This window comes from Motacilla alba, chromosome 2, assembly GCF_015832195.1.
Source record: "Motacilla alba alba isolate MOTALB_02 chromosome 2, Motacilla_alba_V1.0_pri, whole genome shotgun sequence".
NCBI lineage: Eukaryota > Metazoa > Chordata > Aves > Passeriformes > Motacillidae > Motacilla > Motacilla alba.
Window position 1 is genome coordinate 108,456,872 of NC_052017.1, and position 72,089 is coordinate 108,528,960.

Here is a 72,089-nt window from a genome sequence, read left to right on the forward strand (position 1 = left end):
TGTCTGTGAATTTCAGGAAGTATCTCTGTTCTCGGTCAGAAGGGGTTCTTATTTCCTCTACAGACTCCTCAATATACAGAAATACCTCCCTCATCCTAGGGCTTCAAAGTACCTGGGGATCATGGGGCAGCTGTTTAATGATCATCATTAAGTTATTTCCCTCGGTAAGTAAAAATCTATAGGTACAGTCTTGTTTTCTTGTTTCTTTTTTTTTTTTTTAATGCAGAATTTTCGCCATCCTGGAGGAAACAGGGTAAGGAACTATGCCACAATAATCAGGACGAGAACAATAAATCTATTCTAAATTACAAAGAGGAAAACCCACAGGAATAACATTTGCAAGCATCAGCTGAATTGACATATACACTGCTATAGTCTATAAGCAACAATTTTTAAACTGTGTTCATTTTCCCACTTCTTCAGCTACCACTAAGCAATTAGCAGAACTCATTAACCAGGTGACATTTTACAAATTAATGATTTACTCCTGTAAACTAGAAATGTGTAGTAAATAAATCTTACGTTAAACAGGATCAGGAAACACTCAGTGTTTAATCTGTATTCACGGTTTTAAAAACAGAAGTGTTGGAAAAATTATCTTCTGTTCCAGCCTAGCTTTTAGTCCATAAGAATCATTACTCTGTAGAAATCATTTCTCTATAAGAATAATTTTTTCCATGACATTGTTCAAGGGATTGAGGAAAGGCGGTGCACATATGAAGAAAGACTGAAGTTCCCTCAGTGGATTTCCATTACTGCAGACATCTTTATATTTCAGTATACTCAGAAATAATCCCTTATCTCATTGGAGCAAGGGTCCAATGAGTGAAAAACATCCAGAAGTCTCTACAGCATTCATTGCAATTCAGTGACCTGGCTTCTGATACACCTGGGCTGGGTGACACCTTTGGGGTAGACAGCTCTGTGTCACAGTAGATTCTGAATGAAAGGTAATCTTTAATATTCTTTTAATAATTCTTTAATAATTCTGCCCCCATTAACCTGACTGTGGCTGTCATGGCACCACATGTTTGCATTCTCCAGGCAGTCTCACAGGCAGGGTGATGGCTTTTCAGTAAGGCAGCTGTACTTCACTTTACAGCTGAAGCATTATGAAAATGTTGATTCTGTGGTTTAGTCAGAGGAGGGAAATTTTAACTTTAGATCAGTAAGAAAGCTTTGGTATAGTACCAAGAGTCTTTACATTGTGTGGTTATTGTGACCCTGGGTTTCAATAATGAAAATCAACTTTTAAAATTTTTTTTATTTTCTTTATTCTAATTATACTATCCTCTTTCCCAGGGCATAGGCATGTTCCAGTCACTCTAGCACTTTGACAGAATTTTTCTCACAACTTAATTATATTATCTTTTTATCTTAACAAGCATGCTATACATGTATGTCTCTGTGTTACACAGGGAAAGAAATTTGGTTACAGCTCAAAATACAGCCCATGCAGTGGGACCCACACTGGCCCTAGGTATCAAGTATTATTTCTGCTGAAATTCACTATGTCAGCAAATCCAAACTTGAAATTCTTCTATTTTTATCTTGGGACCTTATGCTTTCTTCTGGAGCAGCACACAATTTGAGTGACTGCCAAAGAACAGTTACTTTGAACCTCTCTATACTGCTACTGGACTTGGCAAAATCCTATCACAAAAATGAAATTAAAGTGCAGCTCAGTTTACGCTTCCAGAAAGAGTAGAATTTCCTAATACTTAGAACTTCTTCAGAAACATCATGAAATTATTCAGTAAATGAAAACTAATGTATTTTTGGTGAGGAAAGCTGATGTTTCAAGGCACAGGACACTTGAGCATTTGTACCTGAGCAAAAACTAGTTGCTGTCAAAGCTGGAAATAAATTTGTGCTCATTTCCTTTGTTAGCTTCAAGTCCTGGATCCTGAGAGACAGTAATAATTACCAATGACCTATGAAGGATAGTAAGGAGTACTATTTGGTACACTGTTTTGGTGTAAGGACTCATTGGGAGAGAAACAGATCTTCAAATCTTCTATTGATAAGTATCTATAAACACGGAACTGAGCTCTCCTTACATTACTTTTCCCTCCTGCTATTTTTACCTGAATCTTTGAATGATACCAAAAGGTTTCTATGAGTTGCTGAATCAGTCTTCAGTCACATATCATGTTCTTGATAGAGAGAACAATAAGTTCATTTTCCCTCCCTATAATGGTCATGTCTTTAAAGCCATTTGTAGTGGGTACATCTCAGTTACTGCAATTTATCCACAACCTTCCCAGGGCGTGTCTATGGTGCTTTTCCCAAAAACTACCAATATTTTTGGGCATCACAGTCAGTGTTTCTGATTTTGCTTTTGGTTTTTTACATACTCTCTATCTCATTTATCACTGTAAAACAACAGGATGAAAAAGTTTTTTTGAGTGGAATTTTTAGAAGTCTCTGGGAAATCTATTAAGAGAAATTTCCTTTTATTTAGGAAAGAAAATGTTATAAAAATGCAGTGGAGAAACTGATTCAGTGCCCTTTTTCTACTTAGAAAGTTAATGTTTTCTATTTTGAAATTTAAAAAAAGATAATTTTACTTATTTTTCCCCCTCATCTTTCATTCTAAATTTTTCACTGGCCCTATGTGTCTAGTCTTACTTGTTTCACTGTACTTTCCAGGACCAGTCTTTCCAGGACAAGCAGATGATTTCAGAAACCTGCCAGATTTTAAACTTCACAAAACTGTATTTAAAGGATAGGGACTTCAGTGGATTTTGTGTTGACTGGTACCAAGTCAGGCTGTGTGGCAAAGACCAATTATCTCCAAACTTCCAAACCTGGAACTATAACCAGCTCCTGCAGAGAGCACAGGTTTTCACACATGCTGAGTATCAGGAGAATATTACCTGCCTTAAACCATGATAAGAATGGACTTTTTATATAATTTGCCATACACTTTTCTAGTAAGAAAACAAAAATAAATTAAAATTACACCAACCAAAAGAGTAAGTAAATGGCCATTTTGTCTCCAAGTTAAACAATTAATACTGCTTTTGATACTAACTTTTAGATATTTATTGCTAGTTAAGTCATTATTCCATTGCTCAATATTTAGACAGGATTTTAATTATGTCATTTCAAATAGAGACAAAGTGAGTTGCTGTCCATAACTAATTTAAGTATTAAAGTTATAATAGTTTTTCCTGTTTTGAAGTATAGAAAACTTTAGATTACAAGACAAGGCAACAAATTCAGAAAACTCCACAGCTTTATCAGCATGATCATCCCTTCAAAAGATTTTAGAATAGAATACTGTCCCAGTTTCAGCCAAGACAAGTACACAATATTAAAAATATAAGAGGAATACTCAATTTAGAACGATTTCTACTATTTTTGAGGAAGCAGATGGGGATTGCTGCTTGAGACAAGTAAAAGCACAAGACCTTGCTATGTTATCATAGTCATCTCCCACAGGATTCAGAGACTCTGACTGACTCTGTAAAACCCTATCACTCCAGATTTGCATTCCACAAGACAGTCACCTGTCAATGCAGCATTTCAGCAATTTTTGGCAAAGCAGCCTACAGCCACCTGAATTCCCCTAGCAAAGGATGGAGCAACACATGCCATGAAGTATGGAAGGGATAGCAGAATTCACCTCATCTCAGGAACAGGTCTGCTGGTTACTCAGCTCAAATTAAAAGCCAAATTTTATGTATATTAGTATATGGAATTATTTCTGTATTTTAAGTACTACAAGATAAAATTGTTCCCATATTCTGCAGATTGAAACAGGGCGTTTTATTTTTCACCAAAACCTCCAGCTTGGAAAGTGTCATGGTTTTATGTTGCAAAGGTAGCAAGAAAGAAAAATTCAGTAGATTCCTAGTACAAAAAAGAACCCTTGGATTTCATTGTCTTTGAGAGCTTTTTCTAGCTATCTCAAAGATGTGATATTATGATCTATTGTAAGCCACAACATTGCTGTGACAGAAGCACAAGCATGCCTATGCAGATTACTTATTTACTCAATAGCAAGACAAGATGAATTTTCATTTCAATAGAACTGTTTTCCATCATCACTGGGAGTCCACAATGCGGACACAGAGTTTCCCATGTGAGAATCCACTAAGGAGGCATGCTTAGCTCTACTTCCATGCTAGCTCCTCTCCTAAGCAATCATACTGATTTTCAGAGCACCCAAAACCACACTTAGAATTTCTAATGACAAACCAGGAGAGACAAAGAGCATGTCTCCAGCTACCCATTGCGACTGCAATTCCAACAAAGGAAAAGCTCTATGGTTATATTTGAAATCCAGAAAAGCAGGTTACGAAGGGCCCTCCTCCCCTAGACACCCACAGCTCCTGCTGAGTCTCAGACTGATGAATCACAGATGGCTCAGACGTGCAGGTGAGCATCAGAGCTTACGCATTTGGGTCTGCTGAGAAGCTCCATGAGCTGCTTTGCCCTGCATCATCTCATCTCACTGCTCTGTCATCCAGTTCTCACCTGCTTTTTACCTGCCAACCACTGCTCAATGGCTGGATCTCACTGTGAACTGCCATTTGTACCACCTCCAGCGTCCATCAGAGAAGCCCAGTTTCCTCTACAGGGTCTCTCTTCTTTTCATCCAGTTTTTAAACATGATGCTCTTGATAACCCACTTTGAACAGGCTGTCTTAAAATATACACCAACTGTGACTTAGAACACTGTGGCCTACAGAGCACAGCTGAATGGCATCAATAATGACTTTTCTTTCCCTAAATGGGTGTAAGACAGAAAACGCAATGATGACACAGCTTAAGGCTACAATGTTGAGAACCTTTTAGATTATTCTTTCAAGCTGTACATCAGCAGAAGAGGACCTGAGGCCTTAAGCAACATATTCATTGACAGAGAATATTGCAGTATTCTATTGATTTAGCAACATGATCCACAGTCCTATTAAGTCTGACTATAAAACTGTGAATGGGATCCAAGACTTTCAGTAAGTCTAAAGTCCTGGAGACAGTTATGCAGTAATACCGAACACGAGTAAAATTGGAAGCCTTACCTAAAAAGAATAAAATGCATCAGAAGGTAGATGCACTGTCTCATACACCAGCTTTGTCCTGTGATAGCAGCAGCACCTGTGGATTGCTACTGCTGTATGCAAAGGGAAGCAAAAAGGCCACCAGTCCATACAGTGAATATGGTGTATGCTTTATTCTATTTACAGTACATTTGTTATAAATATAATACATTTCTTGAAAATCTTGAGTAGATTTTTTTTAAACAGATCAGTTGTTATAGTTACATAATAAAGTAAGTGACAATTTAAATGACAATCTCATGGTTGTGAAATAGTGCATTCTGTTTTGAGATGAATGAGAAAATACTCAAAATGGTTCAAAATTTTTTTAAACACCCTAGGTGGACTTTTATGTAAACCTTGAAAAGTCACCAGTTTCCATAAATATGAAACCAAAATCTTAAACTAAAGAACTGAGAATCAGAAATGGATTTGAGAGACCTTATTGAACTTCACAGTAAGGTTGGGATTTACCATGACTAATGGCTTCAGACAGGAAAAAGCCAATGAGGTTTTCTTCCTGAATCATATCCTAATACAGCCACAAATATTAAACACACCATGCTGGAAGTTGTAACAGCATTCAAAGCTGCATTTTTGACAGGGCATTGGACATACAAGTATGTTCAGATCTGCAGTTAGAGTATTTTATGTTATGAGTATCTTAATTACCAGAGAAGAAATACATTATAAAAGGATAAACGTATGTTCAGTCCAACGTGCATTGCATCGAGAAACAAACTGACAATCATCTGAATATTTTGCTATTTTCTTTTCTACACAATCTTTAGTAACAAGTTAGATGTTTGAGGTGCTATTTCAAAAAAACTGCAGCAAAATGTCAACCAGCAATGTAAGAAAAGAATCCCATTTATTTTTTCTTTTAGTGCTTTTTTTTTTCAGGAAGTGGTCAGATATTATTGATAATAATCAACGCAGGCATGGAGTTCTGCTGACTTGTTTCAAACAAAGTAACTTGGTCCACGAGCTTGGCAAATACTCTGGGAGTTCCAAGGTTATAGACACCTGTATGAACAAAGCAAGCTTTGAGCTGCAAGCTATAGACCTCCTGGCCTTTAAGTTGAAGCTTGTACTGTGTTTGCCCAAGCCATGTAAAAGATCCATGTATTTCTAGTGCTTCAGAGCTGAAAAGAAAAAGGATTAAAATGTTAATTCTCTGCACTTGAAGCGTGTATTACCAATTTACAGGACTCCCTCCAAGTTTTCCCAAGATTTCAGAATGCACTGCATCCCTCTCACCAGGCCCTTACAAAGACTGATACTTTCTAAAAACTTTTCAGAAGTCAGTAGGGAACTTACATTACTATTCTGGCTCTCCTTGGATTAGTGCCAACTGCCATTTGTCTTTGATGCTGTTGAGTCTTTTTGACTGCTTGCCTACCATCACTATCCTTAAATCACTGCCTTCCCCAAATGCATACTGCTGTCTTTGTCCTGCAAACCCTCCATATCTTTAAGAGCAGGTTTTCTAGGAAGACAAAGCTGGACTTTGCAAGGATTAAGAGCTGCCATCATAGCTACAGACAGAACTCCACTTAACGTTTTATTGAGATATTGTAATACAACTTCAAAAAAAAGACCACCCGTGTCTGTCTTCTTTCCTACTACATCCCTATCCACTCACACCCGTTCCCACAAATACATAAATACAGACTCAGAGTACCTAGGGTACCCTTGGATAAATTTAGGGATGCTTATGTCCATCCATCAGATCAATTTAACTCTGGGTCTTACCAAATAATTTTTAATGTTTTCTGTCTCACTTAAAAATCCTTAGAGTGGCTCTCCCCTTAGCTCAGATGAATCATTACAAGCCTTTAATGAGTTTTTTGGTTCCTAATGTACTGTACACTATACACAGGCCATTAATTACACATAGATGTATAATGAAGAACTCAGTGTATTATCAGCTTTCTACATAACTGGCACATAACACTAACACTAAATGCAGTTACATGATTCAAATTGTCACAGTTTATGGAATTCCTATTTCAGGCTTTCTTAGGTCTGTTCCATGAGCTAGAGTTAAATCAGACTGCATGTCACACAGGAATAGTCAACATGGACATACACTGCTTTAGAGACACTGCACTGATGCACTGATACATTAGGAGAGAGCATGTGGGGGCTTTTTTTTTAAGCAGTTCCAAGGTACATGAGGAGTACACAATCTTTCCAAAGACGTGTCTCCCAATGTAACAAAACATAACCATCTTGTGAAAAAACTGATCAGCGAATGGCTTCCTAACTGTACCTGAAAACTAAACCACACTTACATTTTCTGTCTTCCATTTCTGAACCTCTGTATTGGGCTCTGGGCTTTTAATATCCTACTTGGCTCCACGGACTGTTGGCAAGAAGCCACTGCTCCCCCATGACTAAGCCCCTGCAATGTCTTTACATTCTTTCTCCCCTCCCTGGTAGCAAACAGACCAGGTAGTATTATATCTAAGAGGGCAGAAGGGGAGCTGTCACCTGCATTACTCATGAGTTGAAGTTGCCTTGTTTAAACAGAAGTGTCAGAATTACAGTGGTATCATGGTACTGAATTCTCTATCCCACAAAAATCTTCAGTAAAACTTTTAGAAGCAACTCATGAACACTTCCTCAATGATAATATTTTCCCACATACTACTACAGCACTAAGCAAAAAGGCAGTCAAAAGAATTAGCTGCTACACCTAGAGGAAGTCTCAAAAATATCCAAGGGTCTACAAAATTTTACACTAAGCCAAATTGCGGGAGGAAGTTGCTGTCTACAAATTACTCAGAATTTTAAAAATGAAAACCTAACAACTTATGTTTAATAAAGCTTGGTGAAGCTCCTATTTCACTAGTGGAAATGCATTTCCCTCTCTAGGAAAGATCTGCCGAGTTTTAACTACTCAAGAGTCACAATTAAAGGCCCTGTCTTAGCAGAGACTGAAGACTCATACAGTTAACTGTATGAGCCCTTTATCAACTTCAATTCTTTCAAAGAAGCCACTGTTGAGAAAATCCTATTCTAGAGATTCAACACAGTTAAAATATAACAAGACTCCCCTAGCTAGGAAGAGTTCTTAAAAATATTTGGTTTATTAACATTTGCACACTACCTTGTTGGTTTATGCCGCAAATCAATCATCACATCTACAACAGCCTGGGAACAATTGGAAAGTAGGAGAGTGACAGGTACCAGACAGAGGCTGCAAAGAGAAACAGTTCCACAGTAAAGAAAAAAAAGTCTTATTTTGGATAGTCTTAATTATACTCTTACATAGTTAAAATCATTTCCAGTAACACAGAATTTATATGTAGTTGTCAGTTGTCAATTATGCCAGAGTCAAGACAGGGTAGGTAGAAATATAATCACTTACACTGACTAGAGCTACTTATAATAAAAGTTGTCAATTAAGGCGAACTGCATTGGCTCATTTGGGCCAAATGGAAGTTACCACTTCATCCAGCTGAGAAAGGAGACAAACAGCATGAATATCATCTCAGTTTACAGGAAATCTGCTTGTATGACATGAGACATTCCAGAATGGGATAACATGGTTCAGTACACTATTTTCTGAATTTCTGGTTGGCATAATTTGACTGGATACTTTTCTTCTGCACTGCCTCCCATAGAGGAATTGCTGACACTGAGCCTTAAGTTATAACCTGAACAGTGCCCAACAAGAACAGATAGCACATGTATACCTGGATTTAATGGAGGCCTTTATACTAAATAAAACTAATACAGTTAATTTATATTCTGCTTGTTCACAATTACTATTATTGTTTCTATAAATATTGCTGCAGCAAGGAAGACCCCAAGGTATCAACAGGCAGGAACACAAACTAATGCAGCTAAAACAGCTCTATGCATTCAGCAAGTGATTTATGTCACTGGCATTCCTTGCCATTGCCTAAACAGTTTAAATATCTTAAATTTGAACTGTAAGAAAAGAACAATTAGAGACTGTCACCAATAAGAGGTGAATGTCTTATAGGGATAATGCATACTTTATCACTGTCATTAAAATATAGCACCTTATAGAACATTTAAATGTTAGATTTTAGAAACAAATCCCTTTCTTTTGACAACTTACATTAATTGCTATAAAAACAGTAACACAGTATGGCTTTCAGACAAAACAACTCAAGCCTAAATAGGTACCCTCATGTTTCAAGTACAATCCATTTAATGTTCAGAACTTAAGCCAGCGGGTTTATTCATATCATTACAATTTTGAAAGACTCATGGATTTTACAGGCTCCAACCAATTCACTCTAGCAGCAGGCTTTTTGAGAGAGGTTAATACTGATATTCTTCCAGGAGACAAGCCCCAGTGATCTGAACTATTACCACTTTTCCTTCTGATGTAAGTCAGAACCATGTGCAGCTAATCTTGGCAAGTGAGATGTTGTAGACATAACAGTTCCTTTGAGCTAAAAGTACATCTTTGTTTCTGTCTGGCTTCTCAAAGAAATCACACTGTTTACTCTGACAACAAAAATGAACACAAAGAGAGCAGACTATTTTTTTCAGTAAGTCTGATAACATTACTTGTTAACATTAAAACTGTGAGCTGTGATGTTACAGTCCATTCTTTTTTACATGAAACTTTCATTTTACCTATAAATTTCTGAAGCAGCAAGTTTAAAAACTGAACAAGATTTCACACTTGCATACCAGACTTTAATATCATAATGCACACAGCATCTCTCAAAAGGATTTATGTCCAATTAACAATATTTTTTAAGTTTCTAGAGGTAATGTTTCACTAACCTTTTTTGATGAAAAGAATGATTAAATGACTCTGGATAATGAAGACTTGTCTTAATAAGATTAGAAAGCTGCTCTGGTGTTGGTCTTGCAGGTACTGGTGTGTTTTCTGGTCGAAAAAACTTTAAGAGAACTGTTTCTGGTAGTTCCTGAAACAAATTTAGAGTAACATTGAAAATAGTAACATAAGGTATGAGAAATCCAGTCACAGAAGTTACAATTCTCCATTATGAACTATAACTCATAAGGGAAATAAGTTTGCAGCATCATGAAGCTCACATTTTTTTCCAAAATGGTTTGTATTTAAGCATGCTGGATGAGGAACTGGTATGATTTATCTGTTACCCTCTTTTGAGACAGATTTCACAGTTGCTTACGAAAACACTATCTGTGCAAGTTTCACAAAAGCACACTACTGTTGCAGTGGTTTGCTAGTGCTTGAGTTTGGCTTCTAGGGAAAAGGGACAGCATTTACACTGTTCCCTGTTCAGCAGCTGTACGTAACAACAAAAAATTCATCACCTGCCCTAGGAAGTTCAAAACAGGAAAGACAATGTACAAGTTTCCCAGAACAGATCCAAAGTAAAGCAAATAGAAATTTACAGGAATATGTGAACACCAACAGAAGGACTGAATAACAGAGTTTCTTTGAAATTGCATAACAAGCAGTTGCAGATATGAAAGTTATCTTTTGTCCCCAGCTGAAAGCCCAAGACAAGCTCTAACACACTACTTGGGATTCCTCCTAACCCTTTGGATGGAATGAGTCTCTAAAGCAGAAGAAATTAAGTAATACAGAAAGTTGCAACCAGCTTGCATTTGGTGCAGCGTTTCTGTCCAACATCATTTAATCTGGTTTGTGAGCAGGATTTATTCAGGAAGGGGCTGCCCTTTAGTACTTGCTCATGAATCTATTCTGCAGAAAATCCATCTTTAAAGGAAAAAAAGAATTTGCAGCAGTAAATGTCACTGCCTACTAAAAACACATGAAACAAGATTTTAAAAAAGCCACCAGTAAGTTGGTACAGTACAATAAAGTTAATACTTTTCATTAAAAGGTGATAAATTGTACCTTTTAAGTTGAAAAGAAACAGTACAGGCAATGAAACCTGATTTAAAAACCAAACACACTGGGCATTCGGAAATGTGTGTGAACACCATAATCACTGTGCTGATAATACCAGGAAGACACCAAATGTTTTCACAGGCTTGTAAGTCTTCCCTTTGAAAGGAAGAGTAGTTTTTTCAAAAAGTAATTTGAGAAGAAAAAAAAGATATTCCATAGTAACAATAAAATATAAGTGTTGAATGAGTTTGGTGTTTCCATCCTACCCTACCTAACAACGCAAACTGACAGCATGAAACACAGCAGAGATTATAGTTTTTCATTTAAATTATTCTCTCCCCTCAAATCATAGTCCAACCAATTTTCAAGGCTGCCTTCAACCACACAGCAATACCCTACATACTGTAGTTTGCCCTAGAGTCAATTACCTGTTCCAAGTCCTCCCAATCAGAATTCCCGAGTATTTTTTTAAAACCCTACAAAAGACAAATACGAATATTTACCTCTACAAGTAGACAAGAACATCATGAAATGTAGCAGAAACATTTACTGGTGAAAGTGCAGAGTGCTGTTAATACTTGAAACCTTTAGTTCTAATATTACACCTCTGATGAAGAACTGGAAAGCAGCAAAATTAATCATTTTCCAGCAGAGCTAAACCTTAATTCCAGCCACTTTCTGGGTGTCAGAGTCAGAAAAGATGTCTGTCTCTCCAAGTTTAGCTGCTCAAACCCTAGGATTTTTGTGATTGTGTACCTAGAACAAAGGCTAAGATACAACATTTAGCCCACTTTTCTCTTACCTAATGAATGGTTCAGGAAAGAATTAATGACTTCCAAACAATAACCAAGAAGATGTGCATACAGATCAGAAAGCTACCTAGAGACTGCTAATAAGCGCTAAGCTTAAGGATGCATTAAACTCCTGCCCTACTCTGGAGCTTGTGAAACTGGATCAAGGCTTAAAAAACCAAACCAAAAGCCCAACCTACTTGGCACCTGTACCTTCCCTTCAAGAATATACACCAAGCAGTAACAGCCTTATACTCACAAACAAAGCAAAAGAAAAATCAAGAACTGAACAGGTGACATTTTGTTGCTGAACTCCTTGATTATCAGTCCAAGTGTAGTACTGCCTTTTAAAAGGGAAAAAAATATTCTGACACCTAAAATCTGCTTGCTGACCCAGTGTGGTTCTTTGCAAAGCCTCCAGAAGTGTCACAAGCTCCAGTAACCAGCATAAGCTGCATACAAGAAAGCCACGTCAACGGTTAGGATTGTCCCTTCAAAAAACAGTTATGGTGTAATTTGAGTGTCTCATCAATACAAACAGGTGGAGGTAGAGAGGCTTGACTGGAAGAGGTTGGAAGAGGGGTGTGTGGTTTGTTATTGTTTTACATTTTACAGCTACATTTTAAAGCTTTTTCAGTTTTGGCTAAAAATACACAACAAGAATTAGCACCAGAACAACAGTGCTCCCTCAGTTAGGTTCCAAGAGCTACAAACTGCACAACTGGTGCTTGGAAAGTTGTTTTCTATTTTTAGAAAGCTTCTTGTTGCCCAAAGCCATTTACAAAGGCCAGCTTCAAACAAATACACTCAAATCTAGACAAAAGATTTCTAATTCAAGTAGAATAATCTCAATAGCTTCACTTATTTGTGTTACAAGAAAGTCATTAGAGTCTGGTATTGTGCTACTTTAAAATAGTATAAATCATCTCTATATACACTTCTGAAATGGTGCTTCAGTCATTCACACCAGTTTCAGCTCTCTCCTGCAATTATACTTAGTTAAAAGTTGAAAAAGCAACATTTTAACAATCCAAAGCATCTTTTAATAGATGTAACAGACAGATCTACCCACAATACATTCCTCAATATCTTAGAATACATTTTCAAATTGAAAAGTTCTTCCTTTCCATCAGTGATGGTATCTTCACATACAGTCACTTTAAAAGATTTTTATATCCAATATTATGCAACCTAAAGTTTTCAGTTTCATAAACAATATTCTTAGAGACTGGGTCAATGTGCCCTTAATCAAACCAGAAAAAGATAAGCACTGTAATTTGATTTCCAAGTTGTACAGAAAAATCAGCATATTTGCCCCATAAACCACAAGTCACACATAGACAAAAGGATTGACGTGCTCAGTCAAATATGAGGGACCAGTATGCACAGCACAGTAGAAAAACTAAACAGGAAACACTTGAATGGAACTAAGCATAAGTAAAAGCAGAATATATGAAAGCAGTAGAATAAGAGAGGGACATCTATATGATGTGCTTTTTTCCCTTTCCCATTTTAGATCTGAGAATTTGCATCTTAAAACCTCAATTTTAAGTTGCTTTCTTCAACATGTGACTCATCTATATTCATTCTAGTTCTCAACTTACAGAAATGACAACTCCAGGAACAGTATTTTACTGATATCAAGAATAATGCATTTGAAAACAGATACCTTCAGCCCTGCCCTGCAGTCCATAATGGGTAAAACAGCAGATCAAATGTTGCAACTATTTGTAATATTTCATTTATGACAATAATATAAGCCAGATCTCCCAAACTGGTACTGTATCTGCTCCATTAATTGATACAACAGAGTGAAAAATATGTATTTCAGCTTTTGATGTTGATTTACCCTTAAGAACTTTGCTTTTCTTCTACTGAGGTGGTTTAAGGAAAGTCTTAAATCCTTCCAACAATCTTGTTTTATTCAAGCATTTTCTCCCACATATTCTGTAAAAAAAGTCCTGAACTAGCAAAAGATGTCAATTCCAGTAATAGGAAAAATAGTTACTTAAACCCTACTCTCTCCTACATTTCAAGAATTCCTGCTTCCAACCAAACTGTTGCTGACTCACTAAGCTGCATGTATTTTAAGAAGCTGTCTTACCTAAAATTATCCTCTCTGCCTGCATCCATTCTATACACATTTTATGGATTTTGCTTTGGGCTAGCACTGGTCTAATACAAAGGATGAAATGTGCAGCCCGGAAGAACATCATGTGCAGTCCTGAAGCACACCTGAAAAGGATGGATGCTATTCCCAACATGCCAACATTCAAATGACAAGCCTCTAGGCTGCTTCTCACCTTCCACTGGTGTGAAGTCTTTGCAAACCACAAGTGTGTCAAATGTCCTATTACTTCCACTATTATTTCTATCCCACCATATTACACTGCACTTATCTTTCAGAATCTTTTGGATTGAATTCACCAGATCAGAAAATCAGGGAAGAGAGCACTAAGAAATAATATTAATCAACAGCCCTAACTGTGGCTGGATGTTTAATGCATTTGAAGTTTTTGTGCTTTCACTAATTTAAGGCAGAGAGGTCAAGAAGAAGAGACAGAGTACTTGCATTTCAGGTGCAATCTTAAGCTGACCTTCAGTTAAAACTAATTGATTCCAAAAAGCATTTTTCAGTAGAGAAATAGAACCTACAGCAATACCACAGTAAAAAAAAAACAGCCATGATTTAAAAATACGCAGCTGAATTTGTAAGTGAGGCTTTTATTACTTGGCCTGAAATGGATCTGTTCAAAGCAATTCACTTTAATTACACCTTACATGATTTTTTTTCTTCATATATTGCTGCCTGTGACTATTAACATATGACTTTGCGGCACCTTCTGATTCAAGGCAACAAACTATATTTAGCATTTTTTCCCCTACCTTAAGCCAAATGACATTTTTTCAAAAATACAAATGAGAGGAAAGATAAGAAGATACATGTTTTCCATATAATCCAGAGAGATTTCTATATGAAACACATAAATGCTTTAACAAAGTCAATATTCTGTGAGTGTTCCTTCTGCACAATACATGTTGACTCCAAACTTCTAGGACATAAAAGTGTAAGTAGCTTGTCTCATCTCCTGGTAGGCCTACTGTGTCCAGTAGCCTATGCTCAAAAGTAGCACTATTTTGTTATATTAAAAAATCTCTACTGTAAACAACAACAAAAAACATCTGTATTCAGTGACAGAAAACCAGCTTTAAAGTCATAGTTATTGTAGTGGTTGGAATGAAAAAGGATTAGTATCTCTAATTCTATTTTGAACAAACATGGGAAGAAAAGGGAGCACATGAATATGAGCATCAAAAAACTTGTATAGAATTTTACTGCAACTTACCTTTTTAATATGTTGGTACATATAGAAATTTTACCAAGAAAAACATTTTAGCCTTTCCCCAAGCCCCGCTGTAACCAGAAGTTATATCTTGATTTTATCAAATTCTATAGCAAGTTATGCTACTGCAGTACAGGAATAATTGCACCCTGTTGTCTGTTCCACATCCCTGTTGGGCATTAAATGTCCCACAAGGACCCAAGCAGAAGTAACCACCCATCACCGTGGCTCTGTCAGCAGTCTAACATCTTACAGACATATGAGAATGAATTTATGTCAGTTCACCCAACTACCAATCTACCAGCAACTGCTGGAACAACTTAAACATAACAATGCTGAAAAATATCAATCTCCTGTTCTTCACCACAGCGCTTTACTGAAGCTTTGTTTCCCTGAACAGTAGTAAGAGCTTCTGTGAATCCAAACTACATATTTAGAAGCTGGCAAAGAGTTAATCTGAGATACACCACAATAGACAATGTAGCAGAAGCCAACCAGTACAGCGAATCTGACCAAAACATAAAGTAAGTCATCTCATTTTGTTCAACAGAGTTATTTGATTAATTGTGCTAAGATTTGAGCCATTTCCCAGAGGACTAAAAGAAATAAAGGGAGGGGGTGGGGGGCAGAGAGGAATTTTGTTCATGTTTCCTCAATGTCCATTGTAAGACTGTTCTTGGGCTGGGGATAATTGTCTGTGTCTGCCAGACAGATAAAAATTCCTTTGCTGGATACAACCGCATGAAGCAAAAGTCAAAAAGAAAGTCACTGTAGGGAAGTACAAACAAAACCCAGCAATAAAGGCAGACAGTGGACTCTTGCATCCTAGGTGACACCCTGTTCAGAGTCTGGAATTATTCCCCCCCCCCCCCCCCCCCCCCCCCCCGCCAGATCAGAGCAGCCCTCTATCATTTATGAACTGGTAACCCACATGTGATGGTAAAAAGCATGCACCTCCATCTCCCTCTGCTGTCGAGTCCGCAGAAAACAACCAACTTCACTACTGTCTGCACAAGGCAAATCAGAAACAGTCTAGAGTAGTTTCCAACCCTGTTCATGACTTAAGAGAATAAATACAGACTTACAAGACAAAATTATACACTGAAAATACTAAATTAGAGGCAAAGTCTGAGTTTGGGATTTTCTACCACTGCTTCCCCCCAGCTTTTCACCGCTTGTGTTACTTTAAAAGAGCAAAATAATTTAAATACAATTTACAATTCTTAAGAGATTAAGTACATTGTTTTCTCTATCTAGCCTAATTTAATTCTATTTTGGGGAGTCTTAATTCTGAAATGTGGACTGAATGAAGTGAACTGCTGCAAAGTCTCTAATCAATTAATTAGTTACACTTCACCTCCCACCTCAGAGCAGTCTATCTGCTCTCCCCACACTATTATGAGAAAATTTAAAAAAAAAAAAAAGTAGTATGTGAGGATATGCAATTTCTCAATTCTTAGCAGTCCTGAGATCACAGGTCCTTAAAATTCATGCTAACTCAGGGCTTTGGTTATCATGAGGACACAGAATTTACATGTTTATTAAAAAAACATGAGCAGCCAATTACTCTTACAGCAGATTTCAACTGCATGACAATGCAGATGCTTTCTTGCTTCCAACCAAAGTACAGAATGCTTCAAACGAAGTGTGCTCCTCATACTCAAGGAAGCGAATACAATAATCCATGTAGAATCTATATCAATATAGATATTTGTAATAAAACCTGATGAGAAATGGATTTTAGACAGAGAATGGTAATATAGTAGCATGTATTCCTCAAAAAAACATTGAGAGTACATACAGATCCTCCTTGTTGCTGATGGCAGGATCAATTTTTTTAATTTGAAATTGATTGTGATACAGACAAATAGAATTCCAATCAACAAGAAATGTGAATTTCTATCCATACTCTATTCAGCCATTTGTTTGTTTTAGGATTCAGATGTGATTAATTTCTATTTTCTCTTCCTATTCATTTGTGAGAACCAGAACGTGACGAGATCAGAAGCTCACAGTATTGTGCCTCCTTACCTTAGATGCCTACAGAGTGATTTACTGTTCTACAAATACATTAAGGCGGGGAAAGTAATACCTGAGGGGGCAGTTGTCATTAGATTAATACACCCTCTCATACTGTTCAGCATAGCTAGAGCACATGCGCCAATTCCCATTTATTTCATAGCACAAACAGAACTAAACAGAAAAAATTATCTTAGCAACACACAAATACTTAAAAGCTTATAAACCAAAGCCAAATGCACAGCTTCAGAGAAATTCAATACTTGCATTACAGCATGGTATTTACAGGAAGACATTTGTCCTGTATTGTTTTGTTGACAAAATTAGTACATAGTACTCTTTGCTGCAACTTTAAGAGCTCAATAAAAGCTGTTTGTTTGTAATATTGGTAAAAACATTAAGAATGGCACCAAAACAAGAGGGAACAGCAATGTGCTGCTCAGGAGAAGTCTAAACAAGCACAAGATTTATTTCCTCTTTTTCTGCACATTATTCTTCTTCATCCACATAAACTGAATTTAGTACAGATATTTTTACAGAACCTTATCTGTAACTTCCATAGTTGCTATCAATTCATGTACCAGAAGACAGCCACCAGTTTCTTACAGATGCTGTTCTCTTTCATCAAGCAAAACAACCATAAACTTCACCATTTTACTAATAACTTTGTTATGAAATAATTACTACCTTTCATACCATTAACAAGTTTCTAGTTCTACCTCAAACACCAAAGAACAGTTTACTTCAACAACAGCTCATCAACATGCTTACTTGCATATTGCTTTTCTCATGTTTCAAATGGGCCTGGCTAGTTCAATACAGAAGACGAAGCAAACCTGGAGTCAGTCAGACTGAATTATTTAGTAATAACACATATCTGATGTTAAGATTCTACAAAAGCTTCCACTTACATACTAGAGAATTCATTAAGTCTATTTACAGAAAGAAGCAATTATAAGGGAAAACTTCACAGTAGATTACCTGCTTCTGAGGAAATGAAAAGGCCTCCTTCCCAACTGCATTAAGGGCAACATGATGCTGGCCCTCCAAAATAAGCTGCTTGCTGTCTTCCACAACATATGCCTACAGAACATAATACAAAGACAGAAAGTATCTTAAGATTCACAACACAGAATTAATGACTGCTCCCTAACTCAGGTGAAACATGCTGTACTGATCAAAACTTAGAGGTTAGCATGACATATTTATGCCAATTTCCACTGCTTCAAATGAGACTCTTTTCTTCAAAGCAGACTGGGTCACTCTTACTGTTCTGTAAGATCAAGCATTAACAAATCTCTTAGTGTAAGATTTCATAATTTTCTCTTTTAAAAGAGAGATTAGAAGAACTGGGTGCATCCAGAGTAATGTAAAAGCATTTAGGGACACTTATTAAAGTAATGGATACTAAGGCTATCTTTGCTGCCAGCATCATTATAGTTTGATTGTTTTCAGGAAAAAAAAAATTCACCCATAAATTTCATATGTATATGCCTGAAAGTTCAGGATACCACATAAAATTATTTTCTAACTGTAATGGTTCATGTCCAAATTACCACAAAGGCCACAACAATAACATACCTTCCACAGTACCACAATGTTCAAATCAACTTCACTGCATCTTTGTATCAATCTGACTGTTTCATCAAATGATTGTTTCACTGCCCTTTGAGATGCATGAGTATGAGATTGCACATGTGTTCTTTTAAATTCAGAGGATAAGCTTTGGAAAAAAAAATCTGCACAAGGACTGGCTGAACTTATTATCTGCAAGAGAAAAAAAGGAAGAAAGAGTTCAGAACAGGATGTGAGCTAACTCAAGTTGCTCTAATAGAGCTAGCTCATCATTGTAGCATTTCAGTTCCATTATCCCAGTGGGCTTCCCTTTGCAAAGCTACAGGATGCCAGACCAAGACCTTGGTTTCTGTGCCTGACCTGTTAGAGATCAGTCTATCTAAAGGGCTGCTCAAGGTAATACAGGGAACGCAGCGCTATAACTTGCTGGTTTAGAACTACAAACTCCAAACTTGGAAATAGGAGCTTTGATTATTATCACAAAGCAGCCTACTGTGATATATCAAATCTATTAAAGAGAGCTGAAGCATCAAACTAAGTCACACAAAAGTCATTTTTGCTTACTAGTATTTTCCTCAGTTTAGCTAGAATTATTTATCTCAGTTAGAAACATACACTTTGCTAGCAATAGCAGAGATAATAGATGTGCACAGCACATCCCCACAGATACATGGCACAAACAGAAGCACTGGGCTGTCATGTGTACCAAGCCCTTCCAACACCAAAGGCCTGGTAAAGAAACTGGTTTCCAAGAGCAACAGCAATGATAACTGTGCCCTGTGGGAGGCAACAGGATAAGCAAAGAACTGTAGCTTTGCAACCCCTCCCTTTCAAAAATGCTAGCTTTTCCAGAATATGCTGTTGCAAAGCTGCTAATTATTGCACTAGCAGAATGCCGATACCCAGGAAGAAAATCCACCTTTGGAGCCACTGCTCGGAAGGGACCCATCGGATCCCATCTTCCCACTGTAATAAAATGTTCTCAAGGAAAGCTAAAGTTCCTGTAGCTCAGATTCCAACTCTAAAAATGCACAGAGCTATCATCTATCTCTGATTTTTAGTCCTAACTTCAATTTATATGCCTATGAAATGAAATGGCAGTGAATAGGTTTTCTTTGGCTTTAAAAGCTGAATAAATACAGGGAAAATGTGTACTCAGCACAAAATAAGCAATCTGTCACTCAGCTGACTAAATCCACTATGCAGATTTCTGACCTAATGCAAGAGGCCTACTTTCCTCAGGTTTTGGGAAAGCATTTATAGTACCAAGGTCATTTACTGAAAGGATTATTCAATATCTGAGTGTTTAAAAAAGATTAGAAGAGCATGGTAGTCTAGAATCCTAAACTTCTAGAAAAATCAAACAGACTCCTTGAATCCACTGCAACCTCTTGCAGTAGTTTTGAAATTCTGCGACCAACATCCATTAGTTTTCCAGTTTTTCAAATAAGCTGTAATTAGAATTTTTAGCCTGTCTTAGTAAAAAAGTATAATTAAGAATCTAATATCTGCAGGCCTCTACTAGAAAACTAGAGGGCTAGGACACATTTAAAATAACTACTCCAAAGAGCTGAAAAGGAAGGAAAAGCATTAGCAAAAAAAGCCAGCACTGTAATGTGATTCTAAAGTAGTTCAGCTGTGGAGCTGGGATCCTAATATTCCTAACTACAAGCTAGCCTAAGCTACCTTACCACCTCTTTGTCCTTTCACATGACAGGGACACCTTATACAAGACAAAATATGCAGCTGTAGCCATCCACCTACCTGTTCATTTCCAAAGACAATATCTGCAAATGTGTAATTTTCTAAGGGATAAAAAGAGAAAGCACTGTTTAAGCATCATGGAAGTCACAACTTCAGCATACAGTATCCAAAAGAGTATCTTTTTCAAAAAGTTACCACATTCAGGAAAAAAACTTACCTTCTGAGTTTTTGCATCTCACTGCTTTAAAACACAACTTCGCTCTCTCTCTGCTAGCCAGTTTAGTATCTGAAAGAAAAAGGTGGCAAGATCTTTTTATTCACCTTCAGCATAATCAGAGTCCCTTAGACAAAAGTTAGAAATCTTGAACATTCACAAACAGGAAACACACGGATGATACCCAACAAGCACAGCTAATCAGGCATAGCAATGGCATACAACACAACCATATTTCTTGTGAGGAAAGCTATCAGCCACCCCACACATGGATTCCTCTACATCACAGAAATAATTTACCTGTAAATTAAGCTTGTTTTTAAAATTCATTAAGTTTGAATAAGTTATCTGTAAATACACATTTCTTGAAATATAACAAAAGAAGGGCTTTAGTATTTTTGGAATGGACAAAGTCATTAGAAACTAATTAGTCTAAAAGCTAAACTCAGCTCCTTGTAAGATTCTTTTAACTGTTTTTATCAGCCCGAAGCTAGACTTGCCGTCATTTTGGTGATAAAGATACACACCTTTGTCTCCAGAGATGTTAACAGATTTTTGAAGCTTCCAGTGCTTGCTATTGCTTGAAACTTGCACTATATGAAATTCCTTAACACCCGTCTCACTCTACGGAACAGACAAAAGTTATGTCAAAGAAAACCAGTCATAACTGTGATGTGCTACATTGCACAGTAAGTGTTCACTGCAAGGTGGCACTGTTAGAATCTTAATTTAACTCATTATTCACACCACTCATAACACACAGTACTTAGAGACAAGGAGAGATTTAAGACCCACTGTAAAGTAAAGCAACAGTCCCAGATCACAGCAACCTCCAATTCGAGTAAACAAAGCCACACAAAGAGGAAATAAGGATCCCCCAGAAAAAGACACACAAGCTAGTATTTTAGATTAAGAACAACTTTAACAAAAACTAGGCTTTTTAACTCCAATGCAGAACACTGTCCAATGCACAATGCTGCTTAGTTTCTAGGATTAATTTAGGAGCATTGCTATATCATAAATCCTAGAAACTCAAGATCTATTTTGGGTTTACATTTATATACAATAAAATGTAGCTTTTGGAATTGGCTTCCTTTCTTGTAAAGAGTGAGGTGGTAGTAGAAAAATAAGCCTCACACTGTTAACTTGCTAAGTCCTTTATAGAAACATTCCTCCCTCCTTGAAGGAGTGGACAATATTCAGTAAATGAAGAAAAAAACCAGAGCGCACACACCTTTAAAAGACAATGACAAATCAGCTCAGTGGTTCCATTACCAACTAAGTGTCTATGAATTCTATGAACAGACAATTCAGTTACCTTGCTTTGTGATTGAAAAAATGGGAGCAGCTTTGCCAAAAAAATTAGTAAATTTAAATTAGCATGGTTTGAAAAACTGAGAATTTTCATCTGTTTTAGTAAGTCAACAGACATATCTGTATTTGGATTACATTAGTAAAAATGTCTTTATAGTTTGGTGATAAATGTAAACAGAAATTTCCTTCAAATTGGAGCTTAAATTCTGACTTTGACATGACCACTAATTCTACCAGTGTTTTCACTGAAAGGGGACACAGTTCTGAATTAGACAACCTTGGAAGCTGAGATCAAGAACACTCATCAATTTGGAATAAATCTTCCTAAAACACTATGAACTATAGTCTTGCAATATGTTTAGTATAGGAGATTTCCAGAGAGTTAGGATATAACTTCACATTAATACTCTTTCCAACAGTAACTGAATATGCAAATATGCAAGGTTTTTGCGTTTGTTTTTTTTTTTGTTTGCAAAGTTACTGTAGATATTGGCTCATATCTGCTGAGCTTCAGCAGAGATACTATTATTATAGTATCAGGACAATACTATTATTATTATTAACACAAATAAGAACTTACAGTATTGATATTTTCTACATCCACAAAGAGCAACATGTTGTCCCCTCTACCTTCTTCATCCCCAAGTGCATTACTTCTGCAGACAGTAGCCCGAATGTGCAGAGACCGACTGGTACAAATAACTGCAGTGTGCCTTAATACTCTGTGACTGGGAAAGGGAGGAGAGAGGAAAAAAAATAATTAAAAAAAAACTAAAATAAGTAAATAAATAAAGACAACATTCTGAACAACCAGGAACCAGGACTGCCCAGAACATGACATCAAGAAATTTTGCTTTTATGTTTGTCAATATTAAGGCCATTAGACAATTTGTTCATTCCAACCAAAGATACACTTTTCACTGAAGATACCCTATCAAACCTACTTTATATTTAACCATCTTGCTGCATGGGTAGGTGCTCCTTAAACACGCAGTCTAAGTCACTGTGAAATATTGGAGAAAAAGGTTCAGGTATTACCATGAGGAAAAACACTTCAGAAATGTTTCAGATCTAAGACAACTGGCAGAGTGAAAGCAAACAGACATGTACTGGCACACAGATATCATTAAGCTATTTAATGCCACCAAATGCTCTGGAAAACAGTTTCTGAGTAAGTGAGAGAGAGAAAGACCATTACTTAGTCACACCTCTTGCCATAAATATTTACTATAAAAGCACTGAGAATACCACTGCCTTCAATAAATTCTCCTGAAAAGAGAATTAAAAAAAAAGAGAATCAAACCACAGCCACCCTGCCTATTCCCAGGTATGCTCAACCTCCAGGACAGCAGTCCCTTTGTGAAAGTTATCTTCCTGCTTTTCTAAGGATGAATTAATCTTTACAATTCCATTCGCAGACACCTTCAAAACACAGGAGCTTTCCCGATGTAGAAGCTTTTTAGTTACCATAACTTCCACTTGGAAACATTTTAGAGGCATGTAAAAGTTTGACACACATTACCTACTAAATATGTTGAAATATAATGTGACACTTTGTTTTGGGAGGGAAAAATCAGTGGCTTCCTAAACTCTACTTCACAATGTCACCATTACAGAAGAAGCTTTTAAGTTTTGCAGGTAATGTTCAGATATACAGATACCTGTATAGCTTTCAAGTGCTACAAATTACATATATTTTTGAACACTTAAAAGCTATGCTCCATCTACAAAGAGCAGTCAAACCAGAGCAGTTCCCTCAAAACTGCAGTACAGTAAGGAACAAGTACATTACTCAAACAACACTCTTCCATCTCTCAAGCACCTCTATTTCTGAATACTATGAGTTGTAAGGGGACAAATTCCCTATTCCTACAGACTAGTTTAGAGCCAAATTAAATGCTAACTTTGATATTTCAGAAGCTACAGAAAAATCTAAACTAAAGGTGCATTTGCATGACTTCAGTTTTGAGAATATGCTACTGATCCACTCTCTCAACCATCTTCAACTTACTCTGCTTTGGTTTACACCCCAAACCAGTCTCACAGTACATGAACTTTGTTTCTCTCTCAGAACTAGCTTAGACTACAAGCTTCAGCCATAAGAACACGTTCAGTCCATCTTACTAGAGTTTATCTGAAGTAACCCTGGTACAGACACCAAGTATGGAGGTTTAGGCTAGGATAGTTAATTTTCTTCACAGTAGCTAGTAAGCGGCCATGTTTTGGATTTGTGCTAGAAATAGTGTTGACACAGGAATGTTTTTGTTATTGATGAGAAGGGCTTGCACAGGACCAAGGCCTTTTCCACTCCTCACCCCACCCCACCAGCAAGAAGGCTGGAGTTGCACAAAAGGGTGGGAGGGGACACACTGGGACAGCTGATACCCAGCTGACCAACAGGATATTCCATACCATACGGTGTCATGCTCAGCAACAAAAATAGGGAGGAGAAAGCAGGGTATGATGACATGTCTTCCCAAGCAATTGTTAAACATGATGGAACCCCCCTTTTCTGAAAACCTGCCTGCCCACAGGAAGTGGTGAATGAATTTCTTGGGGCTGTTTTAGCTTGTTGTGTCAAACTTCACTGTGGACTCTCTCAAGATGGTTCAAAAAGGGACTACACAACAGTGTGCAAGTCAAACTTGGTATTTAACCCCTCCAAAGGGAATATCCTTCACCACAATACAATTACTAACCAAATTTTAACTAACAATAAAATCTTTCATTCAGTGCAGACAAGATTTTGTTTTATAAAATGTAGAAACAAATTAGGTTAATGATTTTTCACCCTACACCTCAGAACAATGTGGTTCCAGAGGAACTAAATACAAACAAAGGTAGTTTTAACGTAATATTCCATTAACCCTCCTTCTATTAATTTATTTTAATAATTTAGTATTTACTACTTCTATAAAAGCAGCTTAGGCAACATAATTTCCTATGGAAATTAGATCATGTAGTAGAAAAAATATTGCTTAGAATAGCAGATAACAGGCCATTTTCACATCATCACAGCAACTGAGAGAAATCCAGTAATATTTACTTTTACCATTACAATCACAGAATCTAATGTGTTCAATAAGTATGACAGAGAAGGTAGATTAGAAGAACTTACCACATCTTTGAGTGCTTTTTAATACTTTCATAGTAAAACAAGAAGTTAATTTCATGAACACCTTCTTCATCTGGTCCCCGTAACCACATTGGCAGCTGCACAGAAGCCCCAGGAAGAAGAACAGCATCAGGAAGCGGAACCTGTATTACTTCAGGTGAACCTCCCGTGCCAACCCCAAAGTCTGCAGAAGAAGCTGAAGACAGCAGTGCTGTTCGCACAGAGGTAGGATCTGTCACAACAGTCTTGTAAGCACTACAGTTCTCAGAGGCTGAAGGACTTAGTGGTGTTAAAACAGCAGTATTTCCACCAAAAGTGAAAAACTCTGGATGCTTGGACACGACCTTCAGTGCAGTAAGAGGACACTTGCTTACGTTCACAAATTCTACATACGCTTTTCTGATTTCTCCACAGAGAAGCCCTGTAGGAAAATTTATGAAGAACACCTGTATAGGAGAGAAAAGGAAAAAATAAAAACCTGAACACTGAGCCAAGTTGGGAATGCCATGCAAACAACCATTAACGCAAACTATACTGCTGCCTACACTTCCTGAGGGGAAGTGAAGAGGGAGGTGCAGATCTCTTCACCCTGAAATCCAGTGATCAGACATGTGGGAATGGCTCAAAGATGCACCAGGGGATGTTTAGACTGGACATTAAGATGCATTTCTGTATGGAGAGGGTGGCCAAACAGTGGAATAGCTTCCTAGAGAGGTAGTCAATGCCCCAAGCCTGACACTGTTCAAGAAGCATTTAGACAAAGCTATTAACATACTGTAACTTGGTCAGGCAGCTGGACTGGATGATCAGTGTAGTCCCTTCCAGCTGATCCATCCTACTCTATAGGCCCCTGTCATTAACCAGTTACCCAGACCATTTTAATAACCCTAGAAAGGAAAAGCACTGTATTTTAATTAACCAGCTGGAGTAACTTTTCTGGATGAATAGCAAGCAAACAAAAAGAAGCTTCTTTGCCTGTTCCCCATTTACCTTAAAATCTGGCTACCAAAGCTGTTGCCAACTAAAATTCTAAAGGGAATATAGCAATTTCAGAAGGACACTAATTTTGAGACTTCAAGTTTTCAATTAAAAAAAAAACACACAAGTTTGTCACTGACAGATCAGAAATTACCTGGAAAAATTTAGGCATTAACAAAATTCAAGCTGCTATTGTTAGAATTACATATATAAACTGCATTTAGCTATTTTCTCAAAACTGCCAACAGGAAATAGCTACATACCTCTAACAAAGGCATTTCTTCCGTAATAATGGGATCTAAACGTCGATCGGGTCCATATCTAATTGATGTTTTTTCCTCTTTTGTGTTATTAAGTCGAGGTCCTTGGATTTCTAAATCTTGTCTTCCTCGTACAGATAACCCATTGGAAACAAACTTTCCTGAAAAAATTTTTAGAACTTTTGTTTAGTTGGGTTTTTTTAAGTAATTCCTGACTTTGTCTCTAAGAAATGATCCAAAGCTCCCAATCCAATCTCAAAAGTTAATTTTTGTTATTGAGCCCATGCGGTGTTCATTAATTAAGTAGCAGCACCAACAAAGAACTATTCAAAGCTTACAGTCACATAACACTTGGCCAGCTCAAGTTCCAACAGCCAGTTATCCATTGTTGTGGGCTTACTCTGCCCTTCAATAGTTTGACTACAACTGGAAGAGAAGCGGCAGACATAAATGCCATCAGCTTCATGCACTATTTCCTTGCCCAATTTCTGCCAGGGTGGAAAAGTCACTTAGAGGATTATATCCTTTAAAGACAGCTACCACTCTCCAAATGGTTTTTGGTCGAAAGGTTTCCAGCCTCTAAACAAGCTTCTATTTCTTTCAGACACTTTCACACATTTTTATCTCCATTTCATCTAACAACTAAATGTGAGAGACAATTTCAGATGAATGATTCAACAAAACAGATCAAGTAGCATGCAATTAATTGTCAATTTATATAGTAATGTAAAGGAAAGAGAATTCAAGATGCTAAAAAAAAAGCTGTCAGCCAAATTTAAATTTAGGAACCTCTAAAAAGGACTTCAGTGCAGCATTTAGACAAAATGTTGAAAGTTAACAACACAAAAAGGTGCATAAGAAAAATTAACAGCAAGAGAGTCAATGGAAGTTGTTATAGATTCAACACGGCTTAGATGGAATATCTACATTTTGATTTTTTAACTGGTTTCAAAAATTCAGCAGATTTACAAGGAGCAATGAAGTATGGATCTGGCATCCTTCCTTGTGGGATCGTACAAGAGCCAATTTGTTCTTTTCCCATTTCAGTTTTCTCTTATTTCTACATCCCTACCTGATGGATGGCCTTGTATCATGGTAGTCAAACATTAGACACTAGAATTTAGTCCTACTCTGCAGAAGCCATGTCTCCTCCTTCCAGAAACACACAATTTAAAGTAATAATACACTTACCTGTCTGTAATCCAATAGAAGGATCTATCCCATCTAATGACAGAGCACCTTGAACACTGCCAAGATTATAAACGACTCCCAGAATATGTAGCTCCCCTGTTTGATGGGGAAAGAGCTTTAGTCTTGCCTGTGGAGATACGTTAAATTTTTGTTGTTGTTGCTACTAGAAAGAAGTATTATTACAGTTAAATGTCCAATTGCCAAACACACTCACAGCTACATTTACTTAATGGCTGTGTCAGCTATAACTGCAACAGTAAATATAGATCATTTACTAGATTGAAAATTTCATATACACAGAATTTACCAAACCAGTTCACAGCTGAGAAATGATCACTACATTAGAAATAATTCCTTAAAGTTAACCTTCACTGTGATTAATAGGGGCAGAATCACAGAATGACTGAAGCTGGAATGGACTTCTGGAGGTCATCGTGCCCAACTTGGCCCGCTCAAGCAGGGCCATCTAGAGCCAGCTGCCAAGGACCACATCCAAAGGGCTCTGAATATCTCCAAAGATGGATACTCCACAATCTCTCTGGGCAGCCTGTGCCAAGCGCTCAAGCACCATCACATTTACAAGATAAGTAAGTGTTATAAATGAAGTTATAAACGTTTCCTGATGTTCAGGAAGAGCCTCTTGTGCCCACTGTCACTGGTTCTCACATTTATACAAAGTAGTAAGATATATGAGGTACTGGAACTTCTGATTCAGTCATGTGTTCTGTCAGTTTAGCATTAAGTTCAGATCATAACAAATCTGAAATGCACACTACAGATCATCACTGAAAAGATTTTTTAAAACAAAGTAAAGTACTTACCACTTTTGTCTCCTCACTATTAATTAAAAATTCTGCTATTGCTTCAGTTCCTACCATATCTTCATCACACGTACTCTGAAAAGGAGAAACAGCTCTTTATATTCTATTACTCCTAGGCAGAGAAAGTGCTGTAAATAATATTTCCAATACCCTTCCTAAAGTGCTCAAGGGAAAAAAAATCATAGAAATTTCCAAACAGTTTGGAAAAGCAAGCACTGCTTGCTCAGCTTCTCAGCACTTACGAATTAAAAAAGCAGCTTGAGAGCTCAGTAAACATTGATTTAAGAGAAATTTAAGATTTAGCACTATAAATTGGAATTATTCCCAGTCTGTTTCACAGATAGTCACAGAAGTATTTATCATACCATTAAAGCAGCAGTTCAGATAAAAACAGAAGGGAAAGTGTATGGTAAGCCTTGAGACTTACACTATGTAGAACCACATTTATAACCTGGGTAAATACTTAAGAGAACCTTTAGAGATCATTGTGCTCCCAAAGTTTTGGCCAGGAAAACAAATTATTTAGGAATTTAATGTACTATTCAGTATTAGAATATATTAAAACCTTTAAAACCTGGATACGACAACAGTCCATCAGAGCTTTTGGCAGCATTAGTTGAAGTATTAAGTTAAACAGTAGCACAACAGCTCATCTAAAGTATTCAAAACATTAATCTTTACAATAAGTTTTCATTTCTCTTCTAATCAAGATACTAAGATGTTTCTGTGTTATATGAGCACAATTTTTCAGAACACACATTTCACTATGTACAGTAGCTCAAATAAGAAAAGGGTATTTGATAATCTACCTACTGACACTCATATTTGCAAGTCAAGGCTAGTGTGACTCAAAATAGACGTGGTACATATATAATGAAATCTTGGAAGTATTTTGTTTTGCATTCAGCTTTACAATACACATTAGAATTTTCTGCTAACTTTGCTGCTTTGTGCCCTACAGATCTAGGAAAATCTAGATAATATAAAAATTATTTCAGTAGCTACTGTTTTTCTTGCCCTTTTTTTTGTTTACACTTAAACCTTCATGTTTAATGTTTATGCTTAAATGTTTTCATGCTACAGAATTTTGAATACTCAATATATACTCCACACCTGCAGCTGTTTGGGTTGGAAAAGGATGAAGTTTTCTTTACCTGCTCTTTTGTTTCTCCGTCATGCTTTGCACCAAAGTCTTTAGGCTGAAACTTCCACAGCAATGAAAGGTCAGTCAAAAGAAGAGGAACTTTCAGAGGGTTTCGGAAGGACACTTCTACAGTTATTGGTTCTATCAAAAAAGTGCAAGAAAATAATGACAACAGGCTTTCCCCATTACAATCTGAAGGCTATCTCAGAGTATTCACATACAAACAACTTGCACAAGAATGTTGGCTCAAATCTCTAATAAGACAGGAACTATCAGTACAAATTTATCTAACCCAGTTTATTTCTGAAGTGTAAAAATCTTAACTTTACCTTCTATTACAGCAAGTGGAAATTTGGAGTTATCTGAGTAGCGATTTAAACAGAACTGTGTCGGTTGAAAGTTTGAAGGTATTGTTCCTTTATTTATCACAGACACAACCTGCTCCTCGAGCTCCTTCCACTGCTGGGACGATTCAGAGTCATACTCCTGATCCAGGCTTACGTGCGTAGCTGCCTGCTTTTCACCTGGGAAGAGGAAGGAGGTCTTAAAGGTGAGAGCAGCAATGTGCAACAGCTGCATCAGAGGGTTGCACTGGCAGTTTGATAACTATTCTTAAAATATTTTAAGTTCTAGGTCACTACCATTCTTATGCTACAATTGATTTTAAAAAGTGAATTGCAGGACATTTTGAAATACACACATGGAAGACAACACTGAGAATAATTTGAGTATAGTTCAATTCGGATACCACAGTATTCCAAGATTTTAGCGTGCTACATAGTATACTCAGGCTACAGGTAATTTTTACTTTATAACTGACTAGAGCCCCACAGTACTCAGCTTTCTTTACACTCAGGAATCAGAGTATTTCAAATATTTCATCCTAGAGGAAGTTAACTGTAAAGCTAATTTGTAGTATCGCCACTAGCATCCAGTCCTTGCTACAGCAATAATAATCCCTTTCATGAAGTTCATTACAGACTTGCACTGAAGCTTCCCAGGTGTGTGAAACAGTGACAGTCCGCACAACCACATACACAGATTTCATGTTTACACAGAAAGTCTGGAAAACATCCAGCCAATAGATATTAAGCTCAAGCTTTTCTTCTGAAATATTTTTAAGTTACCCAGTCACTTCAGTTTTACATAATGACAGATTTCTTTTATATGGCACTAACTCCTGCAGGTATTTTGGTTCCTTAAAAAAGGGAGTTGAAACTGTTTACTTAAAATTTTCTAACCTTCTGCTGGTCGTCGATCATGGCCAAAGAAAACACGAGTTGCTGAGCTGTTAATATATGGTAAAGGAAGCTGTGGTAAGGGACCATCAGGTGACAGCTGGGTTGCATTCTGGAGCAAAAGAGCAAGAAAACCGAGTGTCACATACATTACCAATGGTTGAATGATAAGGAAGTCAAGTTAAAAACACTCAATGTTTGAACAGGGAGTACTTTTAAGATGGAATAAATAATTTCAATTAACTGTTTGACATAGGTTTTTTATTCTATAATAGGTGTTTCAAGTTTGCGAAATCCTTATGGGAAAAGGAGAATAATTATTTTAACCCTGAAATCTAATCACTACCGTGGTTGCATTGCTGTTATGAGCTTTATTTGATGCAAAGCCTGACTCTCTAACTCAGAATTTGACAAACTACATTTACTATCCCACCACCACTAAACAAGACTCTCACCACGCTGAGCTGTGGACTCAAACACCAGCCTTTAAGTAAGGTCTGCCATAACTTAAACACCACAGAAATTCTGTTCATAAGCGTTAAAAGACAGTAGCTACATGGCTGCATATTGTGTGGCAATATCAGCATAAACACCCCATGATGTATATGGAATACTGCAATCCAGAATCACCCATGAACTTAAACACAACTCAATGAGTCACTTGAACCATCAAATTCTATCCTTATTAAAGAATGGAATTCACTATATGGATGATGAGAGAGCTATCTAGTCTTTATTAAACATGTATTATCAAAAGTCCTCAAAACCATTATAAATTGATCAAAAAAGAACAGATCCATTTCCTCTAAAAAACTATGAAACTTATCACAACTACAATTCAACTATGACCCTGAGAAAGAAGACTTTATTGTAACAAAAACACATACAGTACTGTGATAATAACCCATACTTACACCCATCTGTAAAAGTACTACACACAAAATGCAGCATGTGCGGGTTTTTTGAAGTGTGAAGCAAAAAATTGAACACATCAAGTAGATTTAAAAAAAACCCCAACCCTGGACAGAAGTAGCTACAACAGAAAATCATTTAATGATTCAATAGAAAATTGGTGGCAAAAAAATTACTTATTACTCAAGAAACAGAGACAAGGAAGTCATTTACCTTATAGACATAAAGATATTCTCTTAAAAAAGCTCCTTGCTGAGCTGGAGGTTGTTTACTGTCATTGATCAAAATATGCCTGAAGGCAGACACAGCGTTGTCCAGCTGACGGAGCGTAAAGGACTGACGTCCAATAGTGAAGTTAATGTGATCTTCTGCAAGAGACCAGCCCTTCCCTTTGTAAACCTGCATGGCCTGACAGTAGCAACGTAAGGCATGTTTCTTCTGCAAGAAAAAAGGTAATTTGTCACATTACCACGTTATCCACTGACTGCAATTATAACATTAGGAAGACTGAACAGTAAGTCAGAAAAGTACTTTTTACCACATCCCTGCCACTATGTGGAATGTAATGTTCCAGAACTGCGCCTCATAGAATCTGGTCAATACTAACCTAAGCACAGAAGTGCTTGTTCCTACAGTACAGAGCCTGGCCTCCAGATTAAGTTCACAATTTTAAAGACTATAGTAACAGGCAGTAAGTTAGAAAAGCAAATAAGAAAGGATTACTTTTAAAACAGTGTTTGAAGTTCCTTTAGGACTGACTGCTAGAGTCTACAGAGCTCTACTGCCAAGCCTCAGGACATAAGCTAGATTTAATACATTACATTCCACCCAAACTGAACTTTCAGTGTGATACTTTCAGCCAACTGTTGTTCAGTATATATATCTGGGAAAAAAATCCATGCCAAGAAAATCAACAAAACACAGCCCCACATACAAGAAAAATTACAGTCATCGTATCAGCCACTGGGAGACAGATGGCCTGATCCCAGTCAGCTACACAGTTCCTTTCCTGTACATACCTCAGGACCCAGGCATTAAATCCCAAGTCTAGGTATTGAACAGCTGTGTAGACATTCACTATACAGCTAAATCTCAGCTTCTAAAAAATAGCAACAGCATTCCCTTACTTACAGCACTAATGAGGAAAAAATCTAATATATGTTCACATTGGTATGGTGATGACAGCAGAGTACAAGCAGTAAATCCTTAACATCAGCACCTACTAGTGATACTTTAAAATATGGTATTATGGTCTGCAGCTAAACAGCCTGGCTGATTTCTCTTCAGTAGCATTTTATATTTTCCTACCTCTAAGGAAAAATAAAATAAAATAAAATAGCTATATTTCCTGTAACACTGAAAAAGTAATTCCTGGAAACCAGAATCCCTACAAATATTAGACACAAACAACGAAGAGAACTGTTACACAAAGTCAAAACTTTACAAAATGCATTCACTTTCCCAAAGGAACAAAATATAAAAGAATAAAAATATGAAAAACTGATCAATAGCTTTCTGTCATTACTGTTCTGTCATAACAACAGACAGGAAAACTATTGCATGAAGAAAACCAAGGAGGGGGTGAAGTACTCCTACTATTCCTCACATCACAGAAGCCAACAATGCAAAAATACTTTTTCTAGTCCCTACCAGGACAGTGAGACTGAGATTAGGTAGGGTGGGAGAAAATCCCCAGCCAAGACCACATGGCTTTGTTCAAAACAGAAATCTGACACCTTGGTTCTCCTATATTATTGTCTTGCAATAACAACCCCAGCAGGAATCAAGCATAAGATATCCTTACAAAATGTATCCCACAATTTATGCAGAAACAAAGCACAAAAGTTCTATCCAAAAAAGCTTGTCTACCACTGTTACAGCTGCCTGCAAAAGAATGTGAATGGGAGTAAAAACTATCTGATCTGTATTGCTTTAACTGCCATTTAAGTCTAACAGCCACAGAGACGTTTTGGTTTGTTGTGTAGTAACTGTTCACACCCCTGCACCTCCAATAAAGAACATGTATTTAAGTCACCAGGAAAAACAAATATCTAAATTTTGCTATTATTCTAATAACCTGAATTTAACAAATAATTTATCTCCCACAATTCACTCGTATCTCAAGAGTAAAAATATTCCTTTGCCCAAAAAAGCAAAATTACTGTGTATAAAATGAGACCCAGAAATAAAAACACACATCACTTAAGTTTCAAGTCAGTGATCTTCAGCATTCCTTCAAAAACAGAAGTAAAAGGCAAGGGTGATCAACCCAGAAATCATTTTCAGAAGATTACAGAACAGAATACTGCAGACTAATACAGAAGTGTCAGAAGCCAAGCATCTTTTTCCAGACTAATGACACACTTAACATATTTTTCAAAGTATCTAATACCAGGCATATCATCTTCCATGTGGAAAGATAATACTTACCTGGCCTGCTTTACTAAATCTGTGGCCAGCCAATATCATATGAAATGCAAACTTTCTAACCATGGGACTTTTCATGTTTATAAAACAATGGGCTGCCTGCTCCAACAGGAGTGCACTGCGAAGATCTGAGTCCTGTTTAAAAGGAAAAAAGAAGAATTAGCCTGAGTTGAATAAAACCATAAACATAACAGTGGCCTTGTTTTAATGCTAAGAGGGACAGTAAGTTGTAAGAGTCCTGTGAAGTTGAAGATTCTTTTATATGCAAACATTATATACATATGTGAGCACATAAAAATAAGACTAGAAGTATTTTTCAAGTGTTCATCATATTCTTATTTCTTCTACTGAAGCATATATGAACCTGTTTCAGTATGAGTAACAAAAGAAGTATTTCCTGCTTTTTCAGTTACTCAGGCTACAGTTTCAAACACTTACCATTACCTCTGAAGCACTCTCCCTTATTTTCCTCTCCCTCCCCCTGCATATATTAAGACTAGAACCAAAAAACAAGATGTCTACCAAGATAACTGAAAAATACAGGGAGCAATGAAACTTGATGAATTTTTATCATGTGAAGCTTTCAAATATATTGATTTCTTAATGTACAATTTCTTACTATTATATCCTTCTCTTCTTCTGCCAAGATACAGCTATATTACTTTAACCAATCAGAACAGAATTTACTTGATTTAACCACAGCTGAACTCCACACGTTCAGTGATGCTCAAGTGTGTATCTTGACTACAAATATGCTCTGAGACACCAATATAGTATCCTGTGAAGAGTTTCCTTGCAACTACCAAAATGCTCCACAGGCATACTATGTGCAATTTTAAGCTGTAAAATCACAATGCAGAGCTAATAGTATTTAAATTCCTTGCTTAAATATCTTGGGCTGCTCTTGTAAACACTGGTAGCAATCTTAAGGTGAAAGGGCAAGAATGAAGCTACAGAGACACTTGAGAAAGAAAAATCTAAACAAGATTTATTCTGTGCTTAAGCAGCCCAAGGAAGGTCTCAGAAGCATCACATTTGGTGTGGCTGGCCAGGAAGTCAGAACTACCAGTTAAGACTTCCCTTCAAGCTTTAAAGGAGATGCTACACTATTACTGGAATTACATTTTTCTTCACTCATTTTAAAGCAAGACAATTCCTGGTTAGAAGCTGATCCATGCTTAATTTCCACCAATTAATATCACAGAAGTGTAGGGTTTCACTTACACAGCAAGGTTCTAATGATTCATACCAGCTGAGCTACAGTAATCTTTTAGTTGTTTAAACTATAGAGAACTTCTGATTATATATGGGACAGCGTCCATTATGGCTCTAGAAAGCCATGCTAATACTTTTAACACATGAGTTTGTAAGCTACACCATCCAAGAGCTAAGCAGATGTCACAGAAAATTAGTTACAAAGCCAAAAATAACATATTTAGCATGCTTAAGGAAGTCAAGCAAGTCATTTGACTAGAAAAAGAGTAACTGTACTAGTTCCTTCACTTACAGTGTACACAGTTTTCTTCACTTCATGCTCTATACCTGTTCATTTGCTACCTTTGGCTAGAAAATATTGTAGCACAAGAATCAGAAGGTAACCTAGAAGTGTTTGGGTAAGAAAACAAATAGTGAGAGGGCAGAAACGGAAAAAGCTACTAAGTTTTACCTCACTGGTCAAACGAATCAGAAGAGCAGCTGCCTCTGAATATTTGCTTTGACTTTTTAAGATTTCAGCACTAAGCAGTACACAGCGTTCAGCCAGAACCATGTTCCTAAAGTAAAAACATGCATGTATTAATAAATATTTATCAAAATAAACCTCAGAGAACTGTTTATCTCAAATCTTACTAATTTTCTACACATGGGCTCAGACTGAGGTTCTGTTGCTTATTCTTCTTAAAGCAAAATATATGGAAGTTCACTCCCCACAGAACAACCACATACAGACTGACACATTAAGTGTCCAATCCTACTATAATAGGAGCTTTATGAAAGTGAAAGCTGCAGAGCATTTTTTAGAACAGTATTGTATTTGTAAGAGTACCAAATAAACTGATCTGATGAACAAGAAATCAACAGCTAGAAACAAGAAATCAACAGCTAGAAACAGGTTGTACGGGCAAGTTGTACCTGTGTACCAGGTGCCCACCAAGCTGCTCTGTAACACCCCCTGCTCAGCAACACAGGGGAAGAAGATCAGACTAAAAACCTCATGTGCCAAGAAAGGGACAGGGAGATCATTCACCATTTAGTCATGGGCAGAAGAGACTTGTTTTGGGGAAGATTAAATTAATTTATTGGCAATTAATAACTGAATAGCACTGTGATAAATAAAAGCAGAAATAAAACACTTTCTCCTAACAAATCCTCCTTCCCAGGCTCAAGTTCACTCCAAATTCTTCTACCTCCTCCTCCCCACAAGCAAGGCAGGGGAAAAGGCGCTGTGGTCACTTCATAACATTTCTCCTCTGCTGTTTCTTCCTCCACATCCTCCTCCCCTGTTCCAGTGTGGGGTCCCTCCCACAGATGCAGTTCTTCAAGAATTGCTCCAGCATGTATCCTTTTTGCAGTGTACAGTCCTTCAGGAACTGTTTCAGTGTGGTTTTCCCACAGGTCACAGCTCCTGACAGCAACCTGCTGTGGCATAGACTCTGTACAGACTACAGCCACCTTCAGGGTACATCTACCTGCTCAGGCATCAGGACAGAGGCTACAGGGTAGATCCCTGCTTGCCCATGCACCTCCATGAGTTGCAAGGGAAAATCTGTTTCAGCATGGTCTTCACCACAGGCTGCAGGGAAGTCCCGCCTTCTCCTGACCTTGGTATCAGCAAGGCTGTTTCTTTCATTTTCTCACTCCTTTTTCACAGCTGCTGCACAGCTATTTTTACCCTTTCTTAAATGTGTTATCATAGAGGTAACAGCAGCACTGCCAGCTTGGGCAGCAGCAGGTTAATTTTGAAGATGAGTGAAAACTGATTCTGCCACAGGCAGCTCCTGCTGTCTTCTCACAGAAACCTTCCTTGCAGCCACCCCACCACCTAAAAATCTACCATGTGAATTCAGTACACAAGTTCAATAAGCACTCTGTTAAGAAGTGCCCAGATGTCCTTTCACGCTACCCTTGATAGGTTAGTTTATCTTACTCCTTAATATGTTACCATCATTCTGTGATCATCTGGCACTATTACTGTGCAGGGCAAGAAAGTTAAGCCACCAGATCTTTCAACTTTCACCGTACAAAGACCAGTACAAAAGTAAACAACATACTTGCAGATATCTCGATAGGTCTGAATTGCTGTCTCCATATAATGAGCAGGATATGGCCTAGGAGCTCCAGGCTGAAGAAAAGCTGATACCGCTGCCATTTCCTGCAAGAGAAATTCAGTAGAGTCAATGTAGGTTTTTCAACAAATCATAAACCTCAAAATACTGAGGAACCGGTTTCAATAGTATTAAATTCAAGATCTTCATCTAATCAGTTACTGGCATATAAAATTATCCAATACACTGTAACTGATAAAAGGTTTAATACAACAGCCTATTTATGGCTCTGCTTATTATTAGCCAGACCGTTACATACAGAAGTGTTTGCAGTTGACAGTACCCCCAACTGCACTGAAGCATTGATTCAGTGCAGTTTTACAAATCCAAAAGAACTTCCTATTATCAGGAAGATGGTAGTGCTACTTTTACAGGAACAATGTATTTTAAGAGTTGGTCTGGTTTTTTTGAGTTTTGCTTAAATGAAATTACATTATCAGCTTCCAAGGAAACTCTAGGAAATATGTAGTCTGAAATTTTACTTATTTTCTCATGGATTGAAAATATTATTGCAAAGACTTTCTGCAGAAAGTAAACACTAAGACTAGTAGATTGCAACGAATTTGTAATTAAGACTTCTTCCATTCATTTGGAAATTAAGATTTCTTAACGTTATTTTGCTTATTCAGATTATATAAATGCAGAGCAACTTTCTGAACTGTCAAAACAGGCATTTAAGTAAAAATTTTCATCAAGATGCAAAGGTGTACAATAATGCTTCCATGCCTCTATGAGGCAGTTTCGAATTTTAGCAAGTTAACCAGACTAAAGTTTATAATACGTATCTTCTAAACATTGATAAAATTACTCATTTTCCCCCAGTACTACCACTTATCTTGTTGAAAATTACTTTAGTCATAAATACCTTCATTCTTAGGAAGAAATTATGAATGAGTTTGTGTTTAGAGTGAAATTCACTAATGACATACTCAAAGTACAGCCTTCAAGTTTTAATTCACCTGAAAACACGTATAATACCATATTTATAGTGAGAGAGTCTTGAATTTCTGGCAAATAACTATTTTGTCTAAGTCTAAAAGAGATACTATAAAGCTATTTTATTTCTGGATTTGAGCTGTCAGTTTAAAGATCAGTTTTTCTGGAGGTTGCATTCTAGGTTTTCTCCTTTCCATATTATTAAGAATTAACTTCCAGTTTTTATTCATACCTTTATTCCCTTCATATAACAGCAGAAAACAGATTATACAACACCTTAGAATTTCCTAAAGATATGCAGCAGATGTGGGGAGACCATTACAAATTTGGAGGTGGAGCAGAGAGATTGCATTTTGTTACCTTCAGACAAATATTAGAGATTATTAGAAAAAGTTCATAGAATGTTCATGTTATGTGAAGTACTAACCAGTGCTCCAGCTGCATAAAGCATTGCCTGATCATTTAAGAAGTCCTTCTTTGCTGTGTGGTAACAGCTATATGCAAGTTCATAGTGTTGCACCAAAAAGCACAAGTCTGCCATCTTCCGGATTTGAAGCTCTGGCGCTTCTGGTGGGTACCTATAAATACAAATATTTAAATTCAAAGTCATCCTCTCTCAGCCTTGCCCCAAAACAGCCAAGAAAAGTGAATCTGCTTCCTTGCCACCACATCTAACTTGGTTTCACATCCTACTTTGTAACTAGCAAGATTCACTGTTTCAGTAACATTGAAAGCACATACTCCTCTTAACCAAGAAATACTGAATGGAGTTCATTACTACCACTGAAACTGCTCAGTCAAATTAACCATTAGAGCCAAGCAGAACTGTATGAGAAGGAAAAAAAGACTTTGACTGTTCACTTGGCTTCAAGTTGTTATTTCTCCACATTTCTCTTGAAATAAATAAGTCCACTAAAAACTATGCTTTACGCCAAAACACTGCAAGTTCCTGTCCTCTGCAAGTATCAATCTAATTTTTGGTTAATCCAATACATATGAGTCACTTCAGTGATAATCAAATACATTTTCACACACACCTGCATGTCAAATGCTGCAGGAAGTGAAGTATGCTTACAGGGTCAAAACAGAAAGCTGGAATTAGCAACACTTTGATTATGAATCCAAAGACGCACAACAGAGACATTTGAAGCTGTATGTGCATGTCGAGGACAATAACCTTGACTAGACAATGACCAAAATTATTTTAACTTCTGTGGTAAAGACAGTTATTTTTCAAGATTATACATCCTAATTCAGGTATTACCAAATCATACAGTGGGAATTACCAAATCATACAGAATTACTATTCTGGTAACACTTAAAACCCGGTTTTAGTGTATAACTAAGACACAGGTGCACAAAGTCTGAAATTCCCTTTAGTTTAGCTCTTGAACACATTGTAAAGGCAATATACTCAATACTCCGCTGGAACAAACTGCATAGTTACATAAGCAAAAACACCTATACATGGGGTTTTCCACCTGTAATGACAAGTGGAAAAGCTTGTACAAATTCTGGAAAAATCCCTCATGACAAACCATAGCTTCTTTTTCTGACTATTACTCTTAAAATCATGTGTTCATATTAACTTAGAAAGAAAGCTTCATTGTAAATAGAGCAGGCAGATGACTCTGCAAACAGTCTATTTTATCCCCTTCTTCTTTAAGTTCTGCTACTCCTTTACTGTACTGAAGCATATTCAGGCACAGTACTTTTCATGATTTTTCCAATTGAAATAATTCCCAACATTGCTGGTTTAGTTCACTTTGCAGCACACCATCAAACAAACACATGCTTTCCCTCCCGCCCCTAAAAAGGCTAAAAATAAGGACTGAGATTACTTACAACAAACCAGAAGTATTCTTGAGCTCATTTATACTTTTCTCTGGAACCTTGCTGCCACTAAACCATTTTTTAGTAGCAGAAAACAATGATCGGCTCAAGCCTTTCCTGGATATTAACTGGAGAAAGACACTGAATTAGAGCACTACATTGCAAGAGATGCAAGTTTAATATAAAAAGCCAAGCTTCATTATGGCTTTGTGAACTGATTTTTCTTCCATAAAACGGAAATAAATAAAAGGAGTAAAATGGCTAGGAATACGCTTTCTTAGAATTAATCTGACACTGAGACCAAAGTTCATCTATTTATATTCATATATTCATAATTCATATGTTTATTTTATCTCAGACAGTTGAGGTTCACTATTCTTTCTGTAAACTGGGGAAACGTCCATCTTAAGACCTTGAACATTTGATACATCTGTTTGAAAACTAAATTCTAAATAATTAGAATATCTAATTTTGGGTAGTAGTCCAACCTAAAATCTAGACTACTTGTAAAATAAAGTACTTCACTGTGATGCAAATACTTTAATGCATGACCTTGACTGAACATGGGCATGACATACTAGGATTTTTTTGGAAGTGGAATTAGAGAGAAGCATATTCAGCTGCAAAAACCGCTGAAATCAACAGAATTACACAATTCTGGGTGTCCCTACATTTCTTCTCTGCCAAGTAGCAACTGAAGGACACAGCTTTTTTTGCAGATGATTATTGATTAAACAAATTTCTTAAATTTAGTTGTGTATTCTGATGTTGAAACACTAAGTCTATTTTGTTCCCCATGCCAGAATCATCTAAAAGCATGGAATATTAAGATTCAACACACTTCCCTGGAAACAGTTCACACAGGCTTTCACCAAGAAGCCACCTTGCACTGGAGCTGTTGATACAAATCAGTTCTTGTTTTTTTAAAAGACACATTAAGCAATAATGAGAAAACTTCAGTTATTTCTCTTAAATCTACTAACAGTTTTCAGCAAGACTGTTGAATTGTTAGATGCAGAAGGAAGTAATACTGTCAAAACAGATTTCAGGATAACTGGATTTATACCCCAAACATTTTTCCTTATTATAGCACAAAGTGTTTTTAAGGGTAAACTGACCTGATCATTGAGCTGTCGAATTGTTTTCTCTATGTGTGGCAAAAGTCCCCGAAATGTGAATTCCTGTATGAACTGCCTAATTCGATCGTGATCTGTGAGAGTTAAACAAGCACCATGAGGTGTCCCAGAATTTGACTTCTTTGAGTCTTGAAGTGATGTAGAAGCCTTCATGTAATCAGTGCTATCCAAACTGCCACTGGGATGATCCAGTTGAAGGGGATGAGTCTTAAAGTTATTTGACAAGCCATCTGTTAAAAGATTGAAATAAAAGCTCCAGTAAGTATAAAGCTACTTAAATATTTTGGGTTTTAAAGGTCATTTTTACTAACCTACTTCAAAGCTTCCCTTACTCAGAACTCTGGAAAGCAAAGCAAGTCACCAACTATTCTGCACTACAGATCAATGCTGAGCAGGCAGCAGCAGAGCACTGAATATTGCACCATTCCTGCAATTCTCAGAAAGCTCAGGCAATCTCAAGAATTACAACATGACTAAATATGTACGGTTTTGGTTCTCAACTACAGTGCAAAAAAAATCTTCCAGTATGCAGACTAATATTAACAACTTTGAAGGAAAACTATGAAAACATTAAAATCAAAATAAAGCATTCATCAAAGTTTTGCAGCAATTGGGATTGCAGCAATTACTACAATGGCTCCATTGGGTCCATGCTCTCTTTTTTTCCTGCTTATGTTTTAAGGTTAAAAAAAACAAAACAAAACCAACAAAACAAACCTAATTTTCCATGTTGTTCCAAGCAATCATGATGCAAAACAATTTCCTCCAAAGTCCTCTTTGTTCAATGAGAAGGGCTGCTGACCACTATTGCATTTAGCTCTCTGAAATAGACTGAGACACTGCTTCACTCTAAGACTTAAGCAGTTCTCTTATTTATAAGAAAATCAGCTTGCTCTATCTGGCATCAAGCAAAGCTGAGCTGTGAAAGTAAATCCTCAACAGATATTACTCATGAAATCTAATCCTTAGTTTGTAAATTTCAATTGGCAGACTACATCTGGGCTACAAGGCCTGACAAAGATGGCAACTGTAGGGTCTCCTACACAAGCTAGGTCTCCACATGCCTTTCAGGTGAGATATGAAGGATCTGGGCCAAGGCAGGCCAGGCAATGCAGGGTACCTCACTTTTTCCCTACTTGGTGATGCCCCTCATCTGAATCCTACACAGCTATCTTAATTGTTTTTAAGGGTGCAATAATTTGCACTCAATTTCATTTATTATCCTCTCCCATCCATAAGCCAAGTTCCAAAGCAAGTGCTTCCAAACAACTTACAAACTAAGCACTTCCTTAACATTTACAGATTTAATACCAAAAACCAAGGACAAACTCCAAAACCTCAGTTTCCAAGTTATAGCAAAGCATGCAAATCAAAACTTTCATTATTATGAAAATTGACCATTTAATCCTATGCTATTTTCACTTATTACCAGAGTTTGCACACAATATGCTTAGACTTACAAAATATGAGCCAAATACATCATTAACCATCTCATTAAGGAGATGTCACCAATACAGTAGGTCAGTACCACAGCATTTTTCTTTGAGGACACTTAGAGCATTTAAAAAACCATTACTCCGAGCTGGCTAACAGACCATCTAATTAAATACTGTCCAAGACAAAAGACAGTTGTGTAAATGCTGTAAGATCAAGGTGTTCATTAAGTTACAAAAATACCTTTAATTTCACTGTCTATGCCATCTGATATCAAGTGATCAGTATTCTTGTTTGAAACAACAGTATAATCTTCATAGGAATCCTGCCAGAAAAGACGGTAAAAAAAGTCAGAACTTTAAGACTACTCAACCACATACAAGTCATTAAACAGTAGTTGTCAATTTCAGTAAGTTAACTGAATTACTACAGCAGCATGTTTATTCATATGTATTAACTTCTCTAAGTAGTTTCTGAGGCTTTAAGAAACCGTCTTATTTTAAAGATGGAAGTTATATTCACCAAATGAAGCAAGTACCTTCTAACTTGCTCAACTGGCCTCCCTGTCAACCCAAGTAACTCCAACTCTTGCACAGCAATGCCTACAGCAGCAAAAATATATTCCCTAAAGCAGTTCCTGAATAAGCTCACACACACAAAGATCTACATTGCACAGTTGACATGGGACAGAAAAAAAGAAAAATATATGATTGATTAGTTTATGGTGGACTGTAACTCACTGGTTCTCTTTGCTTATAGAATATGGAATGTTTTGACTTTTCAGTAGCAGCTGATGCTAAGAATGGCTACCTAGAACAGACAGCTACATTTGGTAAAGAAATATGATTCCAGAAACCTTTTAATCATAAGGAGTTATAACTGCAAGTCAGTCAAAACAAAACTCAAAAAAGAGTATTTTTGGTTCTAAAGCAAAAAATACAGATATTTATGGCAAACTCAAAACACACTACCCATTGCAATCTTAGCAGACGACAGACCAGACTAGACCCACAAGAAGTTATCACAAAAACCACACATACTCCCACAAAACAACACACCCAGACTATTTAGTGAAGTACAGAAGACCCAGGAAAAAAATTTAAGACTGAGGAAGACAAATAAAAATGAAGGTACAAAGTTACTATGAACAGGACACTTCTGAGGTTACTTCCTCTTACAGCTCTTATTATTTCTTATTTATTGTCTATTATTTCTGTGCTCCTGTCAGTCTGTTTCAGACAGTCCAGTGCTTCAGTGCTCCTTACTGTCAACTTAAGTAGTACAGAGGACAGTTCCTACTGAGGACTCATCTTATGCCCTCACAAAAAGCCACAGCTGCGTCAGAAGTGTCTGGACTGCCTACTCATTCTGTAGGAACACATACATAACACTAAGGTGAAACTTAATGCAACTAAAATGGACTTTCATTAAGCACGGTAAGATCTGTTTTTAGAATACTGTAATACCTGGTTCTGGATAGTGTTTTTCTGAAGGTACTGACTCCAAGGATCTGGTATCTGTTCGTCTGCGCCTCTGTTAGACACCCGAGAATTTATTTTCAGCAAATAGCAACCCTGAGTTCCATATCTCTGTTTCATCTCTTCATAAATGGAGTCAGCTCTGAAACAGTAAAACAACATTTATCCTGTCTTGATATCAGACTAACTTTAGAGCGTGTACTCCAAACTATTTTAGACTATTATCCATAGTGCTTAAAAGGAAAATTCTCCTATTTTTAAAAAAATCTGTTATGCAAGAGTGAACCTGAAAATCTTTGAGACTTAGTTCAGAGAGCTACCAAAGAAAGCACCTACCCCAAAAGTTGTGACTGATTAATTTCATTTTACATGAACACAAGAAGATCTAAAAATAATACTTTCAAATATCTGTCTTGATAATAGCATACTGGCTAATGGATCCTATTGCATGTCTAATCTCAACAGAATTTATCAACACAAACATTTTGGTCAAAGAGCTCATCTGTAAGCTCACTGAAGGCAGATGACCCACCTTTGTTCTTCTCCTGTGCTTACATCATGCAGTAGCACATAATATTTGAGCGTGTTTGGTATAAACCACTTGGGATATGAGTATTCACTACTGTGCTGAATCCGATGTTGTTCTTGGGACAGCTTCAGGAACTGCTCCACAGGGTCAGGTTCACTAGAAGAAACTACCAGCATACCTGAATTCATTAAGGACAAATACCCAAATAACACAGGGACACCACTGATCATAGAATAAAACAGGAAGTGTATAAAATAGAACAGATGAGTACAATACTTAGGCATGTAAAACATGCTGCCACAAAAGAATGTGCAATCAAAATTTAGCCTTACTCTTCATAAAAAACAATCAGTTAACTAACATCTGCAAAATGAGATGCAACAGTAGTTTGCTCTAATTCTGGCAGTGAATCTAAGTTTAAGCTGCTACAGGATAGCCAGTTCAAGATTTTAGATAGAGACCAGATGTTCACATAGCAAACATGTAGCTGAAATTCATCCCCACCATATTTTAGCTTTCAACTTCCAAGGAGAGTTGGGGCTTTAAGTTATCATGCGAACAACAGTGATGACTAGTACTCATAAACACAGCAACACAACCTGAGTAAAAAGCAGAAGTGGTCAGATTTTTACCTCAATGCAACTACACAGTCATTAATAAGAAACATCCCATTCTGTTACATCTACTCACCAAATCAAAAGACATTACTTCAGAGAAACCAGAAAGCAAAGTTATAATTTAAATGTTACTAAAATTCAGAAGCCAGAATCAGTATTTTGCAAAGTTAATTCTGCACAGGTGTGGCCATTATAATACCTTTCCCCCATACTGAAATTATAATGTTCAGTACAGAATTAAAGAAGAGCTTGTCATAAAACCTGCAGTATCATAATTACTGTAAAGCTTAACACCAGCTACATCATGAAACAGTGATTACTCTCAATTTCCCTGCAGACAAGCAAACTGGGCCTAAGCTTTGGTTAAAAAAAAAAAAAAAAGAAAAAAAAAAAGTGAAAATATTCAGGCATCATTCCAATCTTTCCAGACTTCTTTTTATCCAGCATAGCTCAAAGTTCACCAAATTTCCAAAACATCATCTCCCCAACCTCCACCACTCCATCTGCTTACAAAAAGCTATTAAAAAGCAGCAGATGCATCCCAAACATACATTCCTCTGTTGTAGATAAGGGATGAACAAGAGATATCTAAAGAGCTACAGCAGAAAGTGTCTCAGGATGATGGAGCTTCATTTACAGGTACTGGCTTTGAGCCCACTTTGACACAAAAAGAGTGTGCAGAGATGGAGAAAAAACCCCAATAAGAACACTACAAAAAAATTCAGGCCAAACAGCCACAAAGAAAACCCCAACGCCCTTATGAAATCAGTCTGTGTAGTCAGACATAGTGGAAAAATATACAGGCTTCAAATCATAATTGTGAAAGTGTTACTGCAAAACTTTCAGTGTCTCCTACATTACATTTTGTAACAGCATTCCCTGGAGCAGTCTGTAACATTCAAAGGATACATGCAACATAGTGGTTCAAGAATTCGTGATCAGATGCAGGCATGGACTGAAGAAAGCACTCTCTGTAAGACTCAAACCAAGGAGTAGTAGCTGAAATACACAATAAAACAGGACAAATTAGACTACTCAGTGAAACTTGTTTACCCATTAATGAAAAGGAAGTATGAAAGACTACACCTAAAAGTGAAGCCTGCAAACTCTGACAAGGTTTGCATGGCAGGGGAAAGAAGAGGGAACAGTCCAAGGAGAAAGTATTTTAGATGCAACACAAGTAGGAGAAACAGTAATTCTTGAATCAAATCCTGTGAAACCGAATAGCACCTTAAGCACCACATTCCTCACCACTGCAGGTTCACAGGTATTGAGTCCTTGTTAAACCGACTACTCTTTACCACACACTTGGCAAAGAAAGAAATAAATTCTTCTAACAGTCATTGAATTTCTGGGATAGGGATGTAAGAATTGACCAAGAAACAAAATTCATTTTTGAGTATGTAGAGGAGGTAAGGATTACCAAAACTCTATGCTGCCTGTTTTCTACAAGTGTTGACTTGGCTTGACAGCAGTCCCCTTCCTATGTCTTGCTAAAACAAACAGTTCAGCTGGCAAAGATCCAAGAAGATAAAACCTCAGATCCAAGTTGTGCCATTAATTCCTAATAATTTTAACCTGCCATGTTCAATGCCCTTTTACAATAGGGATTTCATTTTCCTAAGAGTAACAAATCAAGGGAAACCCAGGATGTGTGGGACATCAAAAATATGTGAACCTAATATTGTCCATTTCTTTCCACTCCAGCTATAGGTCAAGAACTGAACTATTATTTCTTCTTTTAAGCCTGTTCTATTATATCTTCATTCTCCAACTCCTTTCCCTTGAGTGGGAAACAGACTCCCACAGATAAAAATCAATCCACTTTCAACAACCTGATTTCACACTGCAGTAACTGGAATCCAGGGTCATCTCACCTGCAAACTAGAAAACAGTAACTAGTAGAGGAAAAAAAATTGTTAAGAAAATCTGAAGGTATTTTTTATATGACCTTAAAAAACCCACATTGCTAGACTATAGTAAATAAAAAGAAAATAAAATTAAATAAAAATTTCTAATGCTTTGTAAACCTCTCATGCACAATCTCATAAAAACCAAGCCGAACCACCACTTTGATTTCTTAAGCTAACTTTAGGAAACAGGTTCACTTATATGTTGGAATTATCTTGTTTGGCATTCATTTAATGCATTTTGTTTAATTCTACATTGTCAAGCCATCTTAGATTGGCTTCAGACACACAGAAGTCAGATATAGCCAAACTTGAATTCAGTCTAGCAGTCAGCCCATGTCACATTAAAAAAAAAAGCCTAATAGGAGACAAACTTCCAGCTTTTGGTTACAGCCTTTCCAGAAACTGCTCTCTGAGTACTCATCTAGGATATAAAAAGCTCTTGGCTTTACTGAATTCTACATGCAAACATGCCAGCTATTTAAATAAGGAAAACACAGCTTGTTATTATTAAAAGTAAGCTACAAGAAAGTGACTCATACACATTTTTCCCAAGTATAACAAGCTGTGCAATAACTCTTGTTCAATGTAAATACTGTTAAACAACCTAAGGCAAAAAATTTTCACTTCTGTTTTACAGTTAAATCACAGTAAAATAAAATCACGTGGTTTTTAAAATCTGACAGTTACAAACAGGGAAGTACTACTTTGTTTTGTGGATTGGTTCCCCTGCCCTCTGTTTTCAATAGGCCTATTTAAAAACCTTGGAAGCGGCCTCAAAGGCAACTGGATTCCATCTACACAGCAACATCAACAGGATTCACTTGAGCATTTTACAGGGCTGTAATCACTTATCATAGATACTTGATAAACACACACTATACTCAAAATAAAAGCAGTATTTGAAAAAAATTTCACAACCGTAACATCTTGTAACACGTTACAGCAGTGCCAACCAGCACTGTCACTGAGGTACCCAGATCTATACACTTTTCATTTTTCCAGTATGCTGGAACAGAACTGAAGCTTTGGCGAACATGTTCAAAATAATTAAGGAAAAAAAAAGTAATATTTCTACATAACAGCTTAAGAATGGAAAGTCTACTTCATGAAGTTTTGTACCCTTTAGGCATTTAGCAGGATCTGAACAGATACTACTGAAAGGACAGCTATTATTAACCAAAGTCATAAACTATATTAATATATAAAAATGAAAAACATCAAAACCTGGCTTTTATAGACCACAATGCAGAGCCTTGAGAGGTCAATAACCAATGTGGTTTGGTAGCAATAAGTCCCACAAACTACATAAAAACGTATTAGAAAGCTTTTTCTTTTTTTAAGGATCATACTCCAGAAAGAATGTCAATATAGCAGAGACATATGTGCTCTAAGTACAGTCAGCAGTTGAGTTCAATCTTAGAAAGTGTTACTATCCCCTGAGAAAGAAGTTCCCCAGAGAAGCAGAAAGTACACTTGAAATACAGCACAGTGACAGTAAACAGTTCCATAGGATCAAACAATTCAGTGTTTTTAACAGCATCAGGTAATTTACCACCACCGCCCTTACTGATTGTATGGAAAGACCAAATGATATTGATTAACAAGAGTAGAAATGTGATTAAAAGAAAAATTAAAACAACCACCACCAACGATTTTTCAGTTAGGGGGAAAAATGGAGGAACACACATCTACGTCTGGAAAAGTGCTGAACAGCTGCAGCAGATGGTAAGGAAAGGTGGATGGAGCACATGGAAAAGGAGTAAAGGGCAATTTGGCACCAACCACAAAAAAATACCTGAATAAAACGTGGATGTGTTCAGTTCCATCAGTGTCTCTTTCCAATTACTGTACCAAGGAACACTAGCTTTAACTGAGCGATCTGATAGAAAAAACATGATATTATTATACTAAAAAGGGTCAGATGCAAACACACTCTTGGCTTTTACACTCTGGTAGCGTGAAGTAGAAAAAAATCTACACCATGCAGGCCCATGAGGGGAATTGAAGAGATTTGACTCCAGCTAACCTTAATCATGAGTATTTCAGGCTTCTCAACATTTGACAGTGTACTTTAATGGAAATCAATATTAATTTCTAGTTCAGCCCCTATTCTAGGCTTGAACAAAAATGGAAATTCTATCAAGTAGCAAAGATTTAAGTTGTATCTATACTTGATTTCTATTTTACTAGATGGAAGATACTCTGAGGCACTAACTTGTGAGATTTCCAAGCCAACAGTACTAGTTAAAAGTACCTGAATATATTAGCTGCTGAAAGTGGTTGCCCCAACACTCACATCTCAAACATATTCCTCCAATGCCTCATGCCAGCATTTATATCATACAGCCCTGAACAAACACAGCCAGGGAACTGATCAAGAAGAAAAAATTCTTTCCTTCTCTCAAATAATTGAGTTCTTTAATAGGATCATTTTTCTTCACTTTCTACATGCACCAGTACATGGGAGAAGCAGGCATGGCTGAACACAACCAACTTTTCAGCAACCAAATGAGTCTCTCAGCACTAGATTATGGAATTATAAGAATATTAAACAAAACTGTAATGAAGAAGGATTACAAACAATTAAATCAATACAACACAGCAGTTCCAAAACTTCTATCAAAAAGAGCAGGATTATGATCCCAGTGCCAGAAACATCATAACTCAGCTTCTTAAACAGTGTGTATCTTTCTTCAAAATAGATTGCATTTGATCACCATTAAAAGTAAGGAAATATCTTTTAATAACATTATCCTGGAAAACTAATTCACTCCCAAAAAAGAAGAAATTAAGAACTGATGAGAGAGCATTTCCCATTTGCAATGCCAAATGATTATGTTCTGCTGTCAGGAATTAATACATCCCTTGGTTTGAATAAAATGCTCTAAGAAAGTTGAAAAAAATACCCTAAATATCCTAGTAAATACTCATATTCATCTAAGCATAAAGAAACCCTACTTGGTACTTCTTCATATTCTCCAACACTGTAACGGGATACAAACTCCTCCATCAACTGTCAGTGTTTTGTGAAACAGGGTTCCACTGAATGACAAAGCTACTACATTAATGTGTCCTTCTGTGTGATCTTAGCTTATACACCTCTCCTCCTGTCAAATAAGCATATAGCCAGTCTGAATGGAAATAAGAACCTAATCACTGAGACATAAAAGATAGTCAAACATGGTAATTTGTACATCTGAGGCTCCAGCAGCAAATATGGAAAACAAAAGGAGAGATATTTGCTGCTATAACTACAAAGCATTGCTTAATAAGGTAATAAAAAACCTAATGGAAAAGTCTCCTCACTGAAATCATTCTGCTTTCTTAGGTTCTTTCCATCTGTAGAATTGAAGAAACTTTCCAGCCAAAAAAAAAAAAAAAAAAAAGAAAATTCATCGCAAAATGGCAATTCACCAATGTGATCTATAAAAAAAGGCACAGAAATTTAAAAATATGTGGGATTTTCAATAAATCTCAAAAACAAGAGGTTTCCAGGCTCAGATCTTTTACTTTATAACAAACATGGGACATCAAGCTGAAGACGTATCTTGTAAATTAGGTATCCAAGAGATAAGAATCATGCCATTTTTCCATTATCAACATTAAAAAAATTTACTACAGCAACATCAGTCACTCAATCCTCACAAATTTTATCAGTCTATTGCTATAGCAGAGCCAAACTCTTCACTGCAGGCTGAACTTTAAATACAACAAATTACACATGTTTAAATAGGGCAGTGCATACATGCTTTGAACTAAGTACAGGCTCAGAGGCTTTAATGGATTAGGGTCTTAATTGAGAGGAGTTCAATCTTCTCAGCTCCTAAAATCAGGTCTCATTTAGCATTATTCACAATGCCTCATCCCTTGGAGATTTGAGAAAAAACATTTTTAGAATACTCTAGTCATTCTGACAGCGAAATATGAAGCACAAGTTCCAAAGGGAAAAAAAAAAAAACCACAAGGAATCAAAGGAGTCACACACCTTTCCTCAGAGTCCTTTTTCCTTAAACTTTTTATGACTTTATCATAAAAAATAAAAGAAGCTAGGATAATTAACTTCAAGATAAAGCTGTACATTAGTACCAACAATATAAGTTCTGATATTGTATCAGTTTTGTAACAAGAAAACTAGACAACTACAGCATAACTAATGGCTACATTAAAATAATGATTTAACAGAAGTTGAGAAGAACTACAACACCAGGAAAATTAAAATTATTCAGTTCAACCACTCTTTCAGCATTATATGAAGCCAAAACTATTTGATAAATCCAAGGTTTCAGTAAAAGCAATGCCTCAAAACTGAAACTCTGAATAATTTCAGTACATGCCATGAAGCTGAAATGAAGGCTAGAAACCACTCAGCCAATTCCAGTTTAAATTATGAAAAATACAATACTATTACATACCACTGATGTTGAGATCATAATCTCCAGCTGTGATCACATTAGCTACCAGTCCTTCAGCAGGCTGACTAACAGACACAACATCATGCAAAAGTTTCCGAATAGCACCGGGCTGAGGCGGGTGAGTAATGATGTTGTTGACAGCGATCTTCAAATTTTTAATGATGTGAAGCTGATTATTTGGATCTCTCATGTGAACTAAAAAGGAAAAACAAGAGGATTTGTTGAGGAGTATAACAGAAAGTTAAAACAGCTATCATAAATTAGTCTTTTTCCAACACACTTTCTCTTTAAATATTGCTCCACTCAATTTCTACATAATCAATTTTACATCACAGTCCATAATGCTTGACTACTAAAAGAGCAGGATTATGCTCTAAAATTGGAGGGGGGGAAAGTGGTAACAAAAAGTTACTTTATGTCCAACATTAGGCTCACCTTGGCAGACTGAGTAAAGAACAGCATAGGATCTTAGCTGGTAAGAACATCCACTCCATCTAACATAGTACCTGCACATCCTACACTGATACACTCTCTTCCTTGTAGAACATATCAACTTTCATGGAAAAGCCATAGGAACTGTGTATGGATTTCACACAACACATCATGTTTCAAGGAATCAGCAGTTCCCAAGAAATCCACCACACACAAATAAATAGCATTTAAGAAACTTGACAGGGATAACATAGTATTCATTCATCCAAAATTAACATATCCTAAAAGACAAGCTGAGAGAGTTGGGATTGCTCACCCTGGAGAAAGGGGGAGACCTTAGAGCAGCCTTCCAGTACCTACAGGGGGCTTTCAAGAGAGCTGGAGAGCTAGAAGGGCATGTAGCGACAAAACAAGGAGGAATGAAAGAAAGGAAACTGAAAGAAGGCAGATTTCAATCAGCTATTGGGAAGAAATTCTTTACCGTGAGGATGGTGAGGCATTGGAACAGCTTCCCCCCACTGGATGGCAACCAGTGATGCCCTAACACTGGAACAGTTCAAGGCCTGGCTGGACGGAAATGTGAGCAAACTGGTCTAAAGGAAAGTAACTCTACAGCAGGGTAAACTTAGAACTAGATGTTCTTGAAGGTCCCTATAAACCTAAACCATGATTTTACCTAAACTATGATTTTTAACACTATAGCTTCCTTAGTAGAATCTTAGTGAAAATTGCTCCATAAAGCCATCTGTTTTTAAAAAACTGCTCACAACATTTTCAACACTCATTACAATTCTGAGCCTGCTGTGATTTTTCATGTAATTTCACCCTATTTCAAACCACAACCACCACCAAGCAAGCCAGACTGTGAGTGCAGGCAGGACACACTGACTACGGCTGCCTAAGCCACCTGGTGCTACCATGTGCCACACAGCACAGCCCAACTCCTCTGCATGTTATTTTCACAAATTACTGTATAGCATATAAAAAGTAGCACAAAGGAAAATTCTTAGCGTTTTCTTCATCTTTCAACTAACTACAGGATTCACACCATAAAGGTCTGAAACTGAGTATTCAATCTGCTCCAGCCTGAAAAGCACACCACACCTTCTCCACAAGCCTCTCCAGAAGTAACAAGTACATAGCTAAAGTCAGATCACACTAGATGCGTTCACAATCCATCTTAAATGTTAAAACAGATTTCTAATGTCGTTCAAATCTTGACTGGTGTAGTTCTACCTTCCTCAACCACATATTCACTCCCAAGCTTTACCAGCACTCAAGCTCATGAGAAAACACAGTAAAGCAGGTTGGAAAACTCGTCCTGCCAAAAACAACCAAAAATTGTGTGGGTTCTTTCAGCTATAAGTTTCAGATTGAACTTGTACATCATAAGGTTTTATCAACACTAGAAAAGGCAGTTGTGCTGGCTAAACTTTACTTATTTCAGCTCAGCATGGCTATCAGAAAGTTGAAGCAGTTGTTTTGGATGGGGCTTTTTTCATCTTATCACACTGGTAAATTATCAACCCTATTTTGAAATTACCAAATGTAAAGGAAGTGGCAGGAACAAACAACTAGGAAACTAGTTTGCTTTCACCAGCACAGCTGTAACACTACAACTAATCCTTGCTGTCTGTCCGAAATATAACAGCCATAATAATGAAGAGCAACCACATTTCCATACAGAACACAGACGACATCTCTGGCATATGTTTAATGTTAAGGACTGAAATAACAAACATATTTGGAACCCCAAAAAGTTTTAATACAAAAAAAAAAAGACATGTCTAGTGTTACACATTTTCTTCAAATGTTTTTAAGATCATTTCAAAAAGTACTTTGACAAAACTGGCAGCAGTATCATGTATTAGAACAGTATCTTTCTCATAAAAAGTTGAAGATGCTAAGATACACATGGACAAGGAATTCCTAACATCACACTAAGCTCAAATAAGCACAGTGTTCCCATTATACTTCCTTACATCTTGCACATATTTAAGGCTTAGAATCAGATAAAGTTATCACAAGTTCTTTTCTTTTTTTTTTAAGGTCAAACACTTTGATTTAAGAGTAACCAATGCTATCTTGAAGTGATACTTACTAATTGGCATGTGTACTGTAATCCTCCCTCCCACAAAGACAGTATTGGTTCATAGAGTATTTTTAAAGAATCTTAAAAACAAGATCCTATTTTAAAGAAAACCTACCTATATACACAATATATGCCTACCAATCTAAACAATGCATACACTCGTTAAATCAGGCATCAGTTGTTACCAATAAACAAAACGGTTAAGAAAGACAGACACATTGAGAATAAATATGAAGGTATAAAATCCTCACTACATTTTTGGTTTCCTTTTTTAAAGGAACTTGAAAGTTTGGGGAAGCTGTCCTTTCACTTTTTTAAACATTTCTCCTTCACTAACAGGAGGTGACTTACAGAAGTCAAGAGGCTAAAAATTACAGGACAGAGCACCCTGAATCTGTGCTTAGGACACTACCATCACAGTTTGCTGAGTACTGCAAGGGTATTTTTGGCTACACCAACATCAGCAAGTCATTGATGGGCCAAAGTTAATGAGTAGATTAAATACTGATTTGTGCAAAGGGTGGTCCCACTGCATCTACATTACATATCTTTGGGGGGTTCTACTTGAAAATAGATAGAATCTGGTCTCTGTTAGCACATGAAGGATGACTGATACGTGCACAGTAGAGAGCTCAGCTTAGTTCCTGTTTATCAGAATTGTTTTGCACAAAGGTCAGTAGATTAATTTCCTACCTGCACTGCTTCTCTAAGCAAGAAGGCTGATGAACACATAGCCTTCAGCTGGTTCATAAGTTAAATAATTCCTAATTTCAGACGAAAATATGTGTCGTTACAGGACTCTAAAAATGCAGTAGCAAATCCATGAAGGAGCTTTTCAAGTTATAGAAGAATTCAAGAAGCTATTCATGTACTTTAAACTTCTGCATAAGGAAGGGACACCTTATTTCTAAAGGGATGAAATACCAATCAACTCGATTTTATGTTACGAATTCAATGAAATAGCCACTAAGTAAAGAGAGATGGGTTAATTTAAAATGCACAGCATTTCACACCCTCTTAAGGAAAATTGTGCTTAGCAAGGAAGACATCAAAACAGAATTAAAGAATCACAGAACTGTTGTAGTTGGAAGAGATCACTGGAGATCATCTATTCCAACCTCCCTGCCAAGCCAGGATCACCTCGAGCAGGTAAGAGGAAGTGCCCAGGTGTGTTTGGAATGTTTCCAGAGAGGGAAACTCCACAAGCTCCCTAGGCAGCCCATTCCAGGGCTATACCACCCACAACGGAAAGGAAGTTTTGCCTCATGTTGAAGCAGAACTTTTTGTATTTCAGCTTATGGCCATTGCTCCTCACAGAATCCCAGAACAGTTATCACCACAATATCCTAACCATACATAATAATAATAATAATAATAATAATAATAATAATAATAATAATAATAATAATAATAATAAATAACCAGAAGCAGTAAAATGTAGAACGTGTCATGTACACACATTCTGCTGTACCACAATCAGGTCATTTAATCATGCCTTTCTTCAGCTCTGTCCTTACTCTCACACATGCTGTTTCTATCACAAGAACTTACAGTCAGCATGCAGTAACATCTTTTTCCAAGAAGTAGGAAGTCACTCTTGGAGCGAGGAACCGGAGTCAGGCTTGTGGCCTGCTGGATCAGGATATACACAAAGTAGTGCAGCAACAAAACCCACTGTGCCAGCTTTCACTCACGGAACACTGCGGATAATTCAGATTTGCAAGTTCTGTAACTGTCACAATTACTGGATCAAAACAGTTGCAACTAAGTGAATTAATTAACCTTCCAAGTGAATGCTTCATTTTGAATACTCTGCCTGCCTTTGTTTGCTGGATACATTTTGAGAGCCTTTCACTAAAAGAAGGAGAAAACTAACTTCACAACTCTAAAGATGTGAGCATCTACATTTATTATTTTTATCTCTGCTGCATTCCCACATAGTTCATAAGCAATGTTAAATAAAATGAAAAACATTTATGAACAAGTTACAGTTGATAAGTTACTACGACTCACCTGAAAATTAAGGTAGATTTTTAACATAAAGTAGCTTTTAAGTTGCTGATATTTTTCAAGAGCGAAATGCAAAAATCTAACAAGAATGACAGTACAAGCTTCATTTTCTTGCACTCTTTCCTCAGCACATGACATGCAGAGGCTGCAGTCTGAGCTACACGTCTGTCAGAAACCAAATCTGACAAATGTCATTGCATCACTACTCTAACAAGCAGTTCTCGGCAAACTGCTGTCCTGCACACTACTTTAATGAGCAGCAGCTAAATTAAAAACAAACAAATTCTGGATAGTAAGTTAAAGCATCACAGCTAAAAAACTCAGTTGTTTCTCTTAAGTGGTCAATCTCCAGTTTTCCTGCTGCTTCACGTGGTCATTTTGCCACATAAGCAGCTCGATTCCCACTTCTTTGCAGCACAGGTCTTAATCACAGAAACGTCAACACAAAAAAAAAAAAAAAAAAAAAAAAAAACAAAAAAACAAAAAAACAACCACATAACCACATAGGATACAGGCAAGAGAAAGGAAAGCCCTGCAACCGAAATTAGAATTAATGTTTCTGAAAGACTGGCCGTACTTTCAACGCCTGGCTATGGCAAGTGTGAAATCCACTAGAGTCTACAGCAAGAGTCAAGTACGAGTACTAGGGAGGTAACAGCAAAGCGGTTTAAATGGAAGACAGAAATCCGTCTGGAAGAGCTGAATTTACAGACACCTTCCTTTTCAGCCGTGGGATGTCTCCAGGAGATGCCAAACTTCCCGGTTCCGCAGACCGAATGAAACTAAGCTGTCTTAACAGCTGTCACCTGCGACAACCCCGGCAAACGCGTGTCTCCGCCGAGCCTGTCACGGCTCTCGGGGACACCCACCGGGCAGGGAAGGGGCGCGGGGCCCGTCCCGCCGGCGCGGCCCCGGCAGGCGCAGCCGGGCGGGACCCCCGCAGGCCGCGGGCGGAAGGGAGAGGGAAGGCGGCGCCGCCTCCCCCGCCCCGTGTAAACAACGCGCTCCGCTCCCGGCACCGACCTTCCGAGGTGAGGCGGCAGAAGGGCCTGACGAGCTCGGCGAAGCTGAGGTTGTTCCTGCGGGTGAGCCGCTCCGCCTCCTCGCTGCACAGCGCGGCCACCAAGGGCACGAACGAGTCCTGGATGAACTCCTGCACCGACTGCACGCACTGGGCCATGGCCGCCGCTCGGGGCCGCCCGAGACGGCCCCGCCACCTTTCTCCGCAATTCTCCGGATTATTCCACTCCTCCCTCCTTTTCCCTGGCCGCTGCCTGTCCGCGGCTCCCGCCCGGGCCCCGCTCAGCACCCGCCGAGCGCCGCCATGTCGCGCCTCAGCCGAGCCCCTCGGGGAGCGCCCGCTCCCGGCGGCCCCCGCGCCCGCTCATGTGATTGGCCAAAGGGGCGGCGCCGGGACAGGAGGGGGAGGCGACAGTGGCCGGACGGAGGGGGGGGGACGGGGAGCGCGCAACTCAACCATCCCCCCCTCCGGAGCGGGCAGTTGGTGCGGTCCGGGCGGGGCTGTGGGATGATCCAGGGGGATCCTGGCGCCGGGAAGCGGGTCTGGCCGCCGAACGGGAGAAATAGTGCCGCCGCAGCTATTATAAAAACAAAACAAAATAAAAAAACCCCAACAAAAAGCCAAAAAAATAACAACAAAAAGTGGCAAAATTACCCCAAAACAAGAAAAATAGGGAGGGAAAAAGCGCCCCGAAACAACAACAACAAAAAAGCGCCAAAAGAACGACGAAATAAATCAAAACAAGAAAATAATAATAAAAAAAGCAACAAAAAAGGGCCTAAATGACCCTGAAACAAAACTAAGGGAGTAAAAATGAAAAAAAAACAAAAATCCAAACCAAACCAAACAAAAAAAAAAAAAAAACAAACCCAAAGCAACAACCATAACAACACCAAAATAACCCCAAAGCAAAACATGAAAAATACGCAACCACCAAAAAGGGGAAAAAAGCCCACCAAAATAACCCCAAAACAAGAAACCCACCCACAAATAAAACTACACACATAAAACCCATGAATGGTTAGCCATAAACCAAACCACAAGTTCCACTTCAACATGAGGAAGAGCTTCTTTCCATTATGGGTGGCAGAGCACTGGAACAGGTGCCCAGGGAGGACATGGAGTTTCCCTCTCTGGGGACATTCAAAACCCACCTGGGCACATTCCAGTGTCACCTGCTCCAGGTAACCCTGCATTGGCAGGGGGGTTGGATTACATGATCTCGAAGCCCTTTCCAACCCTAACAATTGTGAGATTTTGTTCAAAAGTAAAGAGTTGCCGGGGTGTTCTCTGGCAGATCTGTCAGTGCTCAGTTGTATGCAAGACATTCAAACTGGGCAAAATAGCTTCGTTTTTAAAGCTTTGCCCATTAAAGCATGATATTAAACAAAATCCTTGGGCACAGTGTGGTGGGCAGCTGTCCTGGGGGATTTCCTGGCACCAGGAAGATGGTTTGTGGTGGGACAAGAGCTGGCATTTGGCCCAAAAAACCTCCCCAAAAGGACAGCAGTTCTGTCAGTTTTATTCAAAAAAGGAAAGATAGAAACAAAACCCCCACACCAACAGCAACAACCACAACAAAACAACAATAATAAAAGCAGGAAAAAATATCCCCCCAAAAAACCCAAATAAAACCACCAAAAAAAAACCTACACAAAACCCCCCAGAATGGTTAACTTATGCACAGGAGGCTCCACTTGAACATGAGGAAGAATTTCTTTACAGTGTGGGTGAATCTGGTGTGATTTTCTAGAGAGGTTTGCTGTCTCCTTCACTGGAGATACTGAAGAACTGTGTAGATGCAATCCCATGCCATGTGGTCCGGGTTGACCCTGTTTGAGCAGGGGTGTTGGACCAGATGGGCACTGTGTTCCCTTACAACCTGACCCACTCTGTGACTCTATTAAAAATTAAGGAGTTGTTTGGGTGTTCTCTGGCAGACCTGTCACTGCTCAGTTGTATTCGTGAAATTCAAATGGGATTAAATAGCTCCTTTTCTCTTTTTTTGAGATTTGCATGTTAAAGCAGGATTATCACCCAAAATCCTTTTGCATGTGTCACCTGAGTAAGGAAGTCATTCGGAAGACAATAGTGATTATCGTGGTGAAATAAGTGATTTTGAACATGTTATTTACAAAAAAGGAGTACTGTAGTAGAGCTGACTTTAAACACCCTGCCAGGGACAGTCCTTAGGGCAGGGCTTGTAAGCATCACAAAAAAGCCCATCCTCTGTGAATGAAAAAATAGTTTTTCATGTAGACAGTAAGAAAAAAAAAATCTAATAGCTCATTCAAGTTGCTGTTTTTCAGGATTGGGTCCTGGGAATGTTATCTAGAAGCTGCTAAATATTGCAGAAAAAATGTTTTTTTGTTTTGATAGATTATTAGAACAAGAGGAAAGCCAACTTTCACAATATTTATGGCTTATCCACATTTGGAAATTCCCCAGAGCTATTCCAAAGTCATGTTTTCACAGGTACTTTAAACTAGGACCTCCACATGGACACGTTGGGGAAATGGTTCTTGTTTCCCATTCCTCTTGATCCATTACTTCTGAACACTACATGAATTATATCCAGTAGAGTGAAGTGGATCAGAACTCCTGATCCTGTGCACACATGACTTGAGGTTAAAAGTTATTTTAAAATTCTGACCATCATCACGTCCTTCTGGCAGAGATTCAATTTTTTATTTAAATTTCTGGCAGAGATTCAAATTTCATGTGGCCATTATTAATCTCCAGTAGCCACTACAGGATGACAAATCATTCATTTTAATTGTAATTGTGTTGGAGGGGTTTTTTTTATTATAGCAGCTCTAACCTTATATTTGAGTGCTCGGAATTTATTCTCTGTGAATACAAACATGTTGTACACATTTTCTTTTTACCCAGTATTAAAAATTTTATGCTTAGAATGTCTCTCTGTTTCAATGATCTCTCCCAGTAGGACACTGTCTACAGGACCAGTTTTGTCATGCTAGTTTAATGCTGCTCTGCCATCTCATGGACTGCTCTCCTAGGACAAGGTAACAGAATCACAGAATCAATTGGGTTGGAAAAGACCTCTGAGATCCTCGAGTCCAGTCTTTGACCAAACAGCCCCTTGTCAACTAAACCACAGCACAAGCACCATGACCAGTCATTTCTTGAACACCTCCAGGGGTGGTGACTGGGAACCTTTTGATGCAGCCTCTCAGACTTGCCTGGAGTACTGAGGAGGGAGGAACAACCCCATCTTCAATGAGCACAGCAGCTCAGGGTGCTGCATCCCAGATCTGTTATTAAAAAATGGGGCTGTCAAATACCTTTATTTACAAGGCAGAATATTCATTAGAAGGAATATAATAGATCATTGCTAAGGACTTGTAGCACCCTAAATCTGGCAATGTGTGCACAACATTTTGCTTTCAGATTCTGACAATGTACAAATAGATAGGACAGACCGTGGACAGAAATACAAAGGGATAATAATACAGTGTCACAAATCATGTTTTAACCATCCAAATTATTTAACTGAAAATACTGGTTATTACAGAGAAAGCAGTGGAGCAAAGGAAATGTTATCTGAACAGAAGTCAGAGAGTATAAGATGGAAAGGACAGAGGAGGCCTAATCAGGGAATAGAAAAAAAGAATAGTAAGAAACTGTCACGAATAGATCAGAGCATGTCCATTGCTTCAATTGTAAGAATAACCAGAATATGATTGTAAAATTAGGAGCTGAAACTGCTTAGCCTCTACCCTTTGCTGTTTCTTTGCTGCTGCCAGTTGTGCTTTTGTACTCCTTTGGGCTGGAAGCTTCCTGAACCTGTCAGTTTTGCAACTCTTGTATGCAGATAACCAAGCTAGATCTTTCTGCTGAACTCAGCTACTGCTGAGGAAGTTCATTTGAAAGGGTTTTTCCATCTGTTAATAAAATATTTGTATTACCATGTAGGTTTAAAACAGAAGAAAAAAATATAGAATTGCAAGAGCTGCAATCTCAGGTTGAATCCAATAATTTCATTTGTAGTCATTTAAATATGGCATGTAGTTGTTTCCCTGTGGTAGTTACAGGTTAAACTATGTCCTTGAAAGTTTACAACATGGATTCCCAGCTCCTTGCAAACTTCAGCTGCACATTTGAATTTATGCTCAGTTCAAATTTCTGAGTTACAGAATTAATGTTTTTCACAGCAATCCTCTGCAGCATAACTTGAAATGAAAATTTTAAGATTTAGCTAAAATCACACAAGAAGCTATCTATTGGAGGGGTGGAATTGGTTGGTTGGGGGGTTTTTTCAATAAACCACAGCAATAGAAATAATTTCAAGTTCGATACCAACATGGATTTACAACCAGTTAGCTGTTGTGTGGTAACTCCTCAAGGTTAATCTGGGACCCTGATTTTTCAACTTTTGGATTTGGTTATGACCTTCACAAACCTGAACAATGTGGTCATCTGTGTCAGCAGACACTGGTATGGAAGACAGATTGCTGCCAGAGTGAAGCTGTGGTTCCTGCAGTCTGCCATGCATTAGCAGCCCTCTCACTTTCACTGCCTTCCACAGATCAGGAGAAGCCCATGAAATGCTCTTCTGCAGCTTGCAAGACAAAGGAAAAACATCACATGCACAGAAGAAAGAGGAACTCCTCCTAAGCTGAATCAACACAGCTTGTCCTTTCCCAAAAGACAAGGAAAAAACCCAGTTCTGAAGGAAGATTTTAGACAGCAAGGCAGTAAGAACTGTTCCAGGGGCCTCAAGTGTGTATCAAGGGCAGGGTGGCTGGGACATGGTCCAGGTGATCTTCTGGAGAGAGTCTGCTGGCTGAAGTGGAAGGTCAGAGCTGAAGCTACAAGGATTAATGGGAAAGGTTTGCCCATCCATGCTTCAAGGTGGTAGCAGGGATCAATCCCCTGCTCTCCTAAATCGATGGTACACTCTCCCTGACTACTCAGAATCCCAGTGCCCTTGATGGGCATGGCATGGGAATGGGTGATCATGCATTTCTCCTTCCAGGCATGATAATACAGCTCTTGATAATAAAGTGAATGGCTCCTGGTATTTAGAGAGAGCTAGGAGTAGCTCCTGGTGATCCTGCTCTGGCTGGGAATTCCAAAGTAATCATTCCCTATAACCTCTCTTTTCTTCGCCAGAACCAGCCATGTACCACCCCCCTGACTCAGCCCAGAATTAGCAGAAATCTTATATTCTTTGCCAGTAACAAAAGAGAGAGACAAGTAGAAAAGAAGAAGAAATTAAGTAAAACAAGTGGATCAAAACTCATCAACACAGTCATTGGATCCATTCACCACAAAACTTTGGACGCATATAAATATTGCCACTCTCCTTGTAAGAAAAAGTGAAGTTCTCATGCTCACTCTCGCACACTCTCTCATACTTCCTTTTTCCTAATTATCTCAGATATTTCTACCTAAAGTCTGTCATCCCTGCTGTTCATTTCTTTTATACTGTAGTCAGATGATCTTCCTGATTCTGGGGGTCCTTTTGTCAGGGAAATTCCTGGGGTTGTTGCCCATCACTTGCTGAAACTGAGTCACTAAATTAACAAAAGACTAACAAACTGGTTCTTCATTTGTAGGCAACATTTGGACTAATTTCTCCAAGGCAGTTTCATCTTTGCAGTCCTAGTCACATGCAAAAGCCCTACATGCAATGTGTACCTATAACAAGTTGCCTACTGCAGTGTTTATGACTTTGTGTGTGTGTATAGTGTGCAGCTTTGATTTGTAGGTGATCCAAAGCAAGCAGGTACATTTTAGTGGATGGGAGGTAAGCACTTGTTACAGTATGCATACACATAAATGGAGACAAATAACTGAAAGTATGAATTAAAACTGATTAATTAAATCTGATTCCTTAGATTCCACTCTGCTTTCACTGAGTTTAGCTATCAGAGTGATGTTAAATTTAAACAATATAAAGATAAAGGCAAAAAATGTAACTGCAGCAATAATTAGAGAAATGGCAGCTGAGAATGTGGAAATGCAAGTGGATACATGATTTCATGAATAAACTACATCTGTTCACCTGAGGGAAATCCTTTTTCTTTTTTTTTTTTTTTTAATCAAATGGCAATGTGCTTTATGCAGAGGAATTTACCAAGGCATCTTAATCCTTAAAAGAGAGTTGTGGCACATTATTGTTGTATATAACCAGATTTTCTCTTCTATGTTCAACATATTTAAATAACTACTCTTGGAGACAGAAGATGAAAATGAACCAAACAGTAGATTCTCACCTAGAAATCAGTATTTTCCTGGTTCACAAAGAGTATTTTTTCTGAGGTTTTTTGATACATAAATACAGTGCTATGTAGTGCAAAGTCATAAAATAATAATAAAATGCTGTGAGATTATGATATCAGTTTTCCATTGTTCACCAGATATTACTCCAGGGGATACAATCAATTTGAGATTTCCTGTCTTTTCCTATGATTAGAATCACCTCTCTGTCCTTCCACAAACATACTTCTTTTACTACATTTAAGAGATCAACAAATGAAAAAGTCTAAACAAACTTCCTTGTCATTCAAAGAAATTTTGTCTTTGAATCAGCAGTGCAGATTTTCACTGCAAAATGTATTTCCATGCATTGGAAACAATAGGTAGGCATAGAGACATAGAAGGGCCGTTTTGAGCTTGACAGAGTTTACCAGTTGCAATAGTCAAGTAGATGCGATTCATCTGTCCCATCACAGGGGCATTGAATAGACAGAATTTTAAAAAACTCTCTTTATTGTGTGCTTAAAGGTGTGAGAAGTAGTGTGTCCAAACAAATTGTTATTTGGGTTCCAGTTAAAAGAATTCTTTGTATTCCTAGAAAGTGCCTTGTTTAGACTCTCTGTCAATGTAAATTATTATTTTTTGTCAAAAAAAAAAGTCATTGAAGAGGAAGAGAAAAGCAAGAAAAGCAAATGAGAAATGCTACTCAAGAGATTTATTATTTTTTTTACTAATGGCATTGTCAAAAATGTTCTTCGGAAACGTTAAAGTTACATATTCCTTTTATTCTCTGTGCCTGGAAAGTGTAGGGAAATATGAAACTGTCCAACTAGCCTCTAAAACCTATAAGGTTTTCTCATTTTAATATATCTTTCAACCATAGTCCTTGTTGAATAAGATCAGCATTAAAAATAAATACTATTTATCTTAGGAGCCATCATGCGTATTTTAGTCTATATTATTCAACATCTTAATTGCTGCATTTTAATTTGAAGCACAAAGGAATTAATTCTGATCTGAGTTATATCAGAAGCCACTGGATTTAGTGTACAAGACATGATTGCTCCTATATTTTTGTAAGGGTATAGGCCTCAGCTTGGGAAGAGATGGGAGTCAAATTGGATAAAAAATCAGACCACTCCACTCCAGCAGCTTCCAGCAATGCATAATGCAAACACATGAAAGATCCATCCTCCCTCCTGAGAACTAGAATTGAATGCATCGTTTTATTTTTGCTGTTTGGGAAGGTAAGGAAATGGAGGAAGGAAAGGAGTGCAATAGATTCAGCATGACAATACTGGTTCCCAAATTAGAAAGCCCTGACCAGAGGATATAATCACTTTTTCTTCCATGTCTTGTGTCCTGTACCAGACGTGGCAAGGTAAAATCCAAACTTTCCAACCACTTCTAAACAGCCTGCTTAAACTTTTGCATTTAGTAATTCTGTTTAACTCAGAAAGGTATTTCACTTTACTGACTTTTTCTACCACCAAAATGCCAGCTGGTAGGAGATTTCAAAATTTCAACTCTTGTTCCAGTTTAAGGGGAAAAAAATTAATGAGGTAATTTCTTGAGGAACAGGAATCAACTGTTAGTTCTACACCTACTATTCTTTATCAAAGTCATCTTATGCTCCTGAGCTGAGCCTGGCAAAGAGGGGTAATGTCACTAATCTGAGTGTGATTGCTGTGGCTGTGCCCTTCTAAGGCAATTTGATGTTTTTGTGATAGCTTGCTTCCCCTTTCCCTCCTATTCATGATTCTCCAGGGCCTCTTTTCACTCACTTGGTTCACTTTCCAAAAGCCCAGCCTGGTGAATCAATCAAACTGTCCGGATTCCTCAGCTAGGCACCAGCTCAGGCCTGCTGGTTCCTTCCCAGAAGTTTCTTCAGAGGAAATTGCAGGGAAGATACACAGAAAAATCGAACATTCAGACAAGCATGCATTCTCGCATGGAGGAAAATAATTTACTCATTGCAAATAATTTCTACTTCAAATTGATCAGGAAAGCAGTGAGCACTTTCACTCACTGGTCAGGCAATAAGTACTGCACGGCAAAATAGACAAATCTAGAAAGCTAAGCCAGCAGACATGGGTTACCAACTTGTAAAGAAACACGGGTGGGAGAAAAAAACACATGGATGAAGAAAGATGGACTTGGAAGGACAATCCTGCAAGGAAAAAGCATTTGACTCAAATCTCAGTCAGATGAGGATGACAGGGCAATACTCTGCAGGTAAGTGAAGGACTGGCAGGAGGGAAGGTCCCCCTGACTGCAGTGGGGTGCTCAATGAATCTGTGTAGAAGCCACAGCAACAGATAGGATCAGAGCTCAAGGCAAATATGAGGAATGGGGAAATCAAAATCCCGAAGGAAGTTTCAAAAGTGTTCCTAAATGTTGATACCAAAAAGTAAATTTTGGGCACTGTATTGCCACTTTGCCATGAAAGAAGTGATGTCATAAATTAACAAAAGGATTTAAAACCTTTTCTTAGAATCCTAGCCATTAAAGATATTAGTACTTACATGGCTTATCTTTTCAGACATCTTTTCTTATTCACAAGGGTTTTCCCTGGGGGAATTATAGTTTCTCAAGGTACAAGCAGAAGCTAGAAATTACACTATGATTTTATAAAACCAACTTCATGTCAACACATGCTTTGACCAGGCACCATGTGTCTACTTCAATTGACCTTACCCAATTACTTAATTGTATGACTCACTCCAACAAAGGTTAAGACATTAAGGTTTTAGAAAGTTACACCAAATAATATAATTGTCACAGATTACTTTCTCATATAATAGTGTCATTAAAATCAGGTAAATAGATGAAGGGTCATGATTTCAGGTCACTGAAATTAAAATTCACATTTCAAGGCAACAGCACTGCTGCCTGACATACGTGCATGGTGTAATGTCTCCTTTCTGGGAGTAGGAAATCCTTGCCTCTTTCTGACTTGCATAAATGACAGGAAACTCATATGAGGAAATCCTCTACAACCTTAGCATTTTCTACTAGGACAAGGGAACAAAGAGGAAAGGCAACTTGGTGTGCCCTTTTCAGATCAATCAACAAACATCCCTTGTTGTGCTTCAACATGTATGCTGAACTGTAAAACCCCAGCTTCAGTGTGGGTGGGAAAATGCCCTCTGGTTTAACAGCAGTGTTCATTATATGCATGCTCAGGTTACACCAGAAGATGTATCCCAGATCCTCTGCTTGGGAAACATTGCCCTGTTTCTCATCCCCTTCCATTATCCCTGTGTCATTGTGCAGATTATTTGTGGGCACAGGTTATCTGATGTATGCTATGCCTTGGATAAGAAAAAAAAATTAGTCAAGTTGCACTAGCAGTGTTTCTTTCACTTGCTCTGCATTTAAGAGCAGTGGATCCACTGCAAAAAAATATCCTGTTTTTAAATTTAAAAACTGTTGTTTTTCCCATCAGAAGTCATTTGGCTTCTTTGATAGCAGAGCTACCAGGGAAGTGCAAGCTGCTTCTCCAGCCTGCTGCCAGGTTGTGTTCAGACACTAGTTAATCATCCAGAAATACAGCACACTTTTTTTTCCCCTGGATATATGAGATTGCACTTGACATTTTAGGATCTGCTTTCTCTGAATGGGTCCAATTTATCCTGGAATGCAGATTGTGCTGTGCAATCTACATTGCCATCATGATTTATCTCTTCATCTCTGCTTCCAGCATCTGCAAATACAGTCACTTGCTGGTTGTGTATTTGTTTCCACAATGTCCATAAAAATATTACCTATGGTAAGGTCAAGTATGTATGTTTCTGATGCTACTTTGTAAGATCTGCCATACAGCATTTATTGTTTCCCAAGTATCTCATTTATATTATATAATGTTATTTTATATTTGTTTGAAGGCCATGAAAGACTAAGTTAAATACCCTGTAGAAGTGTATTACATCAGCACAGTTACAAAACCCAATTATAACTGAAGTTCATCAGAGTACAACCTGACTTGAGGTTGCCAAATTCTGTTTCTAAAACCAAATTAGTGAGCATCAATATATTTCTATTGATGGTGCTTCATATTTTACATTTTATAACTGATGAGGTCAAACATGTTTTTTGAGTCCAGCACTGCAGGACTTCCATTGCATGCTCAGAATTATTAACAGTGATTAACAGCAAGACAGAAAACTTTTCAGCCAGTTCATCTCGGGTTATTGTATGCAAGTCTTCTCTCCCTTCCTTTTAGAAAATTTATTTTAAAAAAATTATTAATGCAGTTTAAAACTTACATTTGCATTTTGGCCTAGCAAATTATCCACTACCCTATCAGATGTAAACACATCCTTTCGCTCCTTAGCAAATACTGTAGCTAACTTTAGCACTCTCCTATTAATCTAGCACCAAATCTTACCTGCAGTTTTACCTTCTCTTGTTTATACTTTAGATTTCCTTCTGTTGTCCCTCATTTTACTAGGCTTGAATTGTCTTTGGCTTTGTGTAGTAATTTTTATTGACATATTTATGTTTGCTGTCTACTTCTAACTATTGTCTTTCCTGCCTTTTCCAGAAATGGTTTTAAATAAAATTGTTCATTTTAATATTTAAAATACTGCTTAACACCATGTAATGAAGTCTTCTGATACACATCCTAATTTTCATTAATACTGGTAATTTTATCATCTAATACATTCTCAGTTCTCCTCATTTCTCAACTATTTTTTTTCCTAGGAAACTTAAAATCAGGCATATGTAGAATTTCTTTGTATGTGTGCATCCACATTAAATGCAAACACTTCTGTAAATGCCTACTCAGCCGTAAACACGTGCACATGTAACAGAGCTTGACTGAGCCTGTTCTCCGTGTGACCTCATTTGATGTAATTGGTTGTGAGCATTGTGTCTGTCGCCAGGCCACCACAACCTTCCAGCCTGGTGCTCATTCCAGCCCTTCCCACCTCAGTCAGGTTTCAGTGTGTGCCATCTATTGAGTACTGCAAAAATATCATCAGTAATCCCTGAAATCTCTAATGCAGTTTTACCACTGTCTTCATGAGACTTCCATTCTTCAAGTCAACAATGACAATGACGGTTCTGCTTTCACATATTATTGACAGGCACTTAAGGGCTTATTTGCTGGGTATTTTAATGTTGGTTTGTTGGTCTGCTTTTTTTTTTTTTTTTTTTAAAGCTCTTTACTTTTAACCTCCCTGATTTAATGCTTTCCATATATTATTCATTCTTATATTAAGTCAGATTTTAAATGCGTGTGTGATTTACCAGAAGAAAAACCCTACAGATGTAGTCTCTGATTGATTTTTTTAATAATCTTAGCACTTAATTATCTTAGACTGGCTAATGACCTTTTATCATATTAGATTATTAATGCTGCCATATGCAAAGAAATTGAATTTGGGTCTAATTCAGATCTAAATCTTAACCAAGTGACACCAATTGTAATGCACTAATAGACAAAATTAGGGACCAGCCAGTGGCATGGTATTACTATTTTCCTCCTGATTTATTGGATACTAAAAGAAACCGGTAGCTGTCAGAGGAAATTCATTGACTTGATTCTGACTGACAAGATTGCACATGTGCTGGAACATACTTTGTTGCAGTTTCTATAACAATGCATGCTGCTATCCTGGTTTTTGAGTGTTTTACCTAAGATGACATACAATTCTTAGATCTGTTTTTATTATTCATCAGGGGGATAGCATAGGAGTAAATAGGAAGGACAGGAAATATTCCTGTCCTTCTGCTGTCATTACATGTTTGATTTAGCAAGTTATAAACATGACTGTAAAGGCTGTTTATATGAGATAATAATCACTGCAGAGTTTGGGCCCAGAAAATGCTGTTAACTTCTCCAAAACCAAATCTGTGATGGAAATTTCCACAAAAATCACTTTGTCAGGAGCTTGCTAGTTTTACTGCAGGCCAGATGCAAACTGAAAGATAACTGAACATGTTGATGCTTTCATCTTGAAGGTGCCAAGTCTACTGCATTTCCCATTTTATTTCTTGCTCAAAAGTGGGTCATACTTGACTTTGCTTCTGTAAAAATATCAAGCTGTGGAAAAATACATTGGATACTGGAATATATTCATAAATTGCCAGATATTAGTTTTTTATTATTCTCTATTCAAATGTTGTCAATAATAAAGAAAAAATAATGTTCTGTCATGACAAAAAAGACACTGCCCAAAAGACATTGCAACCTTTTCCAACTGTATTTAATAGGGCAGATGCAACTTTTAGCCAAATGAAAAGAACCTAAGACAGATCCGAAAACACTTCTATGGATTACTGAATGTATCATATATATCCCAGTACCTGCAGAAATAAGTAGAACACTACTTTGTTTGAGTATTCACATGCCTGAGGACACCTAGAAGGAATAGTTGTTTTTTTTTTTCCCTTCATCACTGGCAAAACCAACCCAACAGTGGCTTTGGTAGATTGCTTTGACAGCTGCATTAAGGTCACTGTGTGATGTTTGTACATGTTCAAGTCCTTCCATGATTTTCGCTTGGCTTCAGCACTCATTTCCACTGTTGGCAGAGAAGCTTCATGCACAGGGATGAATGATGTGAGAGAATATGACAAGAAAAATCACAGCTTGGTTTCCACAGCTCAGCACTCCTTGAGCACCTTAACTTCCTACTAATATTAACCTATATTTGTGTCTGTTAGCCAACACAAGGACATGTCTCATATCTTTTGTTGCCCTATCTTGTCATTTGCCACAGACATCCCCATCACAGCTGTCCTAAGAGTGTTGGGTAAAGAAATAACAGGCTGAAAACAGATAAAAATTCCTTCATAACCTTTACAAATAGAGCAAAATAAATTTCTCTGAAATATCTGTGGTCATTTTTTTTAATATTTAGCCATTAAGTCTTTCCCTGTTTTCTTTGACAGAGGTAGTTGATGGTCCATCATGCTGGCACAAGGAATGTGGGCCACAGCTGCCCACACCTGAGAAATCGTCTTCTTCAGTGCTAATAGAAATGTGTTTTTAAAAGTAATGGATGGCTGAATCATCAGCTTTGAGATAACCTACCTCTGCCTACCACTATTTTAAATGCCTTGGCAGTTACATCTGTGCTCAACAGTTGCTCCCTTTCCCAGGCTGGCTCTTGGCACAGACCTCCTTCTGCTGCTCATGGCAGGCAAAAGTGTCACTTAAGTGAGCGTTCAGGAGTAATTCCGGGGGGGAGAAAAATGCAAAAAGAGGATGAAAGGTTTCCTTGCATGTTTCTGAACTCCCTTGTTTCCAGGATCACTCATTGGCCTCAGAAGCTAAGTCAGCTTTGCGCTGTTCCTTCCCAACAGTGATCCGGCTAAGCAGCTGAGCCTTTTCCGCTATTCATCCGGCGGGGCTTGTTTTCACTATTTATGCCAGGTCACAGATTATGGAAAACTAGGTGCTCCTGAGTTGAGACACACAAATATATGCATGCATGTCTAAAAGTGCAACTGTTTAGAGCACCCTCAATATCTCCTAGATGAACTAATGTATTAGCTTTTGTGGGATTTTGGAGGTGTTAGGGAGCCTCTGGTTAGAGACTCGTGGCAATTGTTTGGAGGCTAGGCTGAAGGGAAAAACTGTAGGGCTTTAGCATTGTTCAGAGTCAATATCCTGAGATACTTAGGTTTTATTTAATCTATCTGCACTGTGTTGAGTTCTGTTTGTTTATTTGTTTTATGTGTTTAGGTGCAGTCTGAGCAAACAAAGTGATAAATTGGGTTAAGGGTGCAGGGGTTTTTGTGGCTGAACCTGAATTTTTTGCAAATTGTTTTTATAGTCAAGTGAAGAAATCACTGGCTAACAGCCTAAGACCATTTGCATATAATGCATGAGTGCAGTTGTTCTTCATCAATCCTTCTATCCTTTATATCAACTTTTTTTCCTGCTACTGACAGTTTTAGAGGGAGGGTGAACAAACTGGCAAAGGGTAATCTGATTTTATATTCTGTTACATTAAAAGGGGAAAGCTCTCAGACAGCATTTGTGAACCTTGTACAGGGTTATTTATAGAAGATTCATCTGTTCCTCAGGGAAACAAAGAAACCTTTTCAACTCTGTCTAAAGTACAGGAATGATCTAAGTTAAAACCTGCCTGCGGGCAAATGGTGTTTAACAATTCAGAGTTTATCCTTGGACAGGGAGCATGTCAGGTCTCTGCTGTATCCTGTTTGCACCTTGTGCAATCATTTATACTTCTGTGAAATAACTGCAAAATGCCACCTTTTGTCTGACTTAGGCTTTGATTGTATTTTATATGGCTCCGTGGAGCCATAGATGATGGTGGCTTCTAAAGAAGAGATTACATCTGAAATCCTCTTGTAGATCGATCACAGGCTGTTAAGTATGTTAGAAATGCTGTTGCAGAGTGCTCTGGCAAGCTTGGCAGGTTGTTTTACAGTGGTTTGAGGTTTTGCCTCAGTATCCAACCCCACTCCCTGTCGGAGCTGCCTTCTACATAGCAGAGCTGGTGGGAACAAGGTGGACTCCCGCCTTAGCAGTTCTTGGTGCAAAGACTAGCATTTTAGCAACGATTCGCTCTAAAATGGCCAATTGAGTAGAAGTATCTGAAGAAAAGTTTGTGATACACAGAAGGCTGCAGTCTGGTACAATAGCTTCTTCTAGCTCCTCCAAAGCCGAGGGGCTGTCAGTGAGTCAGTCAGTGTGCATCCTTTCTTTTGTCCTTCCATGCAGCCCCAGGCTGTTATTTTGAGCTTCAGATCCCTATCTCGACACGATGGAAAGCAGTACGCA

At 37.7% G+C, this 72,089-nt stretch overlaps 1 protein-coding gene across 5 annotated transcripts; it reads right to left on the reverse strand.

The window, feature by feature from the left end:
* Positions 1–5,158: 5,158 nt before the first annotated feature.
* TRAPPC8 (trafficking protein particle complex 8) lies at positions 5,159–57,480 on the reverse strand. 5 transcript variants are annotated; one of them, XM_038127178.1, is made up of 31 exons: positions 57,103–57,480; positions 51,546–51,740; positions 48,929–49,012; positions 46,130–46,219; positions 44,607–44,781; positions 44,063–44,216; positions 42,840–42,921; positions 41,145–41,392; positions 40,039–40,154; positions 38,621–38,771; positions 37,204–37,304; positions 35,601–35,706; positions 33,938–34,069; positions 31,721–31,945; positions 30,599–30,707; positions 29,687–29,881; positions 29,368–29,498; positions 28,214–28,288; positions 27,393–27,519; positions 26,205–26,362; positions 24,967–25,409; positions 22,429–22,576; positions 21,062–21,158; positions 20,538–20,606; positions 20,381–20,421; positions 18,623–18,808; positions 18,023–18,124; positions 11,316–11,363; positions 9,825–9,970; positions 8,164–8,253; positions 5,159–6,193 (listed from the first exon to the last, which is right to left on the reverse strand). In XM_038127178.1, exons 1-31 carry the CDS (start codon positions 57,257–57,259, stop codon positions 5,959–5,961), a joined length of 4,416 nt encoding a protein of 1,471 aa, XP_037983106.1. In that variant the 5' UTR covers positions 57,260–57,480; the 3' UTR covers positions 5,159–5,958. The 5 variants fall into 5 exon arrangements, with proteins under 5 accessions (XP_037983106.1, XP_037983109.1, XP_037983108.1 ...); XM_038127181.1 differs by lacking the exon at positions 57,103–57,480 and adding an exon at positions 55,621–56,466; XM_038127180.1 differs by lacking the exon at positions 48,929–49,012.
* Between the last annotated feature and the right edge of the window lie 14,609 nt (positions 57,481–72,089).

Coding starts and splice junctions, on each gene's coding strand:
- TRAPPC8 (XM_038127178.1), bottom strand. CDS start 57,259: ATGGCCCAGTGCGTGCAGTCGGTGCAGGAGTTCATCCAGGACTCGTTC. Junction 38,772..40,038: donor AAGAATACTTCTGGTTTGTT/GTAAGTAATCTC, acceptor TTGTATTTATAG/GTACCCACCAGAAGCGCCAG. Junction 28,289..29,367: donor ACGGAGAAACAAAAGAGCAG/GTAAAGAAAACT, acceptor TCTCCTTTTCAG/AGTACGTGTGATGAAGATAT.